This window comes from Capra hircus, chromosome 28 (genome assembly GCF_001704415.2).
Source record: "Capra hircus breed San Clemente chromosome 28, ASM170441v1, whole genome shotgun sequence".
Taxonomy (NCBI): domain Eukaryota; kingdom Metazoa; phylum Chordata; class Mammalia; order Artiodactyla; family Bovidae; genus Capra; species Capra hircus.
The window spans coordinates 40974665-41046753 of record NC_030835.1 but is presented as its reverse complement, the minus strand read 5'-3'; the positions used below and the strand labels follow the sequence as shown (position 1 = coordinate 41046753).

Sequence of the window (72089 nt, the reverse complement as noted above, 5' to 3'; positions counted from 1 at the left end):
AGTTTTTGTTGTGTGAGGGCTTCTCCATTCAAGTTTGGCTTTGTAACTGGCTTCTGGATGCCTGCTTGGATTTGACCCTGTTAATAGACACAAGGGTGAGAAGCCATGAAAAGGAAGAATAAGGGAATTTGGACACCTCTTACATGGTGACCCTTAAAGGCAAGATCATTAAAAAATTTCCAGACAAAGCAGGAACATCTCCATCAGATATGTGGGGTGGGATATTGCATGTCTCCTTGCAAGAAATGCTCAGTGAAGTGTGGAGTAGCCTAAATTACCCCAATACTCCCCTGTTTTCCCGTTTCAGTTATTGGAATCTTCCATTCTATCTCAGTTAATGCCTTAATTTTGCATGCAGTCTGCTGATGCTGTAAATACAACTGAACTTTGCAATTTTGCAATTCACAGGTTCAAGATTTTAAAAAGTTATTTTGTTGAGGTACAATGTTGTGTTGGTTTCTGGTGTACAGCAATGTGATTCAAGTGTGTGTGTGTGTATATATATATATATATACACATCCATATGTATATGTATATATGCTACCCAGTTGCTACCCTTGTTGCATATCACAGGTGTCTTGGTCCTTGGTGCAGGTTGGAAAAGAATTTCCAAATGTGAGGCAGAACAAGAGGAGAATGGAGTATATTAGAGTGGGAGACACTGTTAGAACAGCAGGCTGGCTCAAGACAGGGTGGACCCCTTTCATAAGCCAGTTTCTATAGTCTCCAGACAAAGAAAACTTCTGCTGGAAGGGTGGCATTAGATGATTAGTTAGGATGCTGAAAGATGGGCATGTTACCTAACATGGGGTCAGTGAGCTGGTTGGTTTAAGTCAGGGGGGCTCAGGGGAACAGTTGCTATGGGGCTGAGTCAGTTCTGGAGGTAGCCTTGTTACAGGACTCCACATCTGTGGCCTTGGTACAAGGCTTTACACCTATGACTTTGGTGTAGGACTCCACAACAGAGTCAAAATTTGATCCTGATTTTATGCTACCTCAGTAACTAAAAGTGCTCATAGCACAAAGACAGCTCCTGGTTCTCTACTCTTGGTCAAGAATTTTATCTTGGGCCTGTCATCATCTTCCTGTTTGCTCCAGACATTGCAAAATGCATCTATGATATAAAGTCTATTCTTCATTAACAATTTTCTGTAAGTGTAAAATACTCCTGCCTGATTTGGGCTTTATTAACATTAATTATTTTTTGTGAAAGTTATCAATGAGATTCTTAATTCTCTGTGTTTATCGACCTGCAGATATTATTTTTTTTAATTTTCTGTTCTTTTTTCTTTTCCCTGCAGAGTCCTAACCACCAAGCCACCAGGGAATTTTTTGTCCTCTATTCCAGCCAAAGTTTGTGATTTCTATTCTTAAGCACCTAGAGAGATTCAACTTCTCCGGAAATTCTTATTTGAATTTAATTTCTGTGACACTTATAAGACCAGTTCAGTTCAGTTTGGTTGCTCAGTAGTGTCCGACTTTTTGCAACCCCATGAACTGCAGTTTGCCAGGCCTCCCTGCCCTTCACCAACTCCTGGAATCTACCCAAACCCATGTCCATTGAGTTGGTGATGCCATCCAACCATCTCATCCTCTCTTGTCCCCTTCTCCTCCTGCCCTCAACCTTTCCCAGCATCAGGGTCTTTTCAAATGAGTCAGCTCTTCACATCAGGTGGTCAAAGTATTGGAGCTTCAGCTTCAACATCAGTCCTTCCAATGAACACCCAGGGCTGATTTCCTTTAGGATGGACTGGTTGGATCTCCTTGCAGTCCAAGGGACTCTCAAGAGTCTTCTCCAACACCACAGTTCAAAAGCATCAATTCTTCTGTGTTCAGCTTTCTTTATAGCCCAACTCTCACATCCATACATGACCACTAGAAAGACCACAGCCTTGACTAGACAGACCTTTGTTGACAAAGTAATGTCTCTGCTTTTTAATATGTTGTCTAGGTTGGTCATAACTTTCCTTCCAAGAAGTAAGAGTCTTTTAATTTCATGGCTGCAATCACCATCTGCAGTGATTCTGGAGCCCAGAAAAATAAAGTCAGCCTTTGTTTCCACTGTTTCCCCATCTATTTGCCATGAAGTGATGGGCCCAGATGCCATGATCTTCGTTTTCTGAATGTTGAGCTGTAAGCCAACTTTTTCCCTCTCCTCTTTCACTTTCATCAAGACGCTCTTTAGTTCTTCTTCACTTTCTGCCATAAGGATGGTGTCATCTGCATATCTGATGTTATTGATATTTCTCCTGGCAATCTTGATTCCAGCTTATGCTTCCTTCAGCCCAGCATTTCTCATGATGTACTCTGCATATAAGTTAAATAAGCAGGGTGACAATATACAGCCTTAACGTACTCCTTTTCCGATTTGGAGCCAGTCTGTTGTTCCATGTCCAATTCTAACTGTTGCTTCCTGACCTGCATATAGGTTTCTCAAGAGGCAGGTCAGGTGGTCTTGTATTCTATCTCTCTCAGAATTTTTCACAATATATTGTGATTCCACATAGTCAAAGGCTTTGGCATAGTCAATAAAGCAGAAATAGATGTTTTTCTGGAACTCTCTTGCTTTTTTGATGATCCAGCGGATGTTGGCAATTTAATCTCTAGTTCCTCTGCCTTTTTGATCTCCGGTTCCTCTGCCTTTTCTAAAACCAGCTTGAACATCTGGAAGTTCATGGTTCATGTAGCTGAAGCCTGGCTTGGAGCATTACTTTACTAGTGTGTGAGATGAGTGTAATTGTGCATTAGTTTGAGCATTCTTTGGCATTGGAATGAAAACTGACCTTTTCCAGTCCTGTAGCCACTGATGAGTTTTCAAATTTGCTGGCATATTGAATGCAGCACTTTCATAGCATCATCTTTTAGGATTTTAAATAGCTCAACTGGCATTCCATCACCTCCACTTCCACTAGCTTTGTTCGTAGTGATGTTTTCTAAGGCCCATTTGACTTCACATTCCATGTCTGGAATGTCTTCACTTCACGTCTGCCTCTAGGTGAGTGTGAGTGATCACACCATCGTGATTATCTGGGTCATGAAGATCTTTTTTGTATAGTTCTTCTGTGTATTCTTGATACCTCTTCTTAATATCTTCTGCTTCTGTTAGGTCCATACCATTTCTGTCCTTATTGAGCCCATCTTTGCATGAAATGTTCCCTTGGTATCTCTAATTTTATTAGACCAGAAATAAAAAATATATCATGTGACACTGTGGGCCACTGTTCTTTAAGTTCAGGGTCCTCCTACAGTTCATTTCTACCATAGTTTGTGGTCAATTCCTTCTCCATACATGTGGAAAAATGGTAAATGCAATCACCATTACACCATAGATGTGATGGCATGGATAAAGGAAAGGAAAGAAAATATTTTTTATATAATTACAGCAACCAGGAGATAGAGGTAGAACCTGTAGTCCTTGTTTCTGCTCGTCTTCAGGCTGTAACTGGCATTTTCCTCCCCTGCCACTGTTACAGGAAGAGTCAACTATGACTCCATGTTGGATCTGTTATTTTTTACTTTAACCTCCACTTCCTCTTGCTTTTGTTCACTAAAAAATACTGTTTATACATAATGAGCTGCCTGGGGGAACCCTGCCCTTCTACCTAAATATTAAACCAAAATGCCTTTGTTCAGGACCCTGTCCACCTGAGGGTGGCTACAGGAAGGAAGAAATTAACACATCTCCTCCCTGAGGCTAGCCATTCAAGAAGGTATTTGCAAAATTAATGGCCTTTTAACTTCATTTCCTTACCTACCCCTACTCTGTTTTATAAAAGAACCTGGCATCCAGACCCTGCAATAAGATGGTTAATTTGAGATATTAGTCTGCCATCTTCTAGATCAGCTAGTTTTCTGAATAAAGTTGTATTCCTTGCCCCAACACCTTGTCTCTCGGATTTAGTGGCCTGTTGTATGGCGAGCAGAGCAAACTTTGACTCGGTCATACCTCTGAATCCATGTTTTTCCTGTCTTTGGCTCACACCATAGTTGGCTAAAGTTCTCTGCCAAATGGGGCAACCAAAACCTTCATTTCTGTGGGGCTTAAGTTCCTAGTGGTCCTGCCTGTAAATTTAGTCTGCTGATAATTCTGACCCTTGCACACGGTATACAATAAAGGACCCCTGGGATCTCCTGTGTTGCAGCTGTACTTTCCCAGCATCTATTGTGAAAGAGCAACCGTATTTCCTTTCCATAGTCAAGGTCAGTCAGTTAGTGCCCCTCCTAACTTCCCCTGCACCTGTTTGTTTAGTGCTGAGTTTCTCAACCTCTGTGCTATTGACATTTTAGACTGGATAATTCTTTGTTGTGGGGAGCTGTTCTGTGTATTGGAAAAGGTTTAGCAGTATCCCTGGCCTCTACCCACTAGATGCCAGTAATAACCCTACTCCCACCGTCCCAGGTGTGACAACCAAAAAAGTCTCCAGACATTGTCAAATGTTCCTTAGGAGGAAAATCATCTTTTATTGAGAACCATTGGTTCAGTTGTTTGAAGAATCCCAAAGGGACAGGGGAGAGTCTCAGCCTTAGTGATGACCAGAGTCTCCCTCTGAGAGTGTTCTCTGGTGACTACCACTGCTGGACCAGCAAAATCTATACTTGGAATGTGAAGATCTCCAAATAGCAGCCACACTGGCAGAGCTAGAGGGCAATTTACCACTAGAGTAAAGGGGTAATGTGCGCAAAGGGTGCTGGGCAGAACAAAGGGATACAAGTTCATTGCATTCATTTTACATTAAGCAATGACCTTGTTACAGAAAATTTTAAATATACAGAGGGAAGAGGGGAAAAAATCTCCTTATACCAACATTTGAAGCCAAGTACTATTAATATTTTAGAAATAACATCCTCCCTTATTATAAATACAATGTAGAGTTGCCATAGAGAGTTTGAAAAATGAAAATGAAACTTCCCATAATCATATCATTCAGAGAAAAACTCCACATTTAACACTGAAATATATTTGCTTGTCTTTATAACAAAATTTAAAACCTATATTTTCTTTTATAACATCTAAGCATTATAGGAATTTATACTTTAGAGAGTGAAAGTTCTCCATATTTCTGACTCCAGATGTAACCACTGTTAACATATGGAATATTCTTTCTCATATTTTTTTCCTATATGGTAACATAAATTACATTTTTAAAAAATTATGAAATAAGATCTCACTCTAAGTACTGTTTTGTAACTTGCCTTTTTAACCAAATGATATATTTTGACTATCTGTTAATGTAAATAACATCTTATTCTTTTAAAAGTCAATATAGTATTTTGTTGAATAAGTGCATACAAATTTAGCTAATGAATGTACTGCTGCTGCTACTGCTAAGTCGCTTCAGTTATGTCTGACTCTGTGCGACCCCACAGACGGCAGCCTAGTGGACATTAATTTCCAATTTATTTTATTTTATTTTTTACTGAAGTATGAGTGAAAGTTGCTCAGTCATGTCCAACTCTTTGTGACCCCATGGACTATACAGTCCATGGAATTCTCCAGGCCAGAATACTGGAGTGGGTAGCAGTTCCCTTCTCCAGGGGATCTTCCCAATCCAGGAATCGAACCCAGGCCTCCCACATTGCAGGTGGATTCTTTACCACCTGAGCCATGAGGGAAGCCCAAGAATACTGGAGTGTGTAGCCTATCTGTTCTCCAGCAGATCTTCCACCAAGGAACTGAACTGGGGTCTCCTGCATTGCAGGATGATTTGTTACCAACTGAGTTATTTTTTTAAATTGAAGTATAGTTGATGTTTAATAGTATATGTTACAGATGTATAATATAGTGATTCACAATTTTTAAAGGTTATACTCCATTTATAGTTTTTTTTGAAAATAAATATTGGTTATATCCCTTGTGTTGTACATTATTGGAGAAGGCAATGCCACCCCACTCCAGTGCTCTTGCCTGGAAAATCCCATGGATGGAGTAGCCTGGAAGGCTGCAGTCCATGGGGTCACTGAGGGTCGGACACGACTGAGCGACTTCACTTTCACTTTTCACTTTCCTGCATTGGAGAAGGAAATGGCAACCCACTCCAGTGTTCTTGCCTGGAGAATCCCAGGGACCGGGGAGCCTGGTGGGCTGCCGTCTGTGGGGTCGCACAGAGTCGGACACGACTGAAGCGACTTAGCAGCAGCAGCAGCAGTTGCAGTTGTACATTATATCCTTATGACTTATTTTATACATAATATATGAAGTTTGTACCTCTTTATGTCCTGCCCCTATATACCCCTTCCCCTTCCTATTTTAACATACTATAAACAGTGATGCCAGGAGCATCTTGCATGTATGCATGTGTACATGTGCACACACACACATATATTTGCACAAATCCTGGTGCTTCTTAACTAGCATTTATAAACATAAAAACATATTACATCAGTCACCTGTTTTTCTGGGTTGTGTTTGCAGTGAGTAAACTTGAGAGATGATGTAACATCTCTAAGAATAAAGCAAGCCTGAAAGTAAGTGAATGTGTTAGTCATGTCCCACTCTTTCGACCCCATGGACTGTAGCCTGGCAGACTCCTCAGTCCATTGAATTCTCCAGGCAAGAATACTGGAGTGGGTAGCCATTCCCTTCTCCAGGGGCTCTTCCTGACCCACAGATTGAACCCAGGGATTAAATCTCCTGCAGACAGGATTCTTTACCGTCTGAGTCATCAGGGAAGGCCCAAACACTTAGTGTGTCAAAACTGCTAAGTCACTTCAGTCGTGTCCGACTCTGTGCGCCCCACAGACGGCAGCCCACCAGGCTCTGCCGTCCCTGGGATTCTCCAGGCAAGAACACTGGAATGGGTTGCCATTTCCTTCTTTAATGCATGAAAGTGAAAAGTGAAAGTGAAGCCACTCAGTCGTGTCTAACCCTCAGCGACCCCATGGACTGCAGCCTTCCAGGCTCCTCTGTCCATAGGATTTTCCAAGCAAGAGTACTGGAGTGGGGTGCCATTGCCTTCTCTGTCAAAACTACTTACTGCTTACTATAAAAGCAGTGGAGCTTCTCGTTCAGTGTCCTTCAGCTGTGACAAAAATTTGCTATGTGCACGGAATTCATCTGGGCTCCTCCGTATTTCTCCTGTGGAAATTGGGAAACAAAGGAAACCAATGCTACATGATACATTGCTTCTTGTAAGCAATTCAGTTTTTTATCTCTGACCCATGATTCTAACCTTCTCTGCTAGCATCTGTGAAATAGTAAAAGGCTAACGTTGTTAAAATGCTACGCTCAATATGCCAGTAAATTTGGAAAACTCAGCTAGTGACCATGGGACTGAAAAAGGTGTTTTCATTCCAATTCCAAAGAAAGGCAATGCCAAAGAATGCTCAAAGTCCTGTACAATTGCACTCATTTCACACGCCTAGCGAGGTAATGCTCAAAATCCTCTAAGTTAGGCTTCAAAAGTACTAGAACTGAGAAATTCCAGATGTAAAAGCTGGATTTAGGAAAGGCAGTAGAATAAGAGATCAAATTGCCAACATCTGTTGGATCATACAGAGAAGGCAATGGCAACCCATTCCAGTTCTCTTGCCTGGAAAACCCCATGGACGGAGGAGCCTGGTAGGCTGCAGGCCATGGGGTCGCTAAGAGTCGTACACGACTGAGCAATTTCACTTTCACTTTTCACTTTCGTGCACTGGAGAAGGAAATGGCAACCCACTCCAGTGTTCTTGCCTGGAGACTCTCAGGGATGGGGGAGCCTTGGGGGCTGCCGTCTATGGGATCACAGAGTCAGACACGACTGAAGCGACTTAGCAGCAGCAGCAGAAGCTGGATCATAGAAAAAGCAAGGGAATTCCAGAAAAACATTTGCTTTTGTTTTCTTGACTACACTAAAGCCTTTGACTGTGTGGATTACAACAAACTATGGAAAACTCGTCCAGAGATGAGTGCAGCAGACCATCTCACCTGTCTCCTGAGAAACCTGTATGCAGGACAAGGAGAAACAGACCAGACATGGAACAATGGACTGGCTCAAGATCAGGAAAGGAGTGCGTTAAGGCTGTTTATTGTCACCCTGCTTATTTAATTTCTATGCAGAGTACACCATGCGAAATGCCAGGTTGGATGAATTACTAGCTGGAATCAAGATGCTGGGAGAAATATCAACTACCTCAGATATGCAGGTGATAACACTCTAATGGCAGAAAGCGAAGAGGAATAAAAGAGCCTCTGGGAGAGGGTGAAAGAGGTCAGTGAAAAAGCTGGCCTAAAACTCAACATTCGAAAAACTAATATCATGGCATCCGGTCATATCACTTCATGGCAAATAGGTGGGGAAAATGTGGAAACAGCGGCAGACTATTTTCTTGGGCTCCAAAATCACTGCGGATGATGACTGCAGCCACAAAATTAAAAGATGCTTGCTCCTTGGAAGGAAAGCTATGACAAAGCTAAACATGAATTGAAAAGCAAGACATCATTTTGCTAACAAAGATCCATATAGTCAAAGCTATGGTTTTTCCAGTAGTCAAGTACAATGTGAGAGTTGGCCCAGAAAAAAGGCTAAAAGGCAAAGAATTGATGCTTTCAAATTGATGTTTGTTGGAGAAGACTCTAGAGAGTCTCTTGGATAGCAAGGAGACCACTGAATCCTAAATGAAATCAACCCTGAATATTCACTGGAAGGACTAATGCTGAAGCTAAAGCTCCAATAATCTGGCCAACTGATGTGAAGAGCCGACTCATTGGAAAAGACCCTGATGCTGGGAAAGATAGAGGGCAAGAGGAGAAGGGGGTTACAGAGGATGAGATGGTTGGATGGCATCACTGACTCAGTGGACATAAGTTTGAGCAAACTCTGGGAGATAGTAAAGGACAGGGAAGCCTGGCATGCTGCAGTTCATAGGGTCACAAAGATTTAGACAGGATTTAGCAACTGAACAACAACAACAACTTATCAGCTTGTAAGTAAGGTAAAAGCAAAGGAGAATAGGAAAGATATAAGCACCTGAATGCAGAGTTCCAAAGAATAGCAAAAAGAGATAAGAAAGCCTTCCTCATCAATCAATGCAAAGAAAAAGAGGAAAACAACAGAATGGGAAAGACTAGAGATCTCTTCAAGAAAATTAGAGATACCAAGGGAATATTTCATGCAAAGATGGGCTCGATAAAGGACAGAAATGGTATGGACCTAACAGAAGCAGAAGATATAAAGAAGAGGTGGCAAGAATACACAGAAGAACTGTACAAAAAAGATCTTCACAACCAAGATAATCACGATGGTGTGATCACTCACCTAGAGCCAGACATCCTGGAATATGAAGTCAAGTGGGCCATAGAAAGCATCACTACCAACAAAGCTAGTGGAGGTGAAAGAATTCCAGTTGAGTGTTTCAAATCCTAAAAGATGATGCTGTGAAGTGTTGCACTCAATATGCCAGCAAATTTGAAAACTCAGCAGTGGCCACAGGACTGGAAAAGGTCAGTTTTCATTCCAATCCCAAAGAAAGGCAATGCCAAAGAATGCTCAAACTACCGCACAATTGCCCTCATCTCACATTCTAGTAAAGTAATGCTCAAAATTCTCTAAGCCAGGCTTCAGCAATTTCTGAACCATGAACTTGAAGATGTTCAAGCTAGTTTTAGAAAAGGCAGAGGAACAAGAGATCAAATTGCCAACATTCGCTGGATCATGGAAAAAGAAAGAGAGTTCCAGAAATACATCTATTTCTGCTTTATTGACTATGCCAGAGCCTTTGACTGTGTGGGATCACAATAAACTGTGAAAAAATCTGAAAGAGATAGGAATACCAGACCACCTGACCTGCCTCTTGAGAAACCTATATGCAGGTCAGGAAGCAACAGTTAGAACTGGACATGGAACAACAGACTGGTTCCAAATAGGAAAAGGAGTACGTCAAGGCTGTATATTGTCACCCTGCTTAATTAACTTATATGCAGAGTACATCATGAGAAACGCTGGGCTGGAAGAAGCACAAGCTGGAATCAAGACTGTCAGGAGAAATATCAGTAACCTCAGATATGCAGATGACACCACCCTTATGGCAGAAAGTGAAGAGGAACTAAAAAGCCTCTTGATGAAAGTGAAAGAGGAGAGTGAAAAAGTTGGCTTAAAGCGCAATCTTCAGAAAACTAAGATCATGGCATCTGGTCCCATCACTTTATGGGAAATAGATGGGCAAACAGTGGAAATAGTGTCAGACTTTATTTTTGGGTGGTCCAAAATCACTGCAGATGGTGACTGTAGCCATGAAATTAAAAGACGCTTACTCCTTGGAAGAAAAGTTATGACCAACCTAGATAGCATATTCAAAGGCAGAGACATTACTTTGCGAACAAAGGTCCATCTAGTCAAGGCTATGGTTTTTCCAGTGGTCATGTTTGGATGTGAGAGTTGGACTGTGAAGAAAGCTGAGCGCCAAAGAATTGATGGTTTTGAACTGTGGTGTTGGAGAAGACTCTTGAGAGTCCCTTGGAGTGCAAGGAGATCCAACCAGTCCATTCTAAAGGAGATCAGCCCTGGGTGTTATTTGGAAGGAATGATGCTAAAGCTGAAATTCCAGTACTTTGGCCACCTCATGCAAAGAGTTGACTCATTAGAAAAGACTCTGATGTTGGGAGGGATTGGGGGCAGGAGGAGAAGGGGACGACAGAGGATGAGATGGCTGGATGGCATCACCGACTCGATAGACGTGAGTTTGAGTGAACTCCGGGAGTTGGTAATGGACAGGGAGGCCTGGTGTGCTGCCGTTCATGGGGTCGCAAAGAGTTGGACACAACTGAGCGACTGAACTGAAGGTAAAATTTCATAGCTTGACAAAAGTATTATATTATAACTCTGTGATAAAAACACAAAGTGTTTTTGTCAAACATGTTTATACTGGCTACATAATTACCATTCCGATGGATCCATCATAATTTATACAACTTACCCTTGCTTATTCTTACACAGAAAATTGTTTCCAAATTTAGCTAGTCTCTAGTATGTTGAATCCATATCTAAGTCTTTGTTTACATTTCTGAGTAGCTGCCTAGGATAAACTTTAAAAAGTGCAATTGCTTAGGTCAACTGGTATAAACATTTTTAAAAGTCTTTTTTTAAATTGAAGAATTGTTGATTTACAATATTACAGTAGTTCAGGTGTGCTGCTGCTGCTGCTGCTAAGTCGCTTCAGTCGTGTCCGACTCCGTGCGACCCCATAGCCGGCAGCCCACCAGGCTCCCCCGTCCCTGTGATTCTCCAGGCAAGAACACTGGAGTGGGTTGCCATTTCCTTCTCCAATGCATGAAAGTGAAAAGGGAAAGTGAAGTTGCTCCATTGTGTCTGACCCTCAGCAACCCCATGGACCACAACCTTCCAGGCTCCTCTGTCCATGGGATTTTCCAGCCAAGCGAACTGGAGTGGGGTGCCATTGCCTTCTCCAAGTAGCTCAGGTGTACAACATAGTAATTCAATGTTTATGGATTATACTTCATTCAACGTTATTACAAATTAATTTGTATATTTCTTTGTGCTGTACAATATATTTATTTTATATACAGTATATTTTAATCCCCTGCAGCATCTCCTTCTGCCTCTCTCCCTATTGGTAACCAATAATTCCTTTTTAATTGAGGAATAGTGAATTAACAATGTTGTGTTAGTTTCAAGTGTACAGCAAAGTGATTCAGTTAAATATTTTGTTCTTTATATGTCTGTTGCTGTTTCATTGTATTGATTTCTCTTTTAGATTCCACATATGCGACAACATACTCTGTATGATTTATTTCACTTAGCATAATACCTTCCAAGTCCATCCATGTTGTTGTAAAAAGCAAACTTTCATTCTTTTGTTGAGTGTATTTCATTATGTTGCATCTTGTTTATCCATTCATCTATTTTCTGTGTTGATGGACACTTGGGTTGCTTCCATATCTAGGCTATTGTAGATAATGCTGCTATGAATGCCAGGGCACATGTATCTTTTTGAATTGGTGTTTTTGTTTTCTTTGGGTATATACTGAGGAATGAAATTGCTGGATCATAAGGTCATTCTATTTATAGTTTTTTCTGAGGGCTGTGTTTATTGTTTTACACAGTGGCTTCTCCAATTTACATTCCCACTAAGAGTGTATGCGGGCTTCATATCACTTTAAAAAGTCTTAGTACAAATTGCCAAAGTGCTTTCTAGAAGAGTTTCTCCAAAACGCATTCTCGTTAACTTTGTCTCCAAATCATTATACACATGTGAGCAAAATACATTAACATGTTTTTTTGTGTATTTTTAAATACCAGTTGTGATCGAACTAAATTCAACTTCAACTTTTTTTTCACTTAACTAATCATATACTTCTCTGTTACAATACCTTAATATCATTTTCAAATACCCACTTTAGTCATTCATTTATTATTAGACATTCATTTCCCCCTCTGTTATAATGCAGTTATAAATATCTTAAACATCTTAAAAGTGTACCTTTATGCATAACACTACCCTTGATACTGCACAAGGTAACTACACAGACTTGGTATTCAAGCTTTGCTGACTCAGAATAATGTCTACCTACTAGTCAGAAAACCAGTTTAACATGTTAAAAAAAAAATCCCATTCATAGCACTTCAAAACTGTAAAGTTCATCAGTTCACTCACTCAGTCGTGTCTGACTCTTTGTGACCCCATGGACTGCAGCACACCAGGCTTCCCTGTCCATCACCAACTCCTGGAGCTTGCTCAAACTCATGTCCATCAAGTCAGCGAAGCCATCCAACCATCTCATCCTCTGTCATCCCCTTCTCCTCCTGCCTTCAATCTTTCCCAGCATCAGGTTCTTTCCCAATGAGTCAGTTCTTTGCATCAGGTGGCCAAAGTATTGTGGTTTCAGTTTCAACATCAGTCCTTCCAATGAATATTCAGGGTTGATTTCCTTATTATTGATTGGTTTGATCTCCTTGCAGTCCAAGGGACTCTCAAGAGTCTTCTCCAACACCACAGTTCAAAAGCATCAATTCTTCGGTACTCAGCCTTCTTTACAGTCCAACTCTCACATCCATACATGACTACTGGAAAAACCACAGCTTTGACTAGATGGTCCTTTGTTGGCAAAGTAATGTCTCTGCTTTTTAATAAGCTGTCTAAATTGGTCACAGCTTTTCTTCCAAGGAGCAAGTGTTTTTTTTAAATTTCATGGCTGTAGTCCCCATCTGCAGTGATTTTGGAGCTCCCTCACTGAGCTCTCTCAGTGTTTCCATTGTTTCCCCATCTATTTGCCATGAAGTGATGGGACAAGATGCCATGATCTTAGTTTTCTGAGTGCTGAGTTTTAAGCCAAATTTTTCACTCTCCTCTTTCACTTTCAAGAGGTTCTTTAGTTCTTTGCTTTCTGCCGTACGGGTGGTGTCATCTGCATATCTGCGGTTATTGATATTTCTCCCAGCAATCTTGATTCCAGCTTGTGCTTCATCCAGCCTAGCATTTCGCATGACATACTCTGCATACAAGTTAAATAAGCAGGGTGATAATATACAAACTTGACATACTCCTTTCCCTATTTGGAACTAGTCTGTTCCATGTCGAGTTCTAACTTTGCTTCTTGACCTGCATACAGATTTCTCAGGAGGCAGATCAGGTGGTCTGGTATTCCCATCTCTTTAAGAATTTTTCACATAGCATAAAGCTAATAAAAGTATAATGAACCTAGGAATAAATATAATCAAAGTTAAGCAAAACTCAATCAATGAAGGACTTTAAAAAAAGAAATAAATCAGGAGAAATTACCATAGTTAATAGAGTTAACTCATTGCCATAAATTCTCCCCCAATTTCTCTATATACCCAGTGCATTTTAATTAATAGATTGACAAGGTTTTTCATAGACCTTGGAAAGCCGGTTTCAAAATAAGTAGGAACCATATGATCTAGCAGCTCTATACCTAGGTGCATACCCAAGAGACCTGAAAGTGTATGTTCACATACAGACTTGCAGGCAAATGTTCACAGCAGTATTACTCATAAAAGCCAAAAAGTGGAAACAATCCAAATATCTATTAACTGATAAACAGATAAACAAAGCATAGCACATACATATATTACATATACACATCTTTACAAATGAATATTATTCAGCCATGAATAGATTGAAGTACTGATATATGGTATGAGGTAGATGAATTTGCTGTGTGAAAGAAGCTAGACACAAAAAGGCACATATTGTATGATTCCATGTGTATGGAATATCCAGAATAGGCAACTCCACACAGACAGAAAGATTAGTGCTTTCCAGGGGCTGAAGAGGGAGGATGGGAAATGACTGCAAATGTGTTACTGGTATATAAACAAACAGACCGGTGGGACAGAATAAGAAACTCAGAGACAGAGCCAAGCATGTATGCAATATTGATGACCTCTGTATTGCTCTAAATCAGGGGAGAAACAATAAAACATCAATATGTGGTCGTGAGATAACTTATCAATATATACTTATTTCAGGTAGATTAAAAACATAAATGGAAATGCAAGTTTTATACTTTTATAAGAAAATATAGGGTGATATTTTCATAACCTAATGTGAAAAGTGAAAGTGTTAGCCACTCAATTGTGTCCAGCTCTTTGTGACCACATGGACTGTGGCCTACCAGGCTCCTCTGTCCATGGGATTCTCCAGGCAAGAATACCGGGAGTGGGTAGCCATTTCCTTCTCCAGAGGATCTTCTTCACCCAGGGATCGAACCCAAGTCTCCTGTTTGGCTTCTTTACTATCTGAGCCACCAGGGAAGCCCCCACCCTGATATAGGAAAGACTTTATTAAACAAGGCCTCCAATACACAAATACAAAGGAAAAAATTGGTAAGTTTGACTACATTAAAATTTAAAGCTTCTTTTCAACTAGTTACTGTAACAAAACTAAAAGATGATCTACAGATGGGGACCATGTAGCTGCATATCATTTGCTCATTCTTCCAACAAATATTGGATGTGCATGCTGTACCAGATGCTACATGACAGCGTTTGTCTGGTGGTGGGAATGATGCAGAAGAAAACAAACAAGAAGTGTATATAGGAGAGAAAGGGAAGAAGCCCTGGCACACAGGGCAGGGCAAATAGCCCAGGTATTTGCAAGGCCCATTTGTTCTGCTCCTTCAGGTCAATGGCACATGTCCCCTTCCCAGGAAGGCCTTTCCTCTTGCAATTGCAACTTTTAATCCCGTCCCAGGAAACCTTCATCTCTTCTTTTCTTCACTTTTCTTTATAGGCGTTATCACTTCCTAGTGCCAAATATTTTATTTATTTGTCCTTCACTTGTCTCTTTTCACTAGGAAATAAACTTTATAAGACCAGGGATCATCAGTACTTAGAACAGCATCTAATAGGTTGGTGCAAAAGTAATTGCGGTTTTTGCATTGTTGAAATTTGCCATTTGATATTGGAATACATTCTGTATAAATTTGATTATGATATACATCATTTTAATGTGCATTTCTCACTTTATGTTTTTGCGCTAATGACTTATTATTTGCTGTTTATTTTATATTTATTTTAGATTATGGAAATGTTGTTAGACAAAAAGCAAATTCAAGCAATTTTCTGATTTGAGTTCAAAATGGGTCGTAAAGCAGCAGAGACAGCTTGCAATATCGACTATGCATTTCACCCAGGAACTGCTAAGGAACATACAGTGCAGTGGTGGTTCAAGTTTTGCAAAGGAGACGAGAGCCTTGAAGTTGAGGCGCACAGTGGCTGGCCATTGGGAGTTGACAATGACAATTGAGAGCCATCATCGAAGATGATCCTCTTACAACTACATGAGAAGTTGCGGAAGAACTCAACATCAACCACTTTACAGTTGTTCAGTATTTGAAGCAAATTGGAAAGTTTAAGAAGTTCCATAATTGGGTGCCTCATGAGCTGACCAGAAATTAAAAAAAAAAAAGCATTTTGAAGTGTCATCTTTCCTTATTCAACACAATACAATGAGCCATTTCTGGATCAGATTGTGATATGTGACAAAAAGTAGATTGTGTATGACAACCGGAGATGACCAGCTCAGTTGCTGGACTGAGAAGAAGCTCCAAAGCACTTCCCAAAGCCAGACTTACACCAAACGATCATGGCCACTCTTTGGTGGTCTGCTGCTGATCCACTGCTGGTGGTCCACCACAGCCTGCTGAACCCCGGTAAAGCCATCGCATCTGAGAAGTGTGCTCAGCAAATTGACGAGATGCACTGAAAACTATGCCTGCAGCCAGCACTGGTCAACAGAGGGGCCCGATTCTCCACAGCAGTGCCCGACTCCACACTGAACAACGAACACTTCAAAAGTGGAACATTAAGGTTTTGCTTCATCCACTGTATTCACCTGACCTCTGGTCAACGAACTACCACTTCTTCAAGCATCTCGACAATATTTTGCAGGGAAAATGTTTTCATAAACAGCAGGAGGCAGAAAAATGCTTTCCAAGTGTTTGTTGAATTTCTGAATCATGGATTTTTATGCTATTGGGATAAGCAGACTTATTTCTCATTGGAAACAATATGTTAAAATAGGTTCCTATTTTGATATAACAAAGATGTGTTTGAGCCTAGTCATGATTTAAAATTCATGATCCAAAACCACAATTATGTTCACACCAACCTAATATAACATGGTAGGTGCTCAACAAATACTTGTTAAATAAATAAGAAAACACTTGTGTCCTTAGTGGCACAAATCATATTGCCAGGCATAAACTATGCACAGAAATATTTGTTGAAGATTACCTGATCCGTAAAGGAAAAATATTTTATATATATTTTATTACAATTATAATTGTGGTGTTGGAGAAGGCTCTTGAGAGAGTCCCTGGACAGCAAGGTGATCAGAACAGTCAATCCTAAAGGAAATCAACCCTGAATATTCATTGGAAGTTCAGTTGCTGAAGCTGAAGCTCCAATACTTTGGCCACCTGATGTCAAGAACTGACTCATTGGAAAAGACCCTGATGCTGGGAAAGATTGAAGGTAGGAGGAGAAAGGGACAACAGAGGATGAGCTGGTTGGATGGCATCACCGACTCGATGGATATGAGTTTGAGCAAGCTCTGGGAGTTGGTGATGCACAGGAAAGCCTGGCATGCTACAGTCCATGGGGTTGCAAAGAGTCAGACATGACTGAGCGACTGAAAAACAACTAATAACATTGAAGTATGTCTACATATCTACATGTATATATTTACAGAATTTGAAAAGCTTGTTTCCCTTCACTCTTTCAAAAAACTTTTTATAGCTTTATTGAGATATTCACCTATTTACAGTTCATCCAATTCATATGTTTTTACTATATTCACAGATATGTGCAAGCATCATTAGTCAATTTTAGAACATTTTCATTACCTCAGAAATACAATGCCCTTTAGCTATGATTCTTCTATCCCCTGCTTCCTATTTCTCTCCGTCCTAAGCAATGAATCTTTCTATCCCTATGGATTTGTCTGTTCTAAACATTACAAATGAATGGAATCATATATATGGGCTTCTGTGACTGACTTCTTTCACTTAGTATAATGTATCTGTATAGTAGCATGGATAGTATTTCATTTCTGTTTGTTGCCAAATAATATTTCACTGTATTGTTATTGTTCAGACACTAAGTCATGTTTGACTTTGTGACCTCATGGACTGCAGCACACCAGGCTTCCCTGTCTTTCATTATATCCAAGAGTTTGCTCAAACTCATGTCCATTGAGTCAGTGATGCCATCCAAACATCTTATTCTGTTACCCCCTTCTCCTCCTGCCTTCAATCTTTCCCAGCATCAGGGTCTTTTCTAATGAGTCAGCTCTTTGCATCAGGTGGCCATTGTATTTGAGCTTCAGCTTCAGCATCCTTCCAATGAATATTCAGGGTTGATTTTCTTTAGGATTGACTGATTTGATCTGCTTGCAGTCCAAGGGACTCTCAAGAGCCTTCTCCAATACCACAATTCAAAAGCTCAATTCTTTGGTGCTCAGCCTTCTTTACAGTCCAATTCTCACATCCCTACATGACTACTGCAAAGTTATGTCTCTGCTTTTTTATACACTGTCTAGGTTTATCATAGCTTTCCTTCCAAGGAGCAAGTGTCTTTTAACTTCATGGCTGCAGTCACAGTCTGCAGTGATTTTGGGGCCCAAGAAAATAAAGTCTGTCACTGTTTCCCCTTTTCCCCCATCTATTTGTTATGAAGTGATGGGACCAGATACCATGATCTTAGTTTTTTGAATGTTGAGTTTTAAGCCAGCTTTTTCACTCTCTTCCTTCACCCTCATCAAGAGACTTTAGATCCTCTTCACTTTCTGCCACTGGAGTACATCTGCATATCTGAGGCTGATTATTTCTTCCAGCAATCTTGATTCCAGCTTGTAATTCATCCAGCCCAGCATTTTCATGATGTACTCTGCATATCAGTTAAATAAGCAGGATGCCAATATACAGCCTTAATGTACTCCTTTCCCATTTTGGAACCAGTCTGTTGCTCCAGGTCCAGTTCAAACTGTTGCTTCTTGTCCTGCATACAGGTTTTTCAGGAGACAAGTAAGCTGGTCTGGTATTCCCATCTCTTGAAGAATTTTCCAGTTTGTTGTGATCCACGCAGTCAAAGGCTTTAGCATAGTCAATGCAGCAGAAGTAGATGTTTTTTCTGGAACTACTTTACTTTTTTGATAATCCAGCAGATGTTGGCAATTTGGTTTCTGGTTCCTCTACCTTTTCCAAATCTAGCTTGTACATCTGGAATTTCTCAGTTCATGTACTGTTGAAGCCTAACTTGTACATTTTGAGCATTAGCTTGCTAGGCATGTGAAATGAGTGCAATTGTCCAGTAGTCTGAACATTCTTTGGCATTGTCCTTCTTTGGGACTGGAATGAAAACTAACCTTTTCCAGTTCTGTGGCCAATCCTATGTTTTCCAATTTTGCTGACATCTTGAGTGCAGCACTTTAACAGCATTATCTTTTAGGATTTGAAATAGCTCAGCTGAAATTCCATCACCTCCACTAGCTTTGTTCGTAGTAATGCTTCCTAAGCCCCACTTGACTTCACACTCCAGGATGTCTGGCTGTAGGTGAGTGACCACACCATCTCTGTTATCAGGGTCATTAAGACCTTTTTTGCATATTTCTTCTGTATTCTTACCATTTCTTCTTAATCTCTTCTGCTTCTGTTAGGTTCTTGCTGCTTCTGTCCTTTACTGTACCCACCCTTGTATGAAATTTTCCCTTGGTATCTTTAACTCCATTGTACTGATATACCATATTTTGTTCCTCCAGTCATCTGCTGATGTAAATTTGGGTAGTTTCCACCTTTTGCTTATTATGAAGAGTGCTCTTATGATCATTTGTGCACAAGGTACACTCCTAGAAGTAGAATTATTTGGGTCATATGCCAACTCCATGTTTAAGTTTTGAGACTTAAAACTTAAGGGATTGCACCTTTTTACATCCTTCCTACCAACATACAAGACTTCTAATTTCTCTGTATTCCCACTAATACTTGTTATTTTCTGTAATTTTATTATAGTCAGCTTAGTGGGATGTGAAGTGGTATCTCATTGTGGTTTTGCCCATCCCTATTACTCCCTGAAATACCAACTTCCTTCTTCAGTAAAGATCTAGAACATTAATTTCCTATTACTTTCTAGCACTGCTTGAAAAATATATCTGTGAAATGGTATATGTACACTTCATGATACCACTTTAGATCCTACAGGTATCTTTTAAATATTACAGTTATCATTTTAGAAATGGTCACTCAAGTTTCTGGCAGTTTCTCATAGCTCCTTGTCCCACCTAGCTCCCTGGCCCCCCGCCCCCGTGCTTTATGTAATAAGCACACAATAAGGTAAACGCGGAAGCGCAGACCCTTGGTCTGGCCTGCGTTTCGTCTCTTACCTGGCTTTGTGCTTTTTTAAGTAACCAAAACCAGTTTTTGCATGTGGTACTTTTTCCTGTAAAGGTGACAAATGTGAGGATTTATGGACTGAATAAAAACAGGTGCATTTAAAAGGTGTAGGACTTTATTCAGAGTCAAATGTGGCCAGACAGAATGCAATATGAGGAGGAAAGCACACCATTCCAGAAGTGGAATCTTACTGAAAATCTTTTACCTTCCTTGCCCCAACTTAGGGTGGTAGCTTTCCCTTAAAAACAAAAGAAAATATGTCCCACTAAGTACCAAAACTATGTTTATGCATTTGAAGCAATAAAACAAGGAGACAGGGTGGAGATGCCTTCTGCAGGTGCCACACAGGTTGAGAGGCATTTCCTGACAAAGGAGTAGCTACGGTTGCGACACCTGGGGTAATGACATAAGCAAGTGAGTACTGGGAAAGTATTCCTGGGATTCACCGCCAGTAAGTATCATACTTTGAGGCGTCATTATAGGTTATGAAACATTATAGGTTAGAAACTAAGTTTCTAATGAGAAAGAAGTGAAAAGCAGTTCAGTGAAACACTGCTGTATTTGAACAGATGAACAGGAGTGGTGGTTAGAGAAAGAAATGGATATGATGGATCCAGGTTTTGGAAAGTTGAGGTCTTGTGAACTGCTATACCGGTGGAGTGGGGAAAAATACCCTTTTCCCACTATATACTTCAAGTAAGCACTGACTCTAATAATGTTGTAAATAACTGGCTTCCTTAGATGTAGAAGGAGTCACGTTAAAATGATTACAATTGTATGAAACCTCTCTCTCTCTCTCCTTTTTTTCGTCATGGTCAAGTAGAAGACCACTGGTAGATAAGGGTCAGTAGGATCAGACTTCACACAAACTCGGAATTTTACGACCAACATCATCAGCAAAGCTGTTCAGTACATAAGCAAAGCAGTTCAGTCCAGGTCTTCAGGAGCCTACTTTATCCACAAGGAATCTGGCTAATTGATACATGTGTTCAAAGCTGCAGAGACGAAATGGGTGGTGTTTCCCAAGCGTCTTGCTCCAGAGCTGAAGAGACCCCAGAGACTAGCTAGAATAGAAAACCTTCCTATGACATAGGTCTGTCAGGCGCTTGAAATCACTGCCAAGTTATTTCATTTCAATCACTGTTCCTTTGTTGCTAAATAAACAAGGAGGAAAGACTGTGTATATAAAGCTCCTACAATAAAGAGGTTATTTAGGAAAAACGTACTAAAATACAGTACTTGCGTCTTCCCAACCAGCCCCAGGCCGTCCAGCCTCAGCCTGAGTTCTACCCTAGAGGATGCTGTAGCGCATGTTCCTTTTGGAAAGCGACGGTGGGAGAAGGGTATCAAAGCTAATCTTTAACTGAGACTTTACTATGTGAAAAACTCTTCTGCGCTTCTTAGTGGTAACACATTTAATGGTCAAACAGTCCTACGAGGCGGGTCCAAATTTAACCCTATTTCTCAGATGAAGAAATTGAGCTAGAGATGAATTACTTCCTTAAGGCCACACAGTCACTCAGCGACGGAGACCACCGCGAAAGCAGGCATTCCGGAGAGGAGCACAACGGAGGACACAAGAAGAGGGAGGGAAAGGGGGAGACGGGGAGGCGGGAGGGGGACACACAGGGGAGAAATAACCAGGACTGTCTTGCACTGATTGATATGCATGTTTTCATCACTTTAGCTGCTGGCGTCACCGCCAGGAACGGAAAAGACTTCTACCTCTGTAAGGTTCAGCCTCGATAACAAGAAAACCATCGCACAGGAGACGCGTGGACGCTCCCTTTCTCACCCGCAGGTTCCCCGGCGTCGCAGGGCCGCCTTCAGCGGCGAACTACAACCCCCACTATGCACCGCGCGGGGGCCAGGGGCCCATGCGGGGGGCGCACGCGAGGGTGTTCCACAGGCGCCTTGAGAAAAAGAAAAAAAGGATACATCTTCCGCCGCTCTCCAGCCTTCACACTGTTCTCACTCTCAGAGGGATGCGGTCGTCTTTTTTATGAACAGCTAATACGGAAAAGCGTGTAAGGTCGCTTCTGTTTTCAGGCACAACAGAGGACAGCTGCGACAACAGAGCCCGGGCGCGAGGTCCTCGGCCAAGCGCGGGGCAGAGCCAGCGGAGGCGGGGCGAGGACGCGGCCGGAAGTGTGCTCAGGCGGAGAGAGAAACCTGAGTGGTTGCTGGTGCGCGCTTCCGGCTAGTACGCTGACGTCGGCCGGCTGTACAGGGCGCCGCTGAGGGCTCTTCGGCCGCCGCCGCGCGTACCTTGCTCGCCCCGAGGCGCTTAGTCTCCTCTCTTCTCGCCGTAGGCCGTGACGACATGAGCAGCAAAGAAGGTGGCATCCTCAAAAGCTTTGGGCGTGATTTACTTATTTAATCCAGCCTTTTTGTCGCATTTTCCACTTCCCACCCTTGAAAGATGCTTTTTCCCCGCGCAGACTCGGGGGGCGGCGGCCCTGGTGATTTCCCCGGCCACATTGGCCCTATTTACCTCTTTTCCTTAATCCTCGAGGCATTTTTATCTTAGTTCGGTAATTGCCCCACCTTGTTCCAGATCAGGGAACCCACTGTGGGAGGTTTGGATGAGCTTAAGGTTTGGGAGGTGGTGGGGGAAGGTAGTGCTGCTTTTTGTCCGTTTGCTGAGAAAGTCTCTGCGATGAGGCCCAGGGGAGGTCTGGTTTTAAGGAAGAAAGGGGTTTACCTCTGTTATGTGTTGTCAAGTCCTGGCGATGGGAGAGCCCTGTCCAACCTTTTTTTCCTTCTCTATGTAAGGATCAGGAGGGTTCAGGAAAAGGAAGCATGACAATTTCCCACATAACCAGAGAAGAGAAGGGAAGGATGTTAATTCATCTTCACCTGTGATGTTGGCCTTCAAATGTAAGTTCTCTATCTGGAGGTTTTCCAGTGGTGCTCGGTCTGTCATGAAAATTGAGATTACAAAAGTCTTGACTTTATTTTCCCCTTTTAAGTTTCACAGGTAAACATTAATTAACATCAGACCTGCCACATAACTGGAAATTACTGTGCACCTGATACACAAGTATACATATCAGCTATATATGTACGGATAATTTTAAACGTGTATTGGTTTTGTTTTCTCCGCTAGGCTTTTGGAGACTTTTATGTTTTTTTTTTTTTAATATATTTTTTTTATGTGGAACATTTAAAAAGTTTTTATTGAATTTGTTATAATAACTGCTTCTATTTTATGTTTTGATTTTTTGACCATGAGGCATGTGGGATCCCTGACCAGGCATCGACCTCACACCCTCTTCATTGAATGGTGAAGTCTCAACCACTGAACCAGGAGGGAAATGCTGTATTTTTGTTTTCACTATATCTTTTTGCAGAGAGTGGGCACTCAAGTGCATGTAAATTATATGGATATGTTTAGTCCCAGATTCTCTTTTCTCAGTATATTAACTTGGGAAAATTCCTCTTTGCAAAACAAAGTATAAAACAAAATTCATGTAACTCTTGTCTTCTGTCCAGCATCCTATTTTTTTTGTACACAATGTGTGGCAGGCAAGATCTTAGTTCCCCTACCTGGGATTGAATCCATGCTCCTCTGCAGTGAAATTGCAGAGACCTAGCCACTGGACCAGCACAGAATTCCCCCAGCATCCTATTCTTTATAGTTTCTGTAGTTCAGGAATCCAAGACAGGCTTAGCTGTTGGTTCAGATAACTTGGAGTCACCTTGAATTGAGTTGGAGGATCCACAACTATCAGTCACTTAGGCCTTCTGCTAGCAGTCAGCTCTGTGTGCCCCCATGTGGACCCCTCCATAGTACTACCTGAGTGAACTTGTGTTACAGCATTTGGCTTCCCCAGATAGAGGGAGGGAGAAGACCACAGTTCTCTTATGTCCTAATCTTGGATATCATACATGTCACTTTTGCTATAGTTTATTAGTTAGAAATGAGGCAGTTTAAAACTCAGCCTCATGTTTGAGAGAAAGGGAATTTAGTGCCACGTTTTGAGAGGAGGAGTATTAAGTAAATTGTGGACATGTTCAAAGATTGTCACAGCGCATAACTGTGATCTTCAGTGGTGTAAGACAACTACTTGTGACTGAGGAAAGAGCGTATTGATAGAGCTATATGCGCAGTGGAGAAGCTGCACTGGGTCAAGTGCTCCCTGTTGTTACGGGCTCACGCACTCCATTGCTTGTTTCCAAGCATGTTTTGCTGTCTTATGTTTCTTCCTTCCTTTGTCTTCGTAGCTCATTAGGCCTGGAATAGCTTCTACCTTGGTGCCCCATTGCCCCACTGAGATACTGCTCTTTAGGCCTGGAATAGCTTCTAGCTTGGAGAAGGCAATGGCACCCCACTCTAGTACTCTTGCCTGGCAAATCCCATGGACACAGGAGCCTGGTAGGCTGCAGTCCATGGGGTCGCTAGGAGTCGGATACCACTGAGTGACTTCACTTTAACTTTTCACTTTCGTGCATTGGAGAATGAAATGGCAACCCATTCCAGTGTTCTTGCCTGGAGGATCCCAGGGACGGGGGAGCCTGGTGGGCTGCTGTCTATGGGGTCGCACAGAGTTGGACACGACTGAAGCGGCTTAGCAGCAGCAGCAGCAGCAGCAGCTTCTAGCTTGATGTGCCATTGCCCCACTGATGCTCTGTAATTTTTTTAAAGACCCATTCCAAGTAGCTTCTTCCTACTTTTCTGATCTTTTTCTGATTTTCCTCCCAAGCAAATTTGGTGACAGACATTGCCTTCATTGAACATCCATCCATTTAGTCAAGACGTATTTATTGAACATCTGTGTTCTAGCAAGGGCTTCCCAGGTGGTGCTAGTGGTAAAGAATCTGCCAGCCTATGCAGGAGATACAAGAGACATAGGTTTGATCCCTGAGTTGGGAAGATTCCCTGGAGTAGGAAATGGCAACCTGCTCAGGTGTTCTTTCCTGTAAAATCCCATGGACAGAAGATCCTGTGGGGCTACAGTCTGTGGGGTCTCAAAGAGTCAGGACTGAGTGACTGAACACTGCTAATACTGTGTTTTCGCATATGTTGATAGTGAACAAGAAAAACATAATTCCTGCTTTACTGAGCCTTTTGTATATATTTATTATAACATGATCACATTCAATTCTTTGCATCTGTCTCATACTGGACTGAGCTTGAGGATAGAAACTGCCTTATTTAACTTTTTATTCATAGTATCTAATTCACAGTGGTGATTTATATAGTCAAAATGTGAATGCATTTGATTGTCTTCAAATGTTAGGCAAAATCCTAGCCTAATTATTATCTCAGTAATAAAAGACCGGATGTATTTAGGCCTTTGTTAGCTGCTAATTTGGTTAGTATTCAAGTTCTGAATACACTTTTGTATTCAAGTTCAAAGTATGACTGTGGACTGCCAGGCAACTTGCTAGTTCTTTGGAATGATAATTCTTCTAAAATAGAGTGGTTATTAAGTAAGTAAGTGCTTTATGGGTATTTCAACACCTAGGGCTTGAGAATTCAGAAAGTTGATGTTATTAAGGTTTAAAGCATAATTTGAAAATTCTGGTTTATTTTTTGTGGATATTTACGTTGTGCATGGTAAGGTAATTAAAAATAACTTTACATAATTTAGTGAAGTAGTTGAAAGTAATTTTTATAAGTAGTTATATGTGGTAATTTTGTGATAACAATCTCTGTATTAGAACAGATAATTTGTTACAATATATACATCTCATTGGAGGCTCTGGGTGGTAAAATCTAGTTAAGGCATACCTGTATTTAAAGAAATTCAGAATATCTTGGTTAGTAGCAGAGTTTTTGATTTCCAGGTATTTTAAAAGTAAATAAGTTGATTTCTCCTATATACTGACAATATTGTTTCATTATACTTTCAAATGTAGAGCAAGCATGCTTATGGTCATAATAATGTGTTTTTAGCATTTCAGCAGGAACTTGATGCAAGACATGACAAATACGAGAGACTTGTGAAACTGAGTCGAGATATAACTGTTGAAAGCAAAAGGACGATTTTTCTCCTCCACAGAATTACAAGGTAAGTAAGTATCTTTACATTTGTTACAGTTGGATACAGGTTGGTATGTATTTTATATTAAGTCAGTGGGCAGTAACTAGCTGACTTTTTTTAAACACCAGGATCAAGAGTCTGTTATTAGCAGGTAGATTTTATTTTAACAATAAACATTTTTTTAAAAAATAGGAAATTTTCTTATTTTCAGAACAGCTAAGGATTTGTGTCTTGTTAAGATCATTCACAGAGATAGAACTATTGTTTATGAACATCAGTTCAGTTCAGTCACTCAGTCGTGTCCGACTCTTTGCGACCCTGTGAATAGCAGCACGCCAGGCCTCCCTGTCCATCACCAACTCCCGGAGTTTTCTCAGACTCACGTCCATCAAGTCAGTGATGCCATCCAGCCATCTCATCCTCTGTCGTCCCCTTCTCTTCCTGCCCCCAATCCCTCCCAGCATCAGACTCTTTTTCCAGTGAGTCAACTCTTCCCATGAGGTGGCCAAAGTACTGGAGTTTCAGCTTTAGCATCATTCCTTCCAAAGAAATCCCAGGGCTAATCTCCTTCAGAATGGACTGGTTGGATCTCCTTGCAGTCCAAGGGACTCTCAAAGAGTCTTCTCCAACACCACAGTTTAAAACCATCAATTCTTTGGTGCTCAGCCTTCTTCACAGTCCAACTCTCACATCCATACATGACCGCTGGAAAAACCATAGCCTTGACTAGATGGAACTTAGTTGGCAAAGTAATGTCTCTGCTTTTGAATATACTATATCTAGGTTGGTCATAACTCATCTTCCAAGGAGTAAGCATCTTTTAGTTTCATGGCTGCAGTCACCATCTGCAGTGATTTCGGAGCCCCAAAAAATAAAGTCTGACACTGTTTCCACTGTTTCCCCATCTGTTTGCCATGAAGTGATGGGACCAGATGCCATGATCTTCATTTTCTGAATGTTGAGCTTTAAGCCAACTTTCTCACTCTCCATTTTCACTTTCATCAAGAGGCTTTTTAGTTCCTCTTCACTTTCTGCCATAAGGATGGTGTCATCTGCATATCTGAGGTGATTGATATTTCTCCCGGCAATCTTGATTCCAGCTTGCATTTCTTCCAGCCCAGCGTTTCTCATGATGTACTCTTCATATAAGTTAAATAAGCAGGGTGACAATATACAGCCTTGACGTACTCCTTTTCCTACATATTTAAACTTTAATCATTTATTAGAGCCTATTAACATTAAAGCTTTTCTTGGATGATATGTGCAACAATTTTAGTATTAGGTAAACACTGCATTCTACTTATCTCCCCATTCATTTTTCAGTTCATTGGACATTGGGCTTTCTGCCTCACCGAATTGAAATTGAAATTGCCTTTGTTCACTTATATTGATAAATCTAGTATATACTCTTCTACTGTTTTCTTATTTACATTTCTGCAGCATGTGATAGTGTTGACTGTTTAATTCTTTGGGGGAATTCTGAAGTTCTTCCACCTTCAGCTCTGTGATATTCTTAAACTATGACTTGACTGTTTTTCTAGATGAAAGTATTAATTGCTCAGTCCTGTTTGGCTCTTTGCGACCCCATGGACTTAAACCCACCAGGCTCCCCAGTCAAGAATACTGGAGTGGGTTGCCGAGTCCTCTTCCAGGGGATCTTTCCGACTCAGGGATCAAACCCTGGTCTCCTGCATTGCAGGCAGATTCTTTACCGTCTAAGCCACCAAGGAAGCTTAATTCTTTGCAAGTTCCCCCACCTTCAGCTCTGTAACATTCTTTCTGTAGGTCTTTACTGTTTTTCTAGGGAGCTCTGTGTATTTGATAGATTTCTTTGTTGCAAATAAAAAAAGCGAACTTAAACTAGCCTAGATTAAGAGGAGGGAAGTAGAATATTTTATGAATGCAGCTGGGTATTTCCATTTTCTCATCTTTGTTTTGTATTTGACTAGCTTTCTTTGCTTTTCTGTTCTGCATTGAGGTAGAAATCATCCACCCTGTAGCTCACAAAGAGAGATTTTTGTTACATTGGCAATTCCAAATGCCTCCAGCAGCTAGTGAGGATTGGCTCCCCACTGTGTGTCTGACAAAGTATTTAAGCAAGTCCAAGTGTAATTTTTGAGCTTTTTATTATTAAAGTAGTATTGAAGTATTCTATTCATGCACAGCTTTTAAGGTAACTCTGAAATACTTTAATTTTTATTCCATTAAGTGGAAACAATTTGTCATATGTGGATTAGTGGAATGTGGCGCTATTAACATTTTCTTTTTTATACTTGGTTCTAAAATTAGTTTTTTGCTTGTTTTTTGAACCAGTTTTCAGGTAGCTTATACACACTTGAGCTTGTATTATGAAAAAAAGCAACACTGATCTGGTAAATTATGAACACCTTTTTCAATAGAAATTTCAGTTCTAAAACAATTGTCAATATTGAGCAGTTTAAAGAAATAGTAAAACTGCAACAGGAGAATTTCATATTTTGGAGAAAACCATGTTACTGTGTAACATCATCTTATGGTTGTCTACCAAAAAATAATAAATATTCATTATAGTAAACTTAGAAAATAATAATCTTTAGAAATATTGAAAATGACAGAGACGTTAAGGTACTGAGTAAAAGAAGTCAGTGAATGAAATACACTGACAGCCATTATCAGTAAGCAGATTTCATATGTTATGCTTTTTTTATCCTAATTGTTTCCATATTGTCCCTAATGTTTTTTGATCAGTAAACTAATAGTAAACTTCAGAAAAATTATAAACTAGAGAAAGTAAAACACTTAATGAAAGAAATCAGAGTACATAAAGATAACTACTCTTAATGAGCACTTTTCATATTTTAACTATACTTTCATTTTCTTTAATAGATAAAGGTTAAAATAAGTAGATAAGGGTAATATCTCTTTACCAGTGAGCTTTGGTAGTTTGATCTTTTAAAAAATTTATCTATTTTGTTTCATAATGTTCTTTTATTTCTATAGAATCTGTTGTAATGTCCTCTCTCTCATTCCTGAAGTTGGTAATTCGTATCCTTTCTTTCTCTTGATCTGTTTGGCTAGAGGTTTATCAATTTTATTGATCTTAAAGGACTACTGTTGATTTCATTGATATTCTGTATGGTTTTCTGACATTGATTTCTGCTATTTCCTTCTTTCTGTTTCCTTTGGATTCATTTGTTCTTTTTCTGAAGAATTTCTTAAGGTGGAAGCTGGGATCAAAGAAGAAACTGAGATCATTTCTTCTTTTCTAATACAGTGCTATTTGTTTCCCTTTTACACCTCTAAGTACATTTTAGCCACATTCCACAAATTTTGATATTTTGTTTTTCATTTTCATTCAGTTCAAAATACTTGCTAATTTTCATTTTCATCTTTGATTTCATCTTGGGTTATTTAGATGTTGTTTTGTTTCCAAATACTTGGGAATTTTCCAAGCATGTTTTTTATGATTTGAATTCTTTTAAATTTACTGAAACTTGGTTTTGACCCAGAATGTGGTCTCTCTGGACCTTGTACACTTGAAAAGTATATGTACTCTGCTGCTGTTGAGTGTAGTGTTCTATCGTGTCAGCCAAGTCAAGTTGGTTGATGATATTGTTCAGTCATCTATGACGTTTCTGATTTTTATTAACATATACTTGTTCTGTCAGTTATTGAGAGATGTTGAAATCTCTTGACTATAATTGTGAATTTGTCTGTTTCTTTTTGCAGTTCTATCAGTTTTTGCTTGATGTATTTAAGTTCTTTCATTTGATGTATTAAATGACATTTAGGATTGTTCTGTTGACTTGATGAATTGACCCATTATTATCATGATTATATCCCTGGAAATATTCTTTGTTTGGAAATCTGTTTTGTTATTATATTGATAACTACTCTCATTTTCTTTTGATTAGTGTTAACAGGGTATATCTTTATTCATCCTTTTATTTTTAATCTATTTATGTCTGGACTTCCCTGGTGACTCAGACAGTAAAGAATCTGCCTGCAATGCTGGAGACTGGGTTCAATCCCAAGGTCAAGAAGGTCCCTTGGAGAAGGGAATGGCAACCCACTCCAGTAGTCTTGTTTGGAGAATTCCATGGACAGAAGAGCCTTGTGGCTACAGTCCATGGGGTCACAGAATCAGGCATGATTGAGTGGCTAACACTTTAACACTGTATATATTTAAAAAGGCTTTCTTATCTTTTTTGGTTTTTAATCCATTTATCAATTTTATCTAATCTCTGCCTTTTACATAGGTGTTTAGACCATTTACATTTAATGTGATTATTGACATGGTTGGAATTCAACCTGTGATCCATTTTCCTTTTTTTTTTTTGCCTTATTTTGGATTGAGTATTTTTTATAATTCCATTTTTTATCTTATTTGTTGGCTTATTAGCTGTACTTGTTTTTTGTTTTTGTCGTGGTTGTTTTATGGTTTGTAATATATGACTTGTCACAGCCTGCTGTCCGTACTTTGTACAATACCATGTTAACTGAAACTTGTGCATTTCAGAATCTTGTCTTTCTTTGCATGGTTCTGTGGTAATAGTTACTTTGTAAATTGAGGTCACAGTGTTGATATGCACAGATTTCAGTTAACATGATACTGTGCAGAGTAAGGACAGCTTGCATATCACTTTGCCTATAATATATGAACCCTATAATTCTATTCTTTCTTTTCCATTTCACTTTTACAAGCTTGGCTGGCCTTTGTACTACTTCTGAAATACATGCTACTTCTATCTTATTTATAATCCCTATGGGTGTATACTCAGTCATGTCTGACTCTTTGTGGCTCTATGGACTGTAGCCCTCCAGGCTCCTCTGTGCATGGAATTTTCCAAGCAAGGATACTGGAGCAGGTTGCCATTTCCTACTCAGGGATTTTCCCAACTCGCGTGGAACCTGCACTCCTGCATTGGCAGGCAGATTCATTACTACAGTGCCACCTGGCTTAGCCTATAAGTAAGTTAAGCTGCTCAGTCGTGTCCGATTCTTTGCGACCCTGTGGACTGTAGGCTACCAGGCTTCTCCATCCATGAGATTCTCCAGGCAAGAATACTGGAGTGGGTTACCATTCCCTTCTTCAGGGGATATTCCTGACCCAGGGATTGAACCCGGGTCTCCTGCATTGGAGGCAGATGTTTTAACCTCTGAGCCACCAGGGAAGATATAGGCTTAGCCTATAATCCCCATAATATACCAGAAATGGTAAATATATGGAAAAAGATAAATTTTTAATTAAAAAGTCATATTGTTTAAGTAAAAATTATTATTTTGGGGATTATTATTTTTACTTAAAATTTAAAAGTTAGTACTTTAAATAAAAGTACTAATCCCCATAATACATTATTATTTTTAAACAATATGATTTTTTAAATTAAAGTTACCTTTTCCCATCTATTTACCATTTCTGGTGTCCCGTATTCCTTTATTAATAGAACCATGTTTTCATCTGGCATCATTTTTGTTTTGCCTAAAGAATGTCCTTTAATATGTTTTGTAGTGTCAGTGTGCCAGTGATGAATCAACTATTTCTGGTCTTGTATGGGCTCTTGAGATTATTTTGTGTGTTCACTTAGAGTGGGCCTTTTTTCAGCCTCACAAGTTTGCACTAATCAAAATTCAACTGAAGACATGAGTAGTCCCCTCTGTAGATCTCTGAAACTCTCTGCATGTATTTTCTCCTTTGTTTCTTTGCCTTGCAAGTTTTAGCCATCTTGACCACTGTGAACGCCCATCTCCTCCACCTCTACTGCGGAAGACTCCTGGGGGCCACATAAGTTTCTCATGCCTACACTGTCACTTGGAAACTGTTCAGGCAGTCAGGAATAGTCACAGGGCACATGTCCTTTTTTTCACTCGCGTGCTGTCCTATGCTGCTTGTTTCACAATGTCTGAAAACCTTTCTATTTATTTATTTTTTATATGTTTGTTTCTCTTTAGTTGTTTATGGTGGGATGACAAATCCTGTTCATGTTATTCCATCTGACTAAAAGTAGACCTCTCTAGATGTCTTGTTGTTGTTGAGGATAACTGCTTCACAATGTTGTTTTAGTTTCTGCTGTACAATAGCGTGAATCAGCTGTGAGTTTACATATATCCCCTCACTCTTGAGCCTCACTCCCAACCCCATCCCACCTGGCTAGGTCATCACAGAGCACCAAGCTGAGCTCTCTGTGCGGTATAGTAGCTTCCCGTTAGTTATCTCTTTTACGCATGAAAGGAGATCAGTCCTGAATACTCATTGGAAGGAGTGGTGCTGAAGCTGAAGCTCCGATAGTCTGGCCACTTGATGCGAAGAACTGACTCATTGGAAAAGACTGTGATGTTGGGAAAGATTGAAGGCAGGAGAACGGGATGACAGAGGATGAGATGGTTACCAACTCAATGGGCATGAGTTTCAGCAAGCTCCGGGAGTTGGTGATGGACAGGGAAGCCTGGCATGCTGTAGTCTGTGTGGTCCCAAAGAGTTGGACACGACTGAGCAACTGATCTGAACTGAGTGTATGTATGTTAATGCTACTCTCTCAGTTGGTCCCACCATCTCCTTCCCCTGCAGTGTCCACAGTCTGTTCTCTACATCTGCATCTCTATTCTTGCCCCGTAGATAGGTTCATCAGTACCACTTTTCTAGATTCCATATATATGCATTAGTATGCAATATTTATTTTTCTCTTTCTGACTTACTTCACTCTGTATGACAGAGTCTAGGTCCATCCACATCACTACAAACAACCTAATTTCATTCCTTCTTATGGCTAAGTAATATTCCACTGTATATATGTACCACAACTTCTTTATCCATATATCATATTTTTATGAACATAATTTCTCTTGTAGTTATGGTTATGTTATAAATACAGCTTCTTACACTTCTACACTGAATATTACGTTAAAGCATTTTCCATTTTTTACCTATTTTTAATAAAATTATAGTTGTATTTTTGAGTTAGAAGTTTCAAGATACATAGGATATTTATTTAACTGTGCATTAGTTGATATGTATTTTATTTCAGTTTTTCACTATCAAAACATCTGGCTGATATTTTAAAAGTTCCCAATATCTTGATTGTAGTGCTCCTGATATGGAAGAAATATTGACTGAATCAGAAGTTAAATTGGATGGTGTCAGACAAAAGATACTGCAGGTAGCCCAAGAGCTCTCAGTAGAAGACATGCATCAATTCCACAGAGCCATTACTACAGGTGAGTCTAGGTGTACTTTAGTGGTAATGTTTAAAAAAAATAGTATGTTAAATGATTTATGTATGCATTGCATGAATTACAATTAACACTTAGTGAAATATTATTGGCTTTAAAAAATTGGGACTTCCGAGTAGTAATATAAAGATAATTTCTTACTTGGCTTTATTTTCCTGTGTAGTGATAATTATTGATAGATTTTGATAAAGTAATTGAGGAGACACTCTTAATAGAGAAACTTTATTCTTGACTGAGTAGAGTGTATTCAGACAGGGTGTATCTCATTCCCCACTGAGTATATATTTCACTTGTGGCTCTAAGTTTCAGTCACAGTAGGTTCATAAAAAGAGGATGTATCACCTAGCCAGATGGACCAAAACATCTCATAGTGCGACTGCATACTGGGAATTCTAGGGTAATACTGGGTTTTATATATTCATTTAAAAAGTTTCATGGAGTATTGGATCTTGGTGATTATCACCATTTATAAATCAGTTGTACAAACATTTAAAGTACTTGATCTGATCCTCTTCGTCCTTTTCTTGTTGTGAATTCACTGATAGGAGAGAGAACTGTATAATTCAGGCATACTCTAAAATTTGCAGAAAGACAAAGTCAAAGTTTGATTCATATTTATAGAAGTAAGTGGAAGTTGCTTTCTGTCAAAGAGCTGATTCCATTGAGCTCAGGTCAGTTCAGTAGTAAGAAATGAGTTCATTTGGTATCTGTTCAATATATGTTCAGTTTTAGTCTAAATATTTATCGTTTCAGCACTTATTTTTTAGAAGTGTCAACTTGTGGTTGTTGAAATGTCTTAATAATTAGTAAGAGAAAGTGCCTGCATATATCAGTTAAAGTTGAAGATACGTTATTATAAACTAAAGTGATAGAATAGTTTTATGAAGAGTCATTATGTTATCTTCTGAAAGGAGATACATTTCCATCCTCATAATTTATTATTTACTATCAGGGATTTATTTGAATTTTAAATTAATAGCACACATAACTAAAAAGGCTTTATGAATTCCGTTTATGTTGTCAGGCTGCACAGCCTTGCATATGACAAATTTGGGAGGATTGGGAGAGAAGATCAAAGGTAATGATAGGAAGAAAGGTGAAGTGAAAATTAAACAAGCCTCTAGAAGAAAACATGTGAGAATGTCTTCACGACCAAGATTTATTTTTTAAATGATAGAAGAAAGTATTAACTATTAAAGGAAAATTGGATCAATTGAATTTTGTTAAGAAATTGTCTTTATCAAAAGACATCATTAAGGAAGCAAAAAGGCAAATTGAAGTCTGAGAGATGATGTTTAAATATATACTTTAGATAGAGAACTCATATAGAATATGTGGAGAATTCCTACAAATCAATAAGAAGTCAATTTTAAAAATGGACAAAAAAAGTTGAATAGGGGCCTCAGAATGAGAATATTCAGATGACTATGAATATTCATGAAAAAGTGCTCAGCATTATTATTCACTAGAGTAGTGTAGAGTGAAACCAAATGAGGTACCATTCAGTCACCAGCATAACTAAATTGTAAATACTGACCATGCCATTAAAAAAAACAGTTTGGCAGCATCTAGCCAAAAACCTGCATCTACCATGTGATTGCTTGTGGCTACGTACCCGAGAAAAGTGAGGAGTATATCACCAAAAAACATGTGCAGGAGACCTCAGAACAGCAATAATCATAATATCCCAAAAGTAAAAGATCAGCAGGTCAGTGGGTAGGTACATTGTGGTGTAGTTGTCCAGTGTAGTACCATGTAGCATTAGAAAAGGGTAAAGGTGTGCAGCATCAAATACGAATTTCTCATTCTGTTGGACAAAATAAGCAGACACAAAAGGGTATCTAACTGTATAATTCCATTTATGTGAAGTTCAGAAAGAGGCATAATTAATCTAGAGATGTTGATTTGCTTCATTTGGCCCAGTAGGTTATGTGGTAGGTCCTTTGTTTATCAGTGAGTAAAGTATAAGGAAAGGCTTTAAATAAGAGCGAGGACCATATGGATAGTGACACACAGAATGTTACTTAAGAAGTCATGCTTGGCTTTTAGAACAAAACCGAGGAATGGGGAAGAAAGGCAAAGGGGACATTTCATTGAATCAGTAGAGTGTTTCTTAAATCAGGAAGGAAGCACTAACTCTTGGAAGAAGTTTAGTTAGGGCATTAGTGAGATGGAAGGAATCTTTCTTCAGATATTCCCACTTCACTATCACTGAGGATTATGAATTATTAAATCATAGTCATAGGATTATGAATTGTATGAGGACTAGTGCTTATAAGCACTGTATTTCATTTAGGGCTTCCCTAGTGGCTGCCCACAATGTGGGAGACCTGGGTTCAGTCCCTGGGTTGGGAAGATTCCCTGGAGGAGGGCATGGCAACTTCCTCCAGTATTCTTTCTTGGAGAATCCCGTGGATAGAGGAGTCTGGTGGGCCACAGTTCACGGGGTCACAAAGACTCAGACACAACTGAGTGACTAAGTTCATATTCCATTTAAGACGTTTGTTTAGATTTGTACGTTTTGAGATTACTCATGAATTAAATATTTGAGGATTCTTTGTATCTCACTTTTATTTAGGAAGTCTTTAAAATAAAATGAGGTTCTTTAAATTGATGCAATAGAGATTTATTTCCTTAAAGTTAAGGAATAAAACAGTCAAGAGAAGCGTCTGGGACTTAAAAATTTGCTCATAGATATTTTACTTGATAAAATAAGTTTATTTATAATTAGAGTAGCAGTAACAATGTGATGCTTATGAATAGCTTGCTGCTTGTAATTGTTAAATGCTTGTTTTGGTGTTACTCCAAATAGTTGTTCTTTTGACTTGAAGATAAAACAATTCTGGCATTGAACTAAAGGAGTTCCGTGCTTTTCCTCATTAAGAATAGTGCTAATGGCATGCAGAGCATTTCCCTAAGGGATACTTGTGTTAGCTCAAACATTGAGTATCCTACTAATAATTGAACAACAACAAAAAGTTAGGTCTGTTTTCTACACATTTCTTATCAGAGTACATTACAGATTGTCCCAAGGGATTGTTAAACAAATGACAAATAATTAGTTACTTGAAATAAATCACTTAAAACTTTTTGGTGCCCTATCATATTTTTAGTTTTTTTTTTTTTCCTCTTGTTGAAAAATTAACAGTTGGGGGAAATGCCCTCCATCTCAAAGAAAAAAATATTGTTTTGGTTTAATTTATATCATTGTGATAATATTGAAAATTGTCATTTAATTTTGAGACATCCTAGTGCAGAAAACTTAAGTTCAGACACTAACTAATATTTTAATTCTCTTATCCGAGAATGTGAATGATGGGTTGAGTGAGTGTTTTGGGCCAGCTACAGATATTTTTTAAAACTGTTGTTCTTTACATATTAAATATTTATGTTTATGTGACCTTTGCAGTATCCCTGAGACATAAATATTTTTACCACTTTATAAGTGGGGAAATTGAGACTTGCAAGAGTTAGGCAACTTGTTCAAGGTTATAAGGTAGTAAGTGGTACCACTGCTTGCTTATTGTGTGGATTTAATTTACCTGTTGAACTTTAGAACCTTACCCCAACTAAAGGCTTTATATTGCTTAAATTTCTCTTTGCCCAAATATGAAGGTTTTTCTTAAATAATCCAGAACACATTATAACTCTTGTGTTGCTCTTTTTTTCCTTCATAGCACTTAGCAACTTTGACATAATCTCTAATCTCCTTATTTATTATGTTTCTTTATTGTTTCTCTTCCTCTACTAGAATGTGGCTTCTGTTAAGTCTCTACAGAAAGTTTTTTGTTATTGTTAACTGGTGTATCCTAGACACTTAATAGCTGTTTGATAAATGTTGACAGAATGAAGAGCAAAAGTATTTTAAAAGGGCTTTTTTGTTCTTGTTGTTCAGCCACATCTTTTATCTAATGATTTGCTTTTGCAGATTTTTGTTTGACTGTTTTTTGTTGCTTCCAAAAGGAAACATGTTTCCAGGGGCTGTTGCTTAGATATAATACAAAAATAGGATCAATATTAATCTTTACAGACATTATAAAGCTCATATCAGTACAGAAAAATTTGATATCATTTCAGTATATTAGCACAGTTGAGACAGCTTAGTGAAAAAGTGAACATGAAGACATAAAGATCTGCAAGCCTTTGGAATAAATAATGGAAGAATTTAGTGAAGGGAAAAAGATATAGCTAAACATTGAATTTTTCTTTTTGTGAGATTTTGTACGCAGAGATGTTAGTTCAGGTGCTTTACCGGAACTAATGGGAATGAAGCTTCCTATTCATTCATAGGAAACAAATGAATAAACTTATGATATTTTGGTGGCTTAACAAAATAGGAATCATTTCTTTCTCATTTGAAGTCCAGGCTTTGCGATGGTGGTTTGAGTGTGCTCTGCCTACTTAGTCATTCATAGACCCAGGATCTTGGGGCTCTGACATTACCAGTTTGTGGTTTCCAAGATGAGCCAGGATATCAACATACAGCTGGCAGGTTGTGGAAAGGATAAGTACAGAGTCATGCCTGAGGTTTTTATGGGCCAGCTCTTGAAATGGCATCCATCACTACTGCCCACATTTTATTGGCCAGTTACATGTCCACACCTAACTTCAAGGAAGAATGGGAAATGTGGTCTCTGTGCCAAAGGCAGGGAAATATGTTTGATGGATAGTTAATTTTTCTCTGCCCAGTTCAATAATTTGATGTCCATTTGGTTTAGTGGGAAATCCAGGCATATGCATTTTGATAGGTTTATGTTTTTTTCTGCATGTATTTTAATTTGCTTTGAAAGCATTCGTTTGCCTGATGTGAAAATAATTTTAAAACTGAAAGAGATGTTGGAAGACATCTTGTGCTACCACCTCATTTTGTAAATGAGCTTAGAGGTGGTATTGGAATTGGAATCTGACTTGTTTATCTACCCTGATAAATGTTTTCTATTAACTCACTTTGCTAGTTAGTATTTGGTACTTTACACTGTAATTGTTTTCTGCAAAGCCAGCAGCTTTCATTTGATGATCTTAGATCCTGTATCTGGTTGAAGACTCTCACTTCCTTTTGTTTTACATAGATAAAATATTTTAATAAAATATTAATAAATTTTATTAAATTTACTTAATAAAATATCAATAAATTTTATTAAATTTATTTAATAAAATATTTTAATTACACAGATTTAAAATATGTAGTTTAAATTTGCATTTAAACATGAGATGATTCAGGGTACATTTTTTGTGACTGCTTTGATTGCAATTAATTGTTTATATCATATTAGAAACTTTCGTGGTGAATCCTGTAACCGTGAGAAAATCTGTCATAGGCATTTTCTGGGTCACAGAGACTGTTTGTGACCATTCTTTTGAGGAAAATGTTGGATACACACTACTTAGACTGTCCCAAGTGTAGGCAGGTCTTTTCACCCAGTTTCTCTTTTTATCTCTGAACATTCTTACTGTTTTTCTGAAATCCTGTTTCATCAAGTTACTCTTGACATCTGTCAGTTGGTAAGCCTTGGGGTGGGAATGCTAAGTAGGAAGCATGGGTGAGAGAACTTCCTACTCAGTTTGAACATACATGCACCAAGTCAGAGAGGTCCTTATTCTAACAATAGTGTCCCTTAAAGTAATTTATTATTACTTCCTAATATGATCAGGCACATTGAGCTAGGGTGACATTTTGGAAGAATAATGGCCTCTAAACTATTGGAAAGAAGACCAAAAAAACCATTGCTTTGTTTAAGGAAGTTTTAAATATTGTCTTATATAGTCAGCAAAAGCAAGCCTTGGAGCCGACTGTGGCTCAGATTATGAGCTCCTTATTGCAAAACTCAGGCTTAAATTGAAAAAAGTAGGAAAAACCACTGGACCATTCAGGAATGACTTAAATCAACTCCCTCATGATTATACGGTGGAGGTGACAAATAGATTTAAGGGATTAGATCTGGTAAACAAAGAGTGCCTGAAGAACTGTAGATGGAGGTTTATAACATTGTACAGGAGGCAGTGACCAGAACCATCCCTAAGTGAAAGAAATGTGAGAAAGCAAAGTGGTTGTCTGAGGAGGCTTTACACATAACCGAGGAAAGAAGAGAAGCAGAAGGCAAGGGAAAAAGGAAGAAATACACCCAACTGAATGCGAAGTTCTAGAGAATAGCATGGAGAGATAAGAAGGCCTTCTTTTTTAAATTTAATTTAATTTTATTTTTAATTACTTTACAATATTGTATTGGTTTTGCCATACATCAACATGAATTCGCCTCGGGTGTACACGTGTTCCTGAACCCCCCTCCCTAAGAAGGCCGCCTTAAATGAACAATGCATAGAAATAGAAGAAAACAGTAGAATGGAAAAGACTAGAGATCTCTTCAAGAAAATTGGAGATAACAAGGGAATATTTCATGCAAGGATGGGCATGGTAAAGGACAGAAATAGTAAGGATCTAACAAAAGCATAAGAGATTAAGAAGAGATGGCAAGAATACACAGAACTATACAAAAAAAGTCTTAATGACCCTAATGTGTGCTCACTCATCTAGAGCTGGACATCATGGAGTATGTGAAGGCAAGTGGGCCTTAGGAAGCATTACCATGAGCAAACCTAGTGGAGGTGATGGAATTCTAGCTGAGCTATTTAAATCCTAAAAGATGATCCTTAAAGTGCTGCACTCTAGGTATCATCAAATTTGGAAAACCCAGCAGTGGCCACAGAATGGAAAAGGTCAGTTTTCATTCCAGTCCCAAAGAAGGGCAATGCCAAGGAATGTTAAAACTACTGTACAGTTGCACTCATTCCACATGCTAGTAAGGTTATGCTCAAAATCCTTCAAGCTAGACTTCAACAGTTCATAAGCCAAGAACCTCAGATGTGCAAGCTGAGTTTTTGAAGAGGCAGAGGAACCAGAGATCAAATTGCCAACATGCATTGGATCATGGAGAAAAAAAGGGAGTTGCAGAAGAACATCTCCTTCATTGACTGAAGCCTTTGACTGTGTGGATCACAGCACACTGTGGAGAATTCATTAAGAAATGAGAGTACCAGACCACCTTACCTGTCCACTGAGCAGCCTGTATGTGGGTTAAGAAGCATCATTGAGAATCGAACATGGAACAACTGACTGGTTCCAAATTGGGAAAGGGGTGCATTAAGGCTGTATATTGTCTCCATGCTTATTTAACTTCTATGCACAGAGTACAGCGTGTGAAATGCCAGTCTGGGTGAATTGCAAGCTGGAATCAAGATTGCCAGCAGAAATATCAACAACCTCAGATATGCAGATGATACCACCCTAATGACAGAACGTGGGAGAGAGTGAAAAGGAACTAAAGAGCCCCTTGATGAAGGTGAAAGAAGAGAGTGAAAAAGCTGGCTTAAAACAACATTCAAAAGGCTAAGATCATGGTATCCAGTCCCATTACTTAATGGCAAATAGATAGGGAAGAAGTAGGAATAGTGACAGATTTTATTTTCTTGAGCTCCAGAATCACTGCAGATGGTGACTACAGCCAGGAAATTAAAAGACGCTTGCTACTTGGAAGGATAGCTATGACAAGCCTAGACAGCCTATTAAAAAACGGAGACATCACTTTGCTGATGGAGGTCCGTATAGTCAAAGGAATGGTTTTTCCGCTAGTCATGTATGGATATGAGAGCTGGGGCATGAAGAAGGCTGAGCATCAAAGAATTGATGCTTTTGAATTGTGGTACTGGAGAGGACTTGAGAGTCCCATTGTCAGCAAGAAGATCAAACCTGTCAATCCTAAAGAAAATCTACCCTGAACACTCGCTACTGAAGCTGAAGCTCCAAAAGAGCCTGATACTGAGAAAGATTGAAGGAAAAAGGGGGAGGGGACGGTAGAGGATGAAATAGTCAGATAGCGTCATCGACTCAGTGGACATGAATTTGAGCAAACTCTGAGAGAGAGTGGAGGAAAGAGGAGCCTGGCGGGCTGCAGTCCACGAGGTCACAGAGTCAGACACGACTTAGAGACTGAACGGTAGCAGCAACAACAGAGTACTGTTCCAACAAAAGTTAATGCCCAGCATTCTTATTTTAGTAATTCCCACTGCAGTTTAATGCAGTAGTTACAGAGGGCTCTTGTACCAGACACTGACGTATTATTTCATATAAAACCTACAATGTAGGTAGATGTTTGTATTTTACAAATGAGGAAATTGAAGTGCAGCAACTTAATAGACTTTGCTTAGTTTATACACCTAGTAAGAGACCGGTCTGACTTCTGGACCTCAGATATCCTCACTTCAAGTCTGCTTTCCCTTATGATTTTATCATATTTATTTGGGAGGAAGGCTGGAGGCAGGGAGGTGAGTCAGGAGGCTCTGGCAGTCATTCCTGGTGTGGAGTTAGGACATCTCCATTTTGTCTAAGCAGAGGGGAGGAAGAGGAACGGGCATGTTCTTAGAATATGGCCTTTTTAAAAAGTGCAAAGAAAAGGGAATAAACTAGGAAGACCTTTAGGTGTCTGGTTTGGCCAGCTGGTTAAGCACGGATGTTATTTATTAAGAGATGGAAGACAGATTGGGGTTTGGATGTGGTTAATGTGGCACCCGAGCAGTTCCCTAGTGGGTGTAGAGACTCGGGGCACAGTTACAGCCCTGGAGGCATCACTTTTAAGCTGTAGTTGATGTACAGACAAGGATAGAATGGTCCAGAGTAAGCGTAGAGAGAGAAGAAAGCCAAAGACTGCATACCTATGGAATCTTAACTGAAGGAAATAGAATGGAATATTTGATGGGCTAGGGTCCCAGTAGCAGAAGCCTGTCTCCTCAGGTTGCAGTAACAGGTTGTGAGGTCAGTTCAGGGAACCTTGGTTTGTGTGAGACACATTCAGGAGAGGGGAGCAGCTATTTCCACGCAGAGGAAGGGGTCTGGGGAGGGTACTCTGCCCTGGGTCCTAGGAGACAACCAAAGGACGCACACACCCAAGTGACATCATGTGCCTCCTTCCTTTCCTCCTCTGCTCTCTTCATCCTCCAGTGGTTAAAGAGAGTGAGCGATGAGAACGGAGCAGAGGTTTGATGACCGATAGGGAGAGGTGGACACGGACATGGAGGCAGGCCTGTAAAGTCCCACATGGGCAGGATCCCCAGTCACCTAGTGACCATCATTTTAGTGGAAGAAGTCATGGGAAAAGTTTGGTGATGTTCCCAGTATCAGTCATGGCTCATTTAGCTGAAAGACAAGTCAAATGAAAGATCATGCCAGCAACATCTGAAAATCAAGAAATGACTGAAGAATTATCAGGATGGTTTGATGGATTGTTTATGATGTATCTTAAATCACTTGGGAAGCAGGTTTTATAATACGTGTATTTTAATATTTTAAGGGAATAAAAGAATACATTTAAAATTCTAGGTTTATATTGATTGGTAATAATTTATATTCCTGTTAAAATATTTTGGCTATCACTCCAAGGGACAAGTGAGTTGAAAGTGCTGACAAGAGTTGTTTCAGGGAGTATTCTAGCGATTGCAATAGGAGAAGAGCGTGATCCTCTCCCAGGGTCCCAGAGTCAGCCCTAGGGGATTCAGAAGCTCTCCAGATGGCTGTCAACTTTTCTGCTCATTCAGGTTTGCTTTTAACAGATAAACTTTACTCAATGAGGTGAAGCAGAGAAAGAGACTTTGCTGCAAAACAGACCTGGGCTGCTTTGTTGGGGAACTGTAACAGCTGCTGCATGGAGTGCTTTGAAAATTAAATGGTATATGTTCGTGGAAAGCATTTCTTACTCTGGGACATAACTGTTAACAAAAGGTGTTTCTCTTCCCCGTGGAATTTAGCAGAATTAATCTGTAATAGTATGCTAAATCCTAAAATTTAATTTCATTTTAGGTAAAAACTCAGTAATACCGATTTGCCTAACATACACTCTTCAGTGCTAAAGTAAAAGCCTTGCTCAGATAGACAAAAATCCCAGTTAGTGGATTTGCATTTGTTTTACTGTTGGTAGTACATATTTATTATCTGTATACAAGTTACATGTTTAAGAATACATTTTTTTAGCAGAGTGGCCTGTGAATCAAACCTAGATGTGATTTTAACATTTCAGTAATCTGGTAAAGGTAACTTTTGAAAAAATTCAGGTTGTATTCTTTAAAATAGCTATACATGCCATTTTAAAGACTGAGATATAATTTATGTATCATAAAATTAACCTTTTTAAATTGTACAGTTCAGTGATCTTTAGCATAACCACAAGGTTGTGCAGCTATCACCACTAGCTAATACCAGAATATTTTCATCATCCCTAAAGGACACCCCTTACCCATTAGCAGTCATTCCCCATCTCCCTTCCCTCACCCCAAGACAGGCACTAATCTGCTTTCTGTCTACATGGATTTGCCTGTTCTAGACATCTCATAGAAACAGAATCATACAGTGTGTGGCCTTCTGTGTCTGAATTCCTCACTTAGCATAATGTTTCAGGGTTAATCTATGTCATTGCTTCTATCAGCACTCTCTTTTTTATAGCTGAATAGTATTTCATTGTGCATATATACTACATTTTGTCTATCCATTCATTAGTTTTTGGACATTTGGGTTGTTTCTGCTTATGATTATTGTTAATGATACTGTTATGAATGTTCGTACAAGTCTTTGTGTGAACACGTGCTTTCAGTTCTCTTGGGTATATACCTAAGAGGAATTGCTGGGTCAAATATCAGACAGTGTTCTATAACACTAGAAGCTTGGAAAGAAAGTTGAGATTTGTAGTTTGAGTTATGATGAAATCACTGTATGATTTTTGATGGAGATTTGGGTGGAATGTATATTGCTTAAATAGTATAAGAATAAATAAAAATAATCAAAGCCTTTCATTGGGTCTCCTTGCACATGTTCTCATAGAAAAAGATAGAAAATAACAAATTACATAAAAGCAACCTACAGACTTCTCTCTTACAGCTGATTTTGTAAATAATTCTAATTGGATTTCATCCAAGGCAGAAGCAGAAGGGGAAGGCATTGTTTGATAGAATATGGCAGTAGATTGAAAATTTTCACCTTGGGGATTATTCACTGGAAATAGCGGATGTCCTTTTCATCAAGTTGAAACATAACTTGTTTAAACATCCTTTTACCTAGATGTGACCAAAAATGCTTTCAGTGTTTGGGGCCAGATGTCCTTGAACTTTCTCTATGGTATATATTGAAACCTAATTTCTGTGGAGTAGAAGTTGGTCCCCTTATCTCTGAGGTGACTTAATCAAACACACCACAAGAACAACTTAAATAATGACTTCAGATAAACTTGAAAATATAATATTTGACAGCCACCCACCTCAATAGAGATTAATACCACAGATGAATTTTTAGGGCTCTTATTCCATATCCTTTTTTCCTGTATGAAAATAAATCAGATAAGCCCTGTAATTCTGAACTTCATCGGTTTAAACTCTATAAGTTTGTAAGAATGTGTCTTTCTTAGTGGGCTTAAATCCAAAGTACTATAGATAAAGGACAATTAGTTCTAAACATTTGAATACCAAATACCAATATTTTTGTCAAAACACTTGAGTTTCATAAAGCTATTGAGGAGGAACAGTCCTATTATAAATTGCATTAGAAGCAGTTTACTAAGCATTTGAGTCAGTTTTGTATATGAAGTACTGTCTTGGGGAATGGAGAAAGGAGCAGAGTTGTATCAAAGGGATGATTCTTGCCTTCATAGTTCTAGGGTGTAAAATAGGTGATCATGCAAAGCCTACTGAAGCATTTAATTGAAGTATAAGCTTTATGTAGTAGGTTTGAAGAAATGAGTGCTACCTTGATTAGAGTGTATCAGAACATTTAAACTCTTTACAGGTAGAAAAAGATTTGAGAGAGAGCAACATAGGCACAGACTAGCACAGAACTGTGAAAGAATACAGGTAAACGAAGCTTGGAGAAAAACTGACCTAGGGGTTTAGTGGGGAAAATGAGAAAAAATGAGTATGTTTTACATGGAGTTGAATAAGGTAAAGTGAGAAGGCTTGAATTGACTCCTTCAGTGGTGTGAGTGAGTTTCTAGCCACAGTTTGTTCATCCATAAAGTAAGGATAGTAATACAGCCATGTAAAGTTACAGTGAGCTCTGAAAAGCTGGATGTGTCAACTACCAGATGCATCATCTTGCACTGACACTCGACTTAGACACTACCAATATTTTTTTTATATATTAAAAAAAAATTGTTGTTGGAGACTTCTGAGTATATACCCAAAAGAATTGGAAGCTGGAATCAAGCAGATATTTGTACACTCATCATCATAGCAGGGTTAGTCACCATACCTGAAAGGCGGAAGCAACCCAGGTGTCCATCGATGGGTGAATAGATAAAATTCGGTGTATTCGTGCAGTGGAGTATGGTTTGGCCTTATAAATTGGAAAGGAAGGGCATTCTGACACATGCTACAACACGGGTAGATGCTCCGTGAGATGAGCCAGTCTCAGAGGGACAAATGCCATTTGTTGGCTAGTTGCTCAGGCGCATCCAACTCTGTTGCGACCCCATAAACTGTAGCCTGCCAGGCTCCTCTGTCCATAGGATTTCCCAGGCAAGAATACTAATGTAGGTAGCCATTTCCTTCTCCAGGGGATCTTCCTGACCCAGGGATCAAATCTACGTCTCCTGCCTTGGCAGGCAGATTCTTTACTACTGAGCCACCAGGGAAGTGCGACAAATACCATATGATTCCATCCATATGAGGTACCCAGAGGAGCTGAATTCATAGAGACAAAGTAGAATACTGGTTGTTGGAGGCTGAAGGAGAGGGAATGAGAAGCCATTTGATGGGCATAGAGATTCAGTTTTTTGCTTTTGTTTGTGCGTGTGTGTTTTGAGAGTCCAAACCATGTGACTTTGTGGGCTCTTAATTCACTGACCAGAGGTCAAACCTGAGCCCTCAGCAGTGAGAACATGGAATCCTGACCACTGGACCTCCAGGGAATGCCCAGTGGTGGGAATTGGTTGCAGAGCAAAGTCAGTGCACTTAATGCAGCACACCTGTACACTTAAAAATGGTTGAAATGTTTAATTTTATGTTCTTTACCCTGTTTGGTGAATTATATTTTTTATGTGCATTTGTTCATAAAATTGCAAAATTTTAGCAACATCATTCAGGGAAGTGCTTTGTTCCAGAAGCAAATGGCATTCCTGTTCAGTTGCCACATAATTTGGTTTCACTAAGATGAATTCTTTTTGATATTTCAATAGGAAGAATAGTTCATACCAGTCTAAATTTGAGAAGTACCACAAAGATCATGGTATCTAGTACTTTTGTTTTATAGTTGAGACATAGTCCTGGAAGTTGGTTGTCCTTCGTTGATTTTATTAACTACAAATCATTTTTTAAAATACATTCGTTAAGATAACTTTCCATGATTTGAGTTGGCTCGTGGATAAAATAATTCTACAACTAATGAATTCAGCCAGATGTCTTTTTCTATTCATAAAGAAGTGATGTTCTACCAATATGTTCTCCTGTAGTTAGTATCTTTTTTAAAGTTCATTCAGTATTAGGAATGGTATTAAAAATATTAATTTGCTTTTTCACGCTTGTTTTCTTTTCTTTTTAAAAATTCTTATTCCTCTCCCACTGCTGAACTTTGAAACTTGAAATTATTTCTCTTCAGTTATGCAGGCCATTTCACCTCCGTGGTTCTTGCCCTAAATTGAGCTCCACTTCTCCCCTTGCACATCCAAACACTCCTGAAAGGACATTTACTCTGGGATGCCCTTCTTAAGCATTGTGGTAGATAGGTCCTGGAATTTCAGTCTTTCCTTGAACAGAATCAAATTCCTGGACATAATTTTCCCCCAGTGATCTCTGTAAACAGACTATCTCAGTGTAACAGTATTTCCTCTAGGATGATTTAAACCACCTTACTTAGAGAGCCAAGGTGGTAAGAGTTCTTGTGATGTTAAGTTACAAGTTTTTCCTGTTTCCGTCTGTCTTCATAATCATAGTGCATATATTGTGTTTTAATTTTTATTCATTTATTGTATTTTGTGCTCTTTTCTGGCATGCACATTTTCCTATTTATTAGCTGTCCCTGTAAAACATTTTAAATTTTAAATTACGGGATAGGTTTTCAAAAATGGATCTACCTCATTTAACTCTATTTTTGTACCTGTTATATCAGGCACAGAGGGGAAGTAGTGAACAAGGTAGTCATGGTATTGCCCTTCTAGCAAGGGATGGAAGTGGACATTTGTTACAGATTGCCACGTTATTTAAATGTCACAGCTTTGACTAGTGCCACAGAGGAAGGGCTCATGGCACCAGGACAGCACATAACAAGGCCGTGGCTTAGAATGTGGTGGCGTCAGGCAGGTTCTTCAGAGGTGCTATTTGGTGGAACATGGAAGGATTAGTACATGGGGTTGAAAAAGAGGAGAGTGTGGAATGAAGGCTGAGGGAGCAGCATACAAAATCCCCTGAAGTCAGAGAGGGTATAGTGTGGGCGAGGAACTGAAAAGAGTCGAGCACAGAGTCCAGGAGAGACGACAGAAATATGTGTGTAAGTTATGTGCACACTTGGTTATGTGAGCATTCTATCTCACCGGACACACCATTCCTGAAAGTCTCCAGGGAAGCAGAATCAACAGGACTCATGAGGTAGGGGGATGGGGCAGGTAGGTAGTAATTTATTTTAAGGGCTTGACTCTCATGATTTGGGGGCTAGCAACTATGAAATTTGTAGAGCAGGCCAGCAGGCTGGAATTTCTTTAAAGAGTTGATGCTGCAGTCTTGAATCTGAAATCTGCGAGCTGGAAACTTAGGCAGCGTTTCTCTACCATAGTTTTGGGCAGAATTACTTAGTTGGCAATCCTCATGCTTCGTTCTTAAGGTCTTCAGCTGGTTGGATGGGTGTTCCCTCCACCCCCACCCCTCACCATTTTGGAGGGTTATCTGCTTTACCCAGAGTCTTGATTTAAATGTTAATCACATCTTGAGAGTACTTTCACACCCACATTTAACAGGTGTTTGGCCTGAGCACCAGATGAACATAGTGTTACCGTGAGAGAGCAGAGAAGAGACTGGTTCAGTGTAAGTGATAACCTCTCTTCTGACTGATTTCCTCTACCTTGAACTACACACTGGAATTTGTACCCTGTCTGTCAAATCAGCTTGAGATTATAGGTGTGTAGATAAAGTCATCCTTCACCTATAGGCTTACACTGGCTTAGACCCATTAAACTGAGATAACACTTGCTTGATGAAATCATTGAGCCTTAAGCATAAAGCCCCAGGGAAGCTTGCTTGCACCACCTTCAACTGATAGAATCTTACATGACAAGAACTTTGCTGCTTGTTATTTGCAGCATTTAAAATACTATTTTTGTTCAACATGGCCCTGAAATGTAAGCCAACTTTAGGAATTTGGGGGCAAAATTATGCCTAGAAATACTGAAGAAGTAGGAAAATAGAGAGAATGTTACTCAAACAGTGTACTTTTGTTAAAGGATTTATATGGATTTACATATCCATCTTTGAAATGTATAACTACATGAGTATAGTTATATGCTATATAAATGTATAACTACCTGCCCATAGCATGAGTTGATGTAAATGGGAGTTGAAATTAAGCAGGTGCTTATCAACCATGTTAATGATTTTCCTCTGTATTCTAAGAGCCATGGAAAGCTATTTAGGCTTTAAGCAGGGTGGTGATGTGGTCATTATTATTAAACTGTTATTAATTATAGTTATTAAATAGGCAAAAAAAGACTATTTACAAGACTATTAAAAAGTCTGTGGTGTGAGAATGGATGAGAAAGAGGGGGAAAAATAGATGACGGTAAGGCCAGGATCCTCTTAGAATTGGCAAAACAAAAATGGCTAGGTTTAGAAGGAGTATTGTGAATTCATTGTTGATTATGTTGGTTTTTGAGGTCCCTCTGATGGGATTGTCAAATATGCGTTTGGATATATGTGGTTCTAAACCAGAGATGTAAAGTTGGGAGATGGCAGCATTAATTGAAGCCAAGTATAGGTAATTTGTTGGAGAAGGAAATGGCAGCCCTCTCTAGTGTTCTTGCCTGGAGAATCCCAGGGACGGCAGAGCCTGGTGGGCTGCTGTCTGTGGGGTCACATAGAGACAGACACAACTGAAGTGACTTAGCATAGGTAATTTGAGAGCCTAGGACTGGCAGAGACTAAGAAGACATGGCCAGAGAGGTAGAAAAAAGGAGAACTAGGAAAAGATGCCGTAGAAGGGACCAACGGAAGCTTGTTTAAGCGAGGGGAAAAGTGGTCAAAATGCTGAGTGCTGCTACGTAAGTAAGACTGAAAAAATGTCCATTAGATTCATTAACTGGCATAATTTTAAGTTAGAGCTGTTTTGGCCTAGAGATGTGCTCAAGCTGGAACGAAGTAGGCTGAAAAGTGTGAGATGTGGTTATTAGAAGCTACTTTAAGAAATTTAACTGTGGAGGGGAGTAGAGATATCGGGCAATAGTTGGGAGGAAAGATATGGCCTGTGGATGGGAGAGATCTGAGTGAGTGTAAATGTTGACAGCATCCAGTAAAGAACATCAAGTGGAAAACCTCAAATAAGGAAGGAAGCATCTGTGTTAAGGGTCCTGCTAGGACTGCATCTTGATTCTGAGGACAGGCACCTTGGCTGGCTGGCCTGTCACGATGGAACACCTGTCTATAGGAGCACTAGGGGTGAAGGAGATAGAGTACCAGTGTTTATTTTTCTTAAGTTCCTATTGTAGTCGTCAGTGTCCAAACAGGAAACAGAACGTGCATTGTTGTTCAGTCGCTAAGTTGTGTCCGACTTTTATTTCTGAACTTATTTTCCTCTTCCTATTTTTTACAATAAAGCCTTCAAAAAGAAGACCAAGTTTCTTAAACTGACAGTAATGATAATAATTTTAAGAAACACTTTTTTCCCTGTGAGTATTACCTTATAGATGAAGACATAATAAAATAATGCTGAAAAGTATGGGTATAGAATTTGGTTGTTTTAAAACACTTGAAAAAGTATAGCAGTATTTTTGACCTTTACTGACCTCTGATTCAGAGTGGACTCTGTAGGATTTACATCTGGTGCAACTGGTATTATTGCTCATTAGCTTTAAAAAAAAATTCAACTACTGAAGCAGAAAGGATTCAATTTGAAGTATGAGGAAAATGTTATTTTGAATTTTGACACTTTAACCTTCATTATTTACAGTGTTTTGGGTTTTTGACCTAGGAAGATTTTTAAGGAAGAGCCAAATTATCTTTTAATTTTATCTCATGTGATTGTCTATTTTTGCTGCTTAAGGGAACAAAAACTAACCTGTATAAGTTCTGTTAAAGCCTACCAGAATTTTGGTAATAGCCCTTTCTTAAATTCTTTAAAAAAAAGTATTTTTCTGAAAATCTTTGCCCTTTTTCTATAGGAGAGGGTAGATTTTTAAGACTAATGGACTCATGAAATACAAGGAAGACTCTGAACACATTTCTGTGTGAGCCATCTTAAGTTCAGTCACAGGAATGTTTGCTGTGTGCAGTGCCAGTCCCCACCAGCTATCCCCAGGGGGTGTGTTCTCAGAGTCGAATCTAGGGCTGATGGAATAGATAACCGTCAAGCTTTTGTTGAGCTAGATGATGATTAGTTTGAAGTTCATTACTATGACATTCTTACTAATTTAGTGGTTGTTCCTGAGTAATTTTCCTGTTGGTTTTTCAGGACTGCAGGAATATGTGGAGGCTGTCTCTTTTCAACACTTCATCAAAACACGATCACTTATCAGTATGGATGAAATTAATAAACAGTTGATTTTTTCAACAGAAGACAATGGGAAAGAAAATAAGACTGTAAGAATTTAAAATCATATTTCACATTTATTACATAGTTTACACAGCAGTGTGATGATTGTAGGAGATTCATTGGCTTATAATGCAAAGAATATTGAGATGAAAATGTTCTTTCTAAAGTGTGATTCCATAGATTCCCAGCTAGGGAAATGGTCTTTCTAAATGCATTAGTCAGTGGCTCAACCCCTGTGGGGAGGTGGGGGAGCAGCACCCGTCTATGTGCGCGTCGTGGAGCGGCCACTGTGTGAGCCCACTCTTAGTTCACTGTGCATCTATCTGCTAGTGCCCTGCATAGATACTGTCTCACTCAGTCCTTCTATTAAACTTACGAGGTAAGAATTACTACCCTCATTTCACATACGGCTTTTACAGAGTCTAAGTGACTTTTCAAGCCCTAGTCACGCACGTGTGCAGCTGACTTGGGAGCCAGGTGTCCTGAACCCAAAGCCAGGCGTGCCCTCGCCACTCTCCCAGTGTTTCTCACTGTGGGCCACGGGGCCCTGTGCCAGGCATCTACCTCAAAGGGGTGTTTTAAAGGATTTGAGTTAGAGACTTTAAATTAGGTAGCATACAGCACATACCACATAGGTACTCAGTAGTTAGCAGTCATTATAAGGGCCAATGTAATATGATACAGTGAGAGATGTTGATTTAATCACTGAGTTCATAATGCTTGTTGTATCTGAAATAGTGTAATTCAACTTTTAAACAAATACTGTTTTTTTCCCCTGAGTTTCAAGATATAATATTCAGGCCATGAGATACAATTTTGAGTATTAGATAGTCTCCTAAGATATTAATACACTTAAAGGTACAGTTAAACAGTTTTTTTTCTTTTCTTTATTTTTCATCAGTTTCTCTCTCATTATTATTTTAAAAAATCAGGTAGGCAGAAAGTGGAAGAAGGTATGGAAATCATATTTTGTTGAATGTTAATAAAATATTAATACTGAAAAGTGAGATAAGTTGGCATGACAGGTGTAGCTTACCTCAAGGAAACCATGTATTTTCTCAATTTTAAAAATTAAGTGAATTTTATTGAGGAAATTCATCTTGAGAAGTAAAATTCTTTCGTATTTTTAGTTCATTTAGTAAAGATTGAATTACAGAAAGAAGTAAGGGACGCCTATGTGACCCTGCCTCTTAAATATATTAGGCAAATTATGATACTTTCCTTTCGATTCTCTGTAATTCAGAATGGAAGTATCAAGGGCAAGAAAGTAAAGAGAAATGGGAGTAAATGCTCTATTCTGAGGATTTATGTAGTAAATTATTCTAAGATTAGGATGTCATAATCATACACGTGTGTCTTCTCAAAATGTTAAGACCACATTCATAAGTAATATTTCCTTTCAGTGCTAGAGATTCATCTTGGTGCTAAAAATTCTGGAAATCCAGTAGGGGAAGGTATTTTGCTCTGACTTGCATATTGAGAGTAGTGTCAAACCATTTAATTCTTTAAAACTTCTTCCGAAAAATTCAAATGCACAAGAAAAGTGGAGAGAATAGTAATACATGATCTGGAGTCAATAATTGTTACTATTTTGTCTTATTTGCTTCATCTAAATGTTTTTTGCTCAATTAGTTTAAGTTATAGGTATCCTGATATTTTTCCCCTAAATGCTTCAAGTCCATTGTGAAAAATTGCATTTTAAGTAATTTTATTTTCCCTGGTTTCTAATATATATTATCAGTAAAGCAGAATTTATTTCCTTGACAGTTTGTTGATTTTTTTAACATGCTTTTTTCTTCAAAATCAACTTTTTAGTTATATTCAGGGAACTCCTTCTAATGATGGAAACAAAGAACAGTAATGTTTTCTTAAGCAAAAATTATTTGTATAAATGACTTATAAAAACACCAGCCGCTTCCCCACCCCCCCACCACTCCCACCATAATCTATTCTTTCCAAAAAGATGTCAGTTCTCTTAACAGTTAATAGAAATGAAATATAGCAGGTCAGGCTAATTGGGGAGCTGACTTTGGATACTTAACAAGTTCTAACCATTAACTAGTGATATTACCTGCAGTGTTTCTGGGACCTCATTTCTTATACTCCATATTGAGAAGATTGGAACATATGGTCTCTGAAAAGTCCAACAGTGTTAGGAGTCATGTCCTGGATACAAAGCCACCAGAATCATCTATAAGACCTAAATTTGACTCTGTCATTTGCTCACTTAATTCTCAGTGTCTCTATTACCTGTAGGTAAAGCTCCAGTTTCTTACTGTGGCTTTCTCCCCTTGCTCTATCCCTTGTTCTGTCTTTCTAGACTCATCCCATACTACTTCTTACTTGAAATTTTTCTCTAAAGAAATACCGCACTAGTTCCTCAAGTACACAGCACAGTTCTCATCTGCATTCTGTTGCAGTTCCTTCTGCCTGAAATGTCCTTCAGTATAATTGCAGCCCACCTAAGTCTCATCAGACTTTTAATAACAGTTCAGACATCTCCTCTTTCAGAAAGAATCCGTTAGAGAGAAGTTGATGTGGAGAGAGGAGATTGGTGTGGTGACGGTAATGGTGATAGCAGCTAACATTTATTGAGTATTTACTTTGTGTTGGGCACTATGCCAAGAACTTGGTAAATGTTATCTCATCCTTAAAAATAAACCTCTGAGGTAGGTACTGTTATCCCATTTTACAGATGAGGAAACTGAGGTTTAGAGAGATGAAATAACTTGCCCAAGGGCATACACCTTATGAAGCAAGGTCCTGGAAGAGGTGGGAGGAGATGGGTCAAGGTCATTTGGAAGAGTTAACCTCAAACAAGAGGAGGGACAACTCATCATCTGAGACTGAAGGATAGAAGGTAAAGATGGATGTGGACATAAATAAGTTTTTTTGTTTTGTTTCGTTTTGTTTTTAGGGATAAGGTAATTAAGAGAGCTTATGCCAGGGGATCTGGCAAATAACCAAGCCAGTGAAAGGAGGCAAGATTGTTTACTGAGAGTGAAGAGGTTTGGGATTGAGTAAGGGGCTGAGGAGAAAAGTAGTGAAGGTTTGAAATAGTGTTCAAAGAGACGGGCGAGAGCCATCTAAGAAATAAGTGAAAGGATTGGTGAGTAATTTGTAGTGGTACAAACGCTATACAGTTGTGATCATTATTATTATTTTTTAGCCTAGTGGTACTCAGTACTTGAATAAAGCACTAAGAAGAATAGTTTTTAATACTGATTCAGGGTGTGTTTTTGCTGGGCAGGTGCAGTAGAAAAATAGGAGTCTGAGGAAACTGAGGAGGATATAGCAAGAGAGTGTTAAATCATGATGGTCAGTGCTGAGTGGGGACAGAGAGGCCAGAAAGGGACTAAGTGACTGAGAAAATCATGACTGGATCAAAAACCTGGAGGGCTTTATGATTTGCCATTTAAATATGTGAGTCATTGTCATGGGATGAAGTCATTGGGCCTTAAGAATATCTTTATTTTATATGTCAAGTGAAGTTGGCAATGGTTGATTTTATAATGATACAATATTAGATTTCAGAATTATCTTGAAGTCGTAAATTCAACTCCTTGCTGAGGGCATGAGTTCTTCTTATAACATCTTGAATGGTCATTTAACAAAATGGATCATTTTATTTAGAGAAGATTAGTATGATTGACTTGCTGTTGATTTTGTACCTTACATGTATACATAGCCACTCTTTTTCACAGTGTATTTTCTTTGTGTGTGTGTGTGTTTATTTTTTTTTTTTTTGCCAGCCTTCCTCTGATGCACAGGATAAGCAGTGCGGTACTTGGAGACTGAAAATCACGCCTGTTGATTACCTTCTGGGAGTGGCTGATTTAACTGGAGAGTTGATGCGAATGTGTATTAACAGTGTCGGGAATGGGGACATTGACACTCCCTTTGAAGTGAGCCAGTTTTTACGTCAGGTGTATGATGGGTTTTCATTCATTGGCAATACTGGACCTTATGAGGTTTCAAAGAAGCTGTATACTTTGAAACAAAGTCTGGCCAAAGTGGAGAATGCTTGTTATGCCTTGAAAGTCAGAGGTTCAGAAATTCCAAAACATATGCTGGCAGATGTCTTTTCAGTTAAGACAGAAATGATTGATCAAGAGGAAGGCATTTCTTAGGATAACATTACTCAGTTGTTTTTCTCTTAAGAACTCCTAAGAGAGACCAATTTGTAAGACTGTTATTTAGTATATCATTTGACTTTATTGTGGCTTTAGAAATGTTTTCAGTTGTACTTGTTTTAAATTGTATACAGGCTGTACATAAAATTACCAAAATGAATCATTTCTTATATCTTACTCATGAAAATTTGCATACAGATGTGTTTGCGTATATGCCTATTTGAATTTTTGTTGGCTAAACTTTGTCATTTATCTTTGTTAAATGTGAACATGCTTCAGAGTGCACTTTCTGCCATACCTGTTTTAATTTACTTTGTGTGAATTTTGGAGTGGTAATATTTAGTGGAAGACATTTATAGTTTAAGTTGGTGATTTTTTTAATATATAGAAAGATTTCTTAGTTACACATCTGGACTTGAGTTTCCTGTTTAAATTTCTTGGTAATATTGTGCCAAGCCTCCAAAATAGGTTTATTCCATAGAATTAGAATTAAAATTATTATTAATGTACTTTAATTCTACGAGGTATTGTAGTGAGAATTCATACTATATTCTGGCTAACTTTAGGTCATTTTGAATCCATATGAAACAGCCTCCCAGAAAAATTGGCAGGTACCCAGATGTTAGTTTCTGCATTGAATTTTTATCCTTTATCACAGAAAGTCTGATAGAGAATTGGCACTAACATTGTAATATTGTCACTAATGTTTGAGTTGAATTATATAATTGCACACACAACTGAAAAGCTAGTGATTATTTAGTAATTTTTCTTGTTATTATATTTTATTAGGCATGTTTGGAGGCTTTCCTATTCTAACATCTATAAGAAATTACATCTAAATAATCATAATGAAGTTTTGAAATCTTTGAAATATTAAGTTAACCCAAATCTTTATAGTTGTCCAGTTGTGTTAATTGATACATAAAAAGTTGCCAAAGAAGATTTATCACATACAATTCAGCAATAAGACAATTGTCAACACAGTTGGGAATAACAAGTAGTATCACTAGTAATAGAAGTAGCCTCACTAGTAATATTTAGAATTGGAATTTGCCTACTAAAATTAGTTATAGATTATTCCCTGTGGTGTGAAAATGACTTGAGCATGGCACTGTTGGCTGACAACTAGACATTTCCTTTTGGTTTTGTGAGTTTTGAGAGTCTGGATATTGGATTTTATTTTTGGAAAGATTAGCAGCTCTGTTTGCAAGGGCTTATTCTTAAGTGTAATTTTCCAAAAATTATCACCTAAAGGAAAATAAAATATATACATGCCTAATAGACTAGGTTTGTTTGTTGTTTATTCTGGTGGTAGTATGTATTTTTGGTTTCCCTATTCAAAGATACTGAAATAGTTTTATTACATATTTTTGTTTCTTTTGCCACTTGAAGTTGATGAATATCTTATAGATGTTTAAAATTGAACTCTTTGAATAAAGTATTAAAATGTAATAGTTTAGCTTATTTTTTGATCAGTTGAGAAATACTTCATCAAACTGTTAAGAATTTTTAGCCTTAACAGGAAACTTGATACAGACTTGCTTAATATAGAGATTTATGATTTCTTAAAATGGGTCCAGAGGTAGTGAGAGTTTCAGGAAAGACATCCTTTCACCTCTCATTAACCCAAACTGGAGAATCCCATGGACAGAGGAGCTTGGCAGGCTATATATACGTCTATGGGGTTGCAAAGCGTTGGACGTGACTGAGCATGCATATCCCTTTAAACCAGCTAGTGGAAAGGAAGATGAGATCACCTTAATGTATCAAAGTGTCCATTATCTTAGAGAAGAGTGAACACAAGAAACTGAATTAGGGTGTTACCATCATAGGGGAAGGGGCAGTGGCCTTTGGGTTCATAGTCAGCACTATCTGCTACAGGTGGATTGGTGGCATGGCTATGGATGCATTTCTACATTACATGCTATACTAACACAGTAGGTGTTAGGCCTGGATGGTAGAGGATCTCTAAATATATACTGAATGTCTCTCAGTTTTAAAATGGTTGCTCTGATACCATCACCTGTGATAATGTTTTTCATCTTTATTATAAAAAGAAGCTGTTCTAGGTAACATGGCAAGTTCCTGAAAAATTCTAAAATAAAATTGGGTTATTTCTCTCATAAGTAATTGCTGCATGTATTAAATCAGTGTTTTTTCCATAATAAAGATTGCAGAACCCTAGGGCTTTTTGAAGGTGCCTCAAAGAAAGGTGTTATTTAAATGAGAGATTGGTGAAATGGATTAAAAAACTTAATCCAAACTCTCTGCTAACTACAAAAGACTCACTTTAGATTGAGACACACAAATAGATTAAAAGAATGGGAAAAGACATTCCATGCAAACAGTAACCAAGAGAGCTAAACAAATAGACTTCAGCACTTTTTTTGGCTAGAGACAAAGAACAGCATGGAATGGTAAAAGGCTCAATCCATTGGGAATATACAGCAATCACAAATATATATGTATATAAAACAACAGAGTCCCAAAATACATGAAGCAAAATCTGAGATAATTGAAGGGAGAAATAGTTCAGCAGTAACAGTTGGATAATTCAATATCCAGCCTCCTACAATGGACGGGCAGACGAGACAGATCAGTAAGGAAACAGAGGACTTGAACAAGTAAGCCACACCAGAGCCAGCGCTGTGACTGTGTGCCATGGCCAACACTGTGGAATTCCATCAGGAATGCAAGGTTGGTTCAACATGAAAATCAGTACATGAGCTGTATTAAGAGCATGAAGAGGAGGAAACATGACGCATGTCAGTAGAAACAGGAAAACCATTTAACAAAATCGGACAACCTTTCATGACATAAATGCTCAACTAACTCGCAGTAGAAGGGAAATTTCTCATCTTGGTAAATGCATGCATGCATGCTCAGTTACGTCCAGCGCTTTGCAACCCCATGGACGTATATAGCGTGCCAAGCTCCTCTGTCCATGGGATTCTCCAGGCACCTTCTCCAGGGGATCTTCCCAACCCAGGGATCAAACCCAGGTTTCCTACCTTGCAAGCGGACTCTACCATCTGAGCCACCAGGGAAGCTCCTGGTAAAGGGCATCTGTAAAGCACACAACATTGTAATGGTGAAAGAACTGAAAGTTTTCCCTCTAAGATAAGGAACAAAGCAAGGATGTCCAACATTGTACTGGAGGTTCTAGCTAAGGCAATTAAGCAAGAAAAAGAGGGGCAGATTGTAAAGAAAGAGGTAAAATTATCTCATTTTGGAGATAACATGATATTATATGTAGAAAACCTCTATAAGGAATCCTTGAAACCACTCCGACCATTAGGACTAATTAACAAATTAAGCAAGGTTGAAGGATACAAGATCAGTATATAAAAATCAGTGGTGTTTATATACAGTAGCAATTAGAAATCTGAAAATCAAGACAATAATTGCATTTACAATAGTATTTTTTGTTGTTTAGTCACTAAGTTGTGACCAAGTTCTTTGTGACCCCATGGCATTACAAATAATAAAATATATAGAAACAAATTGACCCTAAGTGCAAATTGTTGGAGAAGGCAATGGCAACACACTCTAGTACTCTTGCCTGCAAAATCCCATGGACGAATGAGCCTGGTAGGCTGCAGTCCATGGGGTCGCTAAGAGTCGGGCACGACTGAGCGACTTCACTTTCACTTTTCACTTTAATGCATTGGAGAAGGAAATGGCAGCCCACTCCAGTGTTCTTGCCTGGAGAATCCCAGGGTCGGCGGAGCCTGGTGGGCTGCTGTCTATGGGGTCGCACAGAGTCGGACACGACTGAAGGACTTAGCAGCAGCAGCAGCAGCAGCAAATTGTACACTGAAAGCTATAAAATGTTGCAGAAGAAAAAGGCACCCTGTGTTCTTGGAATTGTAGATTTAATATTGTTAAGATAGCAATACTGTGCAAATTGATCTGTAGGCTCAATGCATTCCTTATCAAAACTGCAACTTCACTTTGCAGAAATAGAGAATCTGATCCTAAAATTAATTTGAAAATTCAAAGGACACAGACAACAAAGTCTTTGAAACAAAAAACAAAGTTGAAGGATTCACATTTTTAAAATTTTGAATCTTAAGACAAAGGTACAATAATCAAGATACTGTAGCATTGGTGTAAGAATAGATACATAGATCAGTGCAATAAAATTCAAATTCTAGAAAGAAATCCATATATCTATCTATGGTGAATTGAATTTTTAATTAAAGATTTTATTTCTCTGGAGCAGTTTTAACTTCACAGTAAAATTGAGAGGAAGGTACAGATATTTTCCATACATCCCCTAACCCACATGTACCTCTCCTGTCATCCCCCAGCAGAGTGGTTGGTGCATTTGTTGACAATGAATGTGACTACATTGACTTGTCGTAATTGCCCAAGGCCCATAGTTTATAATACGGTTCACTGCTGGTGGTGCACATTCTGTAGGTTTGAATAAGTCAATAGATTCTTGACAAAGGTGTCAAGACTATTCTGTGGGGGAAGAATAGTCTGGTGCTGGGACATCTGAGCATCCCTTGAAAAGAATGAAGTTAGATTCTTCAAATTCTGCAAAATTTAAGGGCTTCCCTGGTGACTCAGTGGTAAAGAATCTTCCTGCCAGTGCAGGAGACACGGGTTCTATCCCTGGTCTGGGAAGATCCCACATGCCTAGGAGCAAGTCAGCCCATGACCCACAAGTATTGAGCTTGTGCTCCAGAGCCTGGGAGCTGCAGCTGCCAAAGCCTGCATATTCTGCAGCCTGTGCTTCACAGCAAGAGAAGCTGTTGCAATGAGCAGCCTGGACACTGCGCCTAGGGAGCGGCCCCACTTGCTGCCACTGGAGAAAAAGCCCTCTCATCAACAAGACCCAGCACAACCAAAACAAACAAAATTTAAAAAAAATTTAAAATAGAGCAAGGACAAATATAAAAACTAAAACTATGAAATCCTTAGAAACAGGTGTACATTTTCTTGACCCTAGATCAGGTAATGGTTTCTTAGGTCTGACATCAAAAGCACAAGCATCAAAAGAAAAAAAATAAATTGAAACATCCATCAAAAGTAGAACTTAAAGACACTATCAAGAAAGTGAAAAGGCAGCCCACTGAATGGGAGAAAATGTTTGCCCATCATAATCTGATAATGGTACAATGATAATAGGTAAATGTATCTAAAATATATGAGGAACTCTTAATATTAAGTGACAACCTCACTTAACAGTAGGCAAACAAATTCTAAAGATAGTTTTGTAAAAGTGACATGCAGATGGCCCGGGAGCACAGGAAAAGATGTTAAACAGCATTAACCACTGCATGTGTGTGTGCTCAGTTGCCTAGTTGTGTCGGACTCTGCGACCCCATGGACTGTAGCCTGCCAGGCTCCACTGTCCCTGGAATTTTCTGGGCAAGAATACTGGAGCGGAGGGAAATGCAAATCAAAATCATGAAGTACCACTGTACATTCACTACATATATATTTTCTGTGTCTTTTATATAATGAAAGAAGGAGAGAGAAGGAAAGGAAGGGAGGGAAGTAAAAAAAAAAACAGAGGGAGGCTTGTGTATGAATATTTCCAACAGTGTTACCAACAGCCAAAAAGTGGGAACAACCCAAATGTCCAACTGATCATACTCCTGCCATGAAATATTTATTCAGCCATAAGAAATGAAATGCTGGTACTTGCATCATGGATGAGCCTGGAAAACTCTGCTAAGTGAATCTAGACATACTTGGAGCCAGAAGTCAAGAAAGTACCTCATGGTCAATAATTTGTTCAAGTCAATAGGTTTTGCATTTGCAACTCATAATCTTTTTTGCTGTTAAGACTTGGAAGGTTTTAAATGATTTGTACTTTAAATTCCAACCCATGGGTTAACAGTAGGACAATAGAACTTACTACCTTTTGTCTACAAGTGCATTTATATAAATTCATTTGATTCTTAGAGCTCTGATGTAGGCAGGACATGGTAATATTCACTCCTCGATACCCCCTTTATACATAATTAAATATATAAGTAGTGTAACTAAGACCTAGAGAGAGGTTAAGTAGCTTGCCCAAGGTTACCTACTACCCTAGACAAAGATTTGGGATTAGAAACCATGTCTAATGAAACTTAGGTGACAGCCTTTCTGCAATGGTACACCACTTTTTGTGGTTCTTATTACTACATGTGACCTTGAGCAAGTTTACCTCGAGCCTTAGTCTTTCTGAACCTTAGTTTTATTGTCAAATAATGCCAGCTTACTCTTCTCAGGTGTTTTTATGACTGGACAGTATAATCTATGTGGAAATGGTTTTCAGGGCATGAACGCAGGAATGTCACTTCTTGAATAGTCTATATCTGCAAAATTTTGCCTGTAATTTAAGGAGATGCTTACGCCTTCAGAAGTCCAACTGTGGATGCGCTAAAACTAAGTCCCTTGGCCCCGGATTGAGAGGCCTTGTTTCTGTCTGGTCTGGCTGTGCTGTGTCTTTGTTGCAGCACGTGGGCTCTCTAGTTGTGGCGTGCGGGCTTAGTTGCCACTGACAAGAGTCTTAGTTCCCCAACCAGGTATCAAATCTGCATCCCCTGCATTGGAAAGCAGATTCTTAACCACTGGAGGACCACCAGCGAAGTCCCAGAAGACATTGTTGTTGGAGCAATTTAAAAGTGTCTTTCAGGAGAAGGCAATGGCACCCCACTCCAGTACTCTTGCCTGCAAAATCCCATGGATGGAGGAGCATGGTAGGCTGCAGTCCATGGGGTCGCTAAGAGTTGGGCACGACTGCGCGACTTCACTTTCACTTTTTACTTTCATGCATTGGAGAAGGAAATGGCAACCCACTCCGGTATTCTTGCCTGGAGAATCCCAGGGACAGGGGAGCCTGGCGGGCTGCCGCCTATGGGGTCACACAGAGTCGGACACGACTGCAGCGACTCAGCAGCAGCAGCAGCAAAAGTGTCTTTCACATTGTACAGCTGCATAAGCATGCAGTTTCCATTGTGGTATTCCAAAAGGGGCAGATATTCAGTTTTGTTGTGTGAGTGAAATGCTGATATTATATTAGAGAGTTTCTCTAATGAGAAATGCCTGTGATTTTCATGTCATTCTCAAATGGGTCTTTGACCTTAAAAAGCCAAGAATTACTGGTCTAGATGTTTTCTTATGTTACCATGTATCATAAAAGACTATAAATCCAAAGATCCTAACTAGATGAAGCAGTTTCTAGGATTTATGAAGTAGTGGGATTTTCTTTGGTTCTTTTGTTTGTTAAACCATAAGTGAAGTTCTGTTGAAGAATGTTCCAGTTATTGCTTCCCTTGTCCCCAAATGAAAGTTCTCATGGCTGAATAATATTCCACTGCATACAGTCAGCCCTTTTTCATCTTTAGGTTTTGCATCCATGGATTCAACCAACTACAGATCAAAAAATATCAGGGGAAAAATTCCAGAAAATTCCAAAAAGTAAAACTTGAGTTTGCTGTGTACAGGCAACTGTTTACACTGTAACTATTTGTATAACATTTACATCGTATTAGGTATTGTAAATAATTTGAAGGTGATTTAAAATATTTTGGAGGATATGTATGGGTTATGTGGAAGTACTATGTTATTTTATGTAAGAGGCTTGACTATCCATGAGTTCTGGTATCTCAGGAGAAGCCGGTTATGCCGCGTCTTTATCCATCTATCCACTGATGGACTCCTAATTCGCTTCCATCCCTCGGCTATTGTGAATAATGCTGCTGTAAACAGGAGAGTGCAGGTATCTTTTTGATGCGCTGTTTTCATTTCCTTTGAATGTATACTTAGAAGTGGGATTGCTGGATCAAATAATTCTGTGTTTAATTTTTTCATGAAACCCCATGCTGCTCTCCATTATAATGGCTGCACCAATTTGCATTCCCACCAGCAATGCACTAGGGTTCTGTTTTTTCCCTACCCTTCCAGCGTTTGTTATCTCTTGTCTTTCTGATAATAAATAGCATTTTCTAATGGGCATGAGGTAACACTGTGGTTTTGATTTGCATCTCCCTATTAATGATGTTGAGCATCCTTTCAAGTATCTGTTGCCATTCGTTTGTCTTCTTTGGAAAACTGTCCAGTTCCTCAGCTCATTTTTAATGTTTGTTATATCAATAGTTTTTTTGTTATTGAGTTGTGTGAATTCTTTGTATATTTTGAATATTAACCGTTTTTGGTTATATGACTTGCAAATATTTTCTCCCATTTAGTAGGTTGCTTTTTCATTTTATTGATGGTTTGATTGTTTCTTTTGATGAGTAGAAGCTTCTTAGTTTGATGTTGTCCCCCTTAATTGTAAAATTTTTAATTGGATGATAATTACTTTACAACGTTATGTTGATTTCTGCTGTACAACAATGCAAATCAGCCGTAAGTGTTTTTGCTTTTGTTGCTGTGCCTTACCATCCAAAGTACTTATTTTACTGGTCTACAATTTGGGAGGAAAATCCTATTTATAACCCATTTCAATGATCTTTTGACTAGTAAGCAATTACACATGCCAAATCCCAAGTCTTGCTTAAGAAACATGATGAAACAGCATCTAGGAAGTATAAGAACTCAAGACTCAAAAGTCCAGCATTTTTTTCCATATTCATAATACAAATAACAGCCTCCAAAACTCCTTGTCTACCTAATAGTACCCACAAGTGCACATGTGAGCCTGCACGCTCAAACACCCCCACAGTACTTTGAACACCTCTTAGTACATCCCTGCGTGGAGGGAGAATGGATAGAAGGCTTTGGCAACACCAAAGAGGCAGAATCCTAATGGCACTGATCTTTAGCAATCACGATTTGAGGCACCTTCCAGGTAAAGCATCTCGATTAACTGAGGTTCTGACTGAAGGCATAGGAAGCATAGAAGGAGGTGTAGAAGAAGAAAATTATAAATATCAGCTCTCACCTTGGGAGCAGTTGCAGAAACAAGTCGTATTGAGCCAAAAGAGGAACGGAGACCAGAGATGGGTAGAGACTGATGGGACTTCCTAAGGGAAGACAGTGAAGCACTTTGGTTGCATGAAGGATCATTGCCTTACATTAGATGGAAGCATGAAGTGGTTTGAAGGTTCAAAGCTACCTGGAAGGGTGTGAGTGCCGCGAGCCAGAGGAGTGGGCCATGCTGGGCATTGCCTATTGATACTTGGGAGTAGGGTCTTCCCAGTTGGTGCAGTGGTACAGAATCCACCTGCCAGTGCAGGAGATGCAAGAGACACGGGTTCAATTCCTGAGTCAGGAAGCTCCCCTGGAGTAGAAAATGGCAACCCAGCATTCTTGCCTGGAACACTCCTTGGACAGAGGAGTCTGGTGGGCTGTAGTCCGTGGGCTTACGAAGAGTTGGACATGACTGAGGACACACACACAGTCTTGGTACCAGGGCTGCCTTCTGAATTCTCACTGTACTGTTGGAGGTGGAAGCTTAGAAGCCACACTTCCTTGATTTCCTTGCTAAGAGGGTTTATTTGCCATCTCCCTATGAGAGGTACATGTAATATTTTAAGAACAAGAGAAACAGAAGCCGTAATTGCTTTGCAGCATTGGAGGCAGAGAGCTGGGCTTGCTCAGAGGGCTTACGTGAGGTTTTGCAGGAGCTTCTGCGCTCTACTAATCACCTGCTTCAGTGCTGCCAGCAGCTGAGCTCATCAGCCGTGGTTTCCTGCAGTTCCTGTGACTTCTTGATTTCCTGAATTCACTGGCAGCTTTCCCTGAACTTCCTTTCACCCAGCCCTTCCAAGGTTTTGGAAGCACCTGTGTTCAATCCTGTCCTGTGTGATACCTCGAGTGCTTTCTCTTTTCCTGACTGAATGCTGACTACCAGGGAACAAGCATAAGAAGAGGTGCCTGTTCTCTCTTGCAAGAAAAATGCAAGTTAAAACTACAAGTTGGCCCTTTTCACCTATCAGCTGATAAACTGTACGACTGGTAGCAGTATGTTGATGTGGTGGAAGTTGGCTTCCACGCTGCTGTGAAAAATGGAAATTGACATTAATCTATGAAATTGGTGATTCCCAGGTGGTACTAGTGGTAAAGAACCTGCCTGCCAATGCAGGAGTCACAGGAGACACGGATTCAGTTCCTGGGTCAGGAAGATCCCCTGGAGAAGGAAACGGCAACCCACTCCAGTATTCTTGCCTGGAGAATCCCACAGAGAGAGAAGCCTGGAGGGCTACAGTCCGTGGAGTCACGAAGAGTCGGACACGACTGAAGTGACTTAGCATGCATGCTATGAAATTGACATTGATCCCTACAAGGGGTATTTTGGTAATATCTATCAAGTTTATTCATACATGTGTGAATTACATCTTCAAAACATACTTATTATAGCGTTGTTTTGAAATACTGAAATGTTTGAAATGTGAGTGTCCTTCTATGAAGGACAAATTAAATCAGTTATGGTGCAACCATATGATTAGATGCTATAAAGTCGTTGAAAACAATGAGGCAGGTCTGCATATTCTGTTATGGAAAGATATTCATTTTATTTTAACTGAAACTAGAAAAATGTAGATATGCCACTACCATGCGAAGGTTAAAATAATATGCTTTTGTTAACATGCAGATTATTTCTAGAAGAATGCACACAAAATGACAAGGGTGATTGTTAGCTGCCCTCCTTTCACACATGAGTGGGTAAGCAAGGGAGAAAAATTGGTGGCACATTCGTAGGCTTTCTGTGATGTAAAGAGTTTGAAACCAAGGATAATATTGGAATTATTATTGTTTTTTATTTTTGTTAACTTTGTCATCTCTTAGGAAGATTTGAGATTTAAAAAGATGTGATTTGGGGTCAAGTAGACCAGAGAAGGGCTTCCCAGGTGGCACTAGTGGTAAAGAACCTGCCTGCCAATACTGGAGACACAGTGAGACAAGGGTTCGACCCCTGGGTCAGGAGGATCTCCTGGAGGAGGGCATAGCACCCCACTCCAGTATTCTCTCCTGGAGAATCCCATGGACGGAGGAGTTCTGTAAAACTTTTTAAAACCACATTTGCTCCAGACTTCTTTCCAAAGAATTAAGATGTTACAGAGTTTCACACCACCTCCACCATCCCCAGAGGCAGTTACCAACCACAGGATTGGAATACATACTCTATTGATACTTATTTTCTGTTTTTACTGCTTATGTATTAGTCCACAAACACTTCTGTTTTGTTTGCATTTTATTTTATTTTTTAATATGAATGAATTTTATTTTATTTTTTAAATATAAATTTATTTATTTTAATTGGAGGTTGATTACTTTACAATATTGTATTGGTTTTGCCATACATCAACATGAATCCACCACAGGTATACACGTGTTCCCCATCTGGAACCGCCGTCCCTCATCCCTCCCCGTACCATCCCTCTGGGTCATCCCAGTGCACCAGCCCCAAGCATCCAGTATCATGCATCGAACCTGGACTGGCGATTTGTTTCATATATGATATTATACATGTTTCAGTGCCATTCTCCCAAATCATCCCACCCTCTCCCTCTCCCACAGAGTCCAAAAGACTGTTCTATACATCTGTCTCTCTTTTGCTGTCTTGCATACAGGGTTATTGTTACCATCTTTCTAAATTCCATATATATGCGTTAGTATACTGTATTGGTGTTTTTCTTTCTGGCTTACTTCACTCTGTATAATAGGCTCCAGTTTCATCCACCTTATTAGAACTGATTCAAATGTTTTCTTTTTAATGGCTGAGTAATACTCCATTGTGTATATGTACCACAGCTTTCTTATCCATTCATCTGCTGATGGACATCTAGGTTGCTTCCATGTCCTGGCTATTATAAACAGTGCTGCGATGAACATTGGGGTACACGTGTCTCTTTCAGTTCTGGTTTTCTCGATGTGTATGCCCAGCAGTGGGATTGCTGGGTTGTATGGCAGTTCTATTTCCAGTTTTTTAAGGAATTGCCACACTGTTCTCCATAGTGGCTGTACTAGTTTGCATTCCCACCAGCAGTATAAGAGGGTTCCCTTTTCTCCACACCCTCTCCAGCATTTATTGCTTGTCGACTTTTGGATAGCAGCCATTCTGACTGGCATGAAATGGTACCTCACTGTGGTTTTGATTTTCATTTCTCTGATAATGAGTGATGTTGAACATCTCTTCATGTATTTGTTAGCCATCTGTATGCATTTTAAAATTTTGTAAATACTGTCATAATATACAAATCTTTTTGTAACTAGAGTTTTTTCATTTAGTATTTTTCATTTAATTTCACTTAATATTTAAAATTTTGAAATTTACTCATATGGATATATGTAAATTCCAGTTAATTCGTCTTAGCTGCTACATAGTATTCTACTTTTAGGGCTTAACCAGTTTATCCATTTCCCCTAGACTATAGCTGTACCCCAGACCACCCTCCTGGTTTATTAATTTAGGTTTATTAATTTATTTAGCTCCTGGTTTATGCGCATTCTTTCTATATCAGACCCATTTTAATTCAATGGCAAGTTCAAGATACATGAAGATAATTCTTCTAACATACCGGACCACCAGGGAAGTCCTGTTTACTACCATGTTGAAAGATCAGTTTACACCTTTCTAGTATCCCAACTCTAACAGTTCTTAGACCCCACTGGACCCTTCAATTCATTGACCTTTCCACTGCTCATTAACCTCTGAGTAGCCTCCTTCCCTTTATCTCCCAGCCTTAATGTCCTTGCTGATAATTCCCTTTCCTTTGCATACACCTTCAGCTCTCCTGCTGTCTCTTACTTCATCTTACTCATTGGTGAAACTAAATCCCAGATTAAGTGCATCTCTCTAACTCCTTTACACGTGCCCCTGTGGTGCTGAAGCAAACCCAGGAACAGTAGATGACCGCACTGACTGGTCTCACTCTGTGACCGTGAGCATCGTGTTGGGCTCATGCTGCCTGGCAGCCATGCTGCTTTCCCTCAGTCCATTCATTCTTCCTCTCTCATCAGTGACATTTCACACTGTCTCCTCCTATGTCTCCTCCTCGGCCTCCCATGTGGCCAAGGACTAGGAAGACTGAGGACGACAGAGGAGAATTTCCACAATCTCATCATACTTATCAACCAGCATTTGGCTTCACCTCCTCTGCCTCCCTGCCTCCTGCTCTCTGTGTTTTCTCTAAGGCCAGCCTCTCCACTTGTGTCTTGGGTCCGCTCTCCTCTGTTCAGTGGCTACTCCAGCACGTCTCACCTCTCTCCTTCCTGAATGATTGATTTTATTCCCTTTCTACTGGAATTTCCCACCAACATACGAACATATCTTTAAAAACTTCCTGAAAGAGATGTGTATACTTTCTGAATCTAATTCTTCTCCCATAATCTCCGGGATCCAATCAGACTTGTCCCCAACAATTCACCTGAACTTCAGCTCTTTTCCAAATGTTGGGTTTTTTTCTTTTTTAAAAAATTTATTTTTAATTGGAAGATAATTGCTTTACAATATTACGTGGTACACAATATGTACAATGTATGTCTACTATACAACAACATGGGTCAGCTCTAAGTGTACATGTATCTGCTCCCTCTTGAGCCTTCTCCTATCCCTCCTTGCGTATGTCTTTTGTTTTGTTTTGTTTAATATATAACTGTCTGTCTTACTCAACCTGCAGCAGCATTTGACAGGTGGTGATGAACCTGTCCAGGACCTTCTCCTTGGATGCTCTTTCCACTTACTTCCAGACACCCCATCCTTGGTCTTCCTCCTGTTTGTCTGGCTGCTTCTCAGCCTCCTTTGTTGATTCCTTCTTATCACCCTGACCTCACCTTGGAGGACCTGAGGCTCAATCCTTGGATGTCTTCTCTAATTACATTCATCCCCTTAATGGTTTTATGCAGTCTTATGGATATATAAAACCATTAAGGGGATGTCTACTCAGTGAAACTAAGCCATGCCATGTGGGGCCACCCAAGACGGGCGGGTCATGGTGGAGAGGTCTGACAGAATGCAGTCCACCGGAGAAGGGAATGGCAAACCACTTCAGTATTCTTGCCTTGAGAACTCCATGAACAGTAGGAAAAGGCAAAATGATAGGATACTGAAAAGGGAACTCCCCGGGACGTAGGTGCTCAATATGATACTGGAGATCAGTGGAGAAATAACTCCAGAAAGAATGAAGGGATGGAGCCAAAGCAAAAACAATACCAAGCTGTGGATGTGACTGGTGATAGAAGCAAGGTCCAATGCTGTAAAGAGCAATATTGCATAAGAACCTGGAATGTCAGGTCCATGAATCAAAGCAAATTGGAAGTGGTCAAACAGGAGCTGGCAAGAGTGAACGTTGACATTCCAGGAATCAGCGAACTAAAATGGACTGGAATGGGTGAATTTAACTCAGATGACCATTATATCTATTACTGCGGGCAGGAATCACTCAGAAGAAATGGAGTAGCCATCATGGTCAACAGAAGAGTCTGAAATGCAGTACTTGGGTGCATTCTCAAAAACGACAGAATGATCTCTGTTCGTTTCCATGGCAAACCATTCATTTTCACAGTAATCCAAGCCTATGCCGCAGCCAGTAATGCTGAAGAAGCTGAAGTTGAACGGCTCTATGAACACCTACAAGACCTTTTAGAAATAACACCCCAAAAAGATGTCCTTTTCATTATAGGAGACTGGAATGCAAAAGTAGGAAGTCAAGAAACTCCTGGAGTAATAGGCAAATTTGGCCTTGGAATACGGAATGAAGCAGCGCAAAGGCTAATAGAATTTTGCCAAGAGAACGCACTGGTCATAGCAAACACCCTCTTCCAACAACACAAGAGAAGACTCTACACATGGACATCACCAGATGGTCAACACTGAAATCAGATTGATTATATTCTTTGCAGCCAAAGATTGGGAAGCTCTATACAGTCAACAAAAACAAGACCAGGAGCTGACTGTGGTTCAGATCATGAACTTCTTATAGCCAAATTCAGACTGAAATTGAAGAAAGTGGGGAAAACCACTAGACCATTCAGGTATGACCTAAATCAAATCCCGTATGATTATACAGTGGAAGTGAGAAATAGATTTAAGGGACTAGATCTGATAGAGTGCCTCATGAACTATGGATGGAGGTTCGTGACATTGTACAGGAGACAGGGATCAAGACCATCCTCATGGAAAAGAAATGCAAAAGGCAAAATGGCTGTCTGGGGAGGCCTTACAAATAGTTGTGAAAAGAAGAGAAGGGAAAAGCAAAGGAAAAAAGGAAAGATAAAAGCATCTGAACGCAGAGTTCCAAAGAATAGCAAGGAGAGATAAGAAAGCCTTCCTCAGCAATTGAGCAAAGAAATGGAGGAAAACACCAGAATGGGAAAGACTAGAGATCTCGTCAAGAAAATTAGAGATACCAAGGGAATATTTCATGCAAAGATGGGCTCAATAAAGGACAGAAATGGTATGGACCTAACAGAAGCAGAAGATATTAAGAAGAGGTGACAAGAATACACAGAAGAACTGTACGAAAAAGATCTTCACAACCCAGATAATCATGATGGTGTGATCACTCATCTAGAGGCAGACATCCTAGAATGTGAAGTCAAGTGGGCCTTAGAAAGCATCACTACGAACAAAGCTAGTGGAGGTGATGGAATCCCATTTGAGCTATTTCAAATCCTAAAAGACGGTGCTGTGAAAGTGCTGCACTCAATATGCCAGCAAATTTGGAAAACTCAGCAGTGGCCACAAGACTGGAAAAGGTCCGTTTTCATTCCAATCTCAAAGAAAGGCAATGCCAAAGAATGCTCAGACTACTGCACAGTTGCACTCATCTCACACGCTAGTAAAGTAATGCTCAAAATTCTCCAAGCCAGGCTTCAGCAATACATGAACCGTGAACTTCCAGATGTTCAAGCTGGTTTTAGAAAAGGCAGAGGAACCAGAGATCAAATTGTCAACATCGTCTGGATCATCAAAAAAGCAAGAGAGTTCCAGAAAATCATCTGTTTCTGCTTTATTGAGTATACCAAAGCCTTTGACTCTGTGGATTACAATAAACTATAGAGAATTCTGAGAGAGATGGGAATACCAGACCACCTGACCTGCCTCCTGAGAAACCTATGTGCAGGTCAGGAATCAACAGTTCTAACTGGACATGGAACAACAGACTGGTTCCAAATAGGAAAAGGAGTACGTCAAGGCTGTATACTGTCACCCTGCTTATTTATATGCAGAGTACATAATGAGAAATGCTGGGCTGGAAGAAGCACAAGCTGGAATCAAGATTGCTGGGAGAAATATCAATAACCTCAGATATGCAGATGACACCACCTTTATGGCAGAAAATGAAGAGGAAATAAAAAGCCTCTTGATGAAAGTGAGAAAAGAGAGTGAAAAAGTTGGCTTAAAGCTCAACATTCAGAAAACGAAGATCATGGCATCTGGTTCCATCACTTCATGGGAAATAGATGGGGAAACAGTGTCAGACTATTTTGGGGGGGCTCCAAAATCACTGCAGATGGTGATTGTAGCTGTGAAATTGAAAGACGCTTACTCCTTGGAAGGAAAGTTATGACCAACCTAGATAGCATATTGAAAAGCAGAAATATTACCTTGCCAACAAAATTCCGTCTAGTCAAGGCTATTGTTTTTCCAGTGGTCATGTATGGATGTGAGAGTTGGACTGTGAAGAAAGCTGAGCGCCGAAGAATTAATGCTTTTGAGCTGTGGTGTTGGAGAAGACTCTTGAGAGTTCCTTGAACTGCAAGGAGATCCAACCAGTCCATCCTAAAGGAAATCAGTCCTGGGTGTTCATTGGAAGGACTGATGTTAAAGCTGAATCTCCAGTACTTTGGCCACCTCATGCGAAGAGTTGACTCATTGGAAAAGACTCTGATGCTGGGAGGGATTGGGGGCAGGAGGAGAAGGGGACAACAGAGGATGAGATGGCTGGATGGCATCACCGACTCGGTGGACATGAGTTTGAGTGAACTCCGGGAGTTGGTGATGGACAGGGAGGCCTGGCGTGCTGCGATTCATGGGGTCGCAGAGTCAGACACGACTGAGCGACTGAACTGAACTGATTGATGGATGTATATGCCATCTACATGCTGACAGTTTTATATTTCTGTGTCGGCATCTCTTTTGAACTCCAGATGTACATGTGTGTTCTCAGTCAGTCGTGTTCCACTCTGCAACCCCATGGACTGTAGGCTGCCCGGCTCCTCTGTCCATGGGATTTTGCAGGCAAGGATACTGGAAT

At 39.4% G+C, this 72089-nt stretch overlaps 1 protein-coding gene across 3 annotated transcripts; it reads left to right on the top strand.

The window, feature by feature from the left end:
* On the top strand, positions 22042 to 56387 carry TSNAX (translin associated factor X). Of its 3 annotated transcripts, XR_001917436.1 has the most exons (7): positions 22042 to 22188; positions 22625 to 22729; positions 25752 to 25866; positions 32903 to 33033; positions 50726 to 50853; positions 53502 to 53666; positions 54559 to 54670. XR_001917436.1 is itself a non-coding variant. In XM_005698977.3 (6 exons), exons 1-6 carry the CDS (start codon positions 22173 to 22175, stop codon positions 54934 to 54936), a joined length of 873 nt encoding a protein of 290 aa, XP_005699034.1. In that variant the 5' UTR covers positions 22042 to 22172; the 3' UTR covers positions 54937 to 56387. The 3 variants fall into 3 exon arrangements, 2 of the variants coding, with proteins under 2 accessions (XP_005699034.1, XP_005699035.1); XM_005698977.3 differs by lacking the exon at positions 53502 to 53666 and having other exon boundaries at positions 54559 to 56387; XM_005698978.3 differs by lacking the exons at positions 22042 to 22188; positions 53502 to 53666 and adding an exon at positions 22240 to 22383 and having other exon boundaries at positions 54559 to 56387.

Excerpts from the sequence above, each read along its gene's own strand:
- TSNAX (XM_005698977.3), top strand. Across the intron at positions 25,867-32,902 it reads CTCCTCCACAGAATTACAAG|TGCTCCTGATATGGAAGAAA; the intron begins GTAAGTAAGTAT and ends TCTTGATTGTAG. Across the intron at positions 33,034-50,725 it reads CCACAGAGCCATTACTACAG|GACTGCAGGAATATGTGGAG; the intron begins GTGAGTCTAGGT and ends TTGGTTTTTCAG.